The following is a 60,948-nucleotide window of genomic DNA, read 5'->3' on the forward strand; positions in this document are numbered from 1 at the left end:
GCCCAGTTGCTCCGTGGCATGTGGGATCTTCCCAGACCCGGGCTCGAACCCGTGTCCCCTGCATTGGCAGGCAGATTCTCAACCACTGCACCACCAGGGAAGCCCCGCTTTATAGGTTTTGATATGAGTTGGCATGTCAATGGACTTTTCCCTTGAGAATTGGTCACATGGTAATTCTGGAAGATATCTTGGACATTTTGAATATTATGTTGTGAGACTCCAGATTCTGTCTAAATCCCTTCAAGAATATTTTTGTTTCAGCAGGCAATTTAACCTGTCAGAAAGATAGGGTTCCTTAGACGTTTTAGCTGCACCACTACAGCTCTAGCTCTATGACGGGGCCATACTTGGGCCAAAATAGGAAGAGAAACAGAATGGTGATTCCCCTTCTTTAGACAAGTGTCCCCTTTTCCTGGTTCCTCTGCCCAGACAATAATAGTTTTAGCTGCTAGAGCTAAAGTGCTGCAGCCTTGCAACTTTTGCCTGCTCTTGGGGACCAGCAGAGGAAAAAAAGAAATGGATTTCCTATTATATTCTCCAGCTCACAGGGTCCCTTTTCCCGGTCCTCTGGCCAAAGCTAAGCTGGGCTCTTTTGGGGGTTTTGCAGCCTGACCTCAGAGGTGAAAGCCATGAAGAAGGAAAAACACCAGGAAACTCAGCCCTGTAGGGATTGCATAAGTTTTGACTCCACCTCCCTAATCTGACTTATTTTTCAGAATCCTCAGGTAACTTTTTCTATTTTTTTCCAATTTTTGGTTATAATCAGTTGGAGATAGGCTGTAGTGGGCTTAAATCTTGACCAGCACCAGAAGTTGGGAAGGAACTTCTGAGAACTCATGATCTGTGCTTTCACACAATTTCACAAGAGCCAATACTGTTGCTTTCCATCTACACTTGCATAAACTGACGCTAGGAAGTTGCATCTGAGAACTGTGAATTTGAGCTTGCTTTCACAAAAATGACTGTCTTAGCTACATTTTCTCAAATTCATAACAGGAAAATTTATGAATCTAAGCTTAGCTTTCACAAAAACTGTTTCATTCTTATTTCATCCAAATTTGCTTGAACATACTTTTGAGACATTTTGATTGGAGTTTCTTTTAACAAGAAGTGTTTTTTATCCTCTAGGTTTGCTCAAACTCCTGCTGGAGTCTTGAAAACTTTTGAATCTGACCTTATTTTCATAAAAGACTACTGTTTCAGCTAGATATGTACAACTGAGAAATTCTGTGAACTCTTGAGAATTTTGAGAAAAACCTGTGAAGTTGAGCTTTTCACCAAAACTGAAGGGCATGGGACTTCTCTGGTGGTCCAGTGGTAAAGAATCTGCCTTCCAATGCAGGGGACGGGACTTCGAACCCTGGTCAGGGAACTAAGATCCCACATGCCGTGGGGCAACTAAGTCCATGCGCCACAACTACTGAGCTCACGCGCCTCAGCTAGTGCGCCTGCATGCTGCAAACTACAGAGCCCACATGCTCTGGAGCCTGCACGCCACAACTAGAGAAGAGAAAACCCACACGCCACAACTGGAGAGAAGCCAGCAAGCCACAACAAAGAGCCTGCGTGCCACAACTAAAACCTGACACAGACAAAATAAATAAATAAATAATCTTAAAAAAAAAAACCTGAAGGGCGTGCATTGGCAGAGGTCATATTTTGCCTCCCTCCATAAGGCCAGGCTGAGACAAAATCATGTTGAACGTATTCTAGGCCTCCGTCAATAATGCCATGTGGGGCTTCCCTGGTGGCACAGTGGTTGAGAGTCCGCCTGCCGATGCAGGGCACATGGGTTCGTGCCCCGGTCCGGGAAGATCCCACATGCCACGGAGCAGCTGGGCCCGTGAGCCATGGCCGCTGAGCCTGCGCGTCCAGAGCCTGTGCTCTGCAATGGGAGAGGCCACAACAGTGAGGCCCGCGTACTGCAAAAAAAATAAAATAAAAAATAATGCCATGCGGTACAATTCCAGGTGGCACCAATCACTCTGTCTGTATCTAGGGCAGGGATTGGGGCAAATCTGGTCCGTGGATTGTTTCTGTACAATCAGTTAGCCAAGACTGGATTTTACATGTTTAAAGAGCTGTTCGAAAGAAAAAAGGTATATGTGACAGATCACATGTGGCCTACAAAGCTTAAAATATTTAATATCTCGCCCCAGACAGAAAAGGCTTTGACAACACTGTTCAGTGGTTACCAGTTCCAGACTGGAAAATGGAAAGGGACTTCTTGGAAGTGGGCAACACAATGACTGTACCTTCTGCCAAAGGATGCTAAACTGGCCAAATTTAGTACGGGGAAGCCTAGAGATGCAGATTCTTCAGCCTTTCCATCACCTTTCCTCCCTGGTTCTACTGCCTCTGTGGCCACTCCTTTCTTTGGCTTCCCTTTCACCTACCACTCACATGTTGAGAGTTCAGTCATTAGCTGCCTCCTCCTCTATGCTGACCATTCCTGAACTATAATTATCACTAAGTACAACGGTTAAGAGCTAGGATCATAGGGCCAGGCTGCCTTATTGTGCCATCTATCTACCGCACTTCCTAGTTATGTGATCTCAGGCAAATCACTTAACGTCAGTTTTCCCAACTATAAAATGGAGATAACAGGGTTATTCTAGAAGGATTAAATGAAGTAAGGCATGTAAAGCACCCAGCATGTGAGCAGTCAATAATCTGGCTCTGATAAATGTTACCCACTACTGTACTTTTGACAACCATTTAGAAGCCACTCAATCCGAAATCTTTTGTTCTTTTCCTTCTGCGACAGACTAATAATTGTGCCCCCATGGTCCACTCTCTTCTTTTAATAATATAACCCCCAAGTTTAAATGAACACACAACCATCCAGATAGAGGCATTTTCGCCTTCTCCACAGGATGGTAAGAATATGAGACTAGGTTCTAGCCCATGGGATCAGGGTAATTTCCAGGCCCTCTATTTTCTCTTCCCCTTCCTATGGGCCTGAACAATGATGTGGGGCTGGTGCACTAGCTTCAACCATACAGATGAGAACCACCACCTAGGGGATGGTGAAGCATTAAGACAGTAGGACCCTGAGTCCCCAGATGATCCTGTAATATAGTTGTTTGACTCCAAGCCAGGGCCACTCACCTACCTCTGGACAGTCACATGAGAACTAAACTGTTTTGTGTGAATCACTGCTTTGGAGTCTGTTTGTTAGAGCAGCTTAATAGTCTATAATTAATATGCATCCCAAACCTTAACCTCCAACTGCCTTGCTTATGTCCCAGAGGAACCTCAAACTCAACATTCGTAAAACCAACCTCATTATCAAACCCACTCTGCACCCCTGCTCTTCTTGTATTTCTGTACGCAAAGACTAGCCCAACGATTTCTTGATAACATCCCTATTGTCAATTTATCCCCAGACACGAGAATCTGTCGCTCTTACTACTCTCAGATTCAACCTGTCACAGAACCCCACAGCTTGACACATACATCCCTCTTCTATCATTCCCTCACCTCTAACCCCAACCCAATCCTGGCTTTAGTTATTTATTTTTAAAATTTATTTATTTATTTAGACTGTGTTGGGTTTCACTGCTTCGCGCAGGCTTTCTCTAGTTGCGGTGCACGGGCTTCTCATTGCGGTGGCTTCTCTTGTTGCGGAGCATGGGCTCTAGAGCACAGGCTCAGTAGTTGTGGCGCACGGGCCTAGCCGCTCCGCGGCATATGGTATCCTCCTGGACCAGGGCTCGAACCTGTGTCCCCTGCATTGGCAGGCGGATTCCCAACCACCGTGCCACCAGGGAAGCCCCACACTGGCTTTAGATGCTTTTTACTCTGGTAGGCTCTCTGCCTCCAACTCTATACTCCACAGTATTTCTCCATTACCCTTCTTAAAAATGGATCCATTCTATTTTGCTTCCACAAGTCCAAAGCACTTAGCCTTCATGAGATGGCCCCCGGATTAAGCCTCTAGTTGATCTTCTGCACATACTCCACAAACACTTTATACCAACCACACTATTCTTTTGCTCCTCTCATCCTGTTTAAGTGCTCTTTTTCCTTTGCCTACATCAATGCTTTTCAAACGTGGTGAAGGGCCATTAAAAAAATTTCCAGCCTATTGTGGGTAAATACTTTCGAAAACACTATACACACAAATTAGAAAATCGATCACATGCTTAGATATCACAGCAATGGCCAAGCTTCTCAGTGCTTACTCTTAATTATGATGCCTGTTTTGTCATGGACAGGCTAACTGTGCATCCACACTGGTCTGAGGACTACACTTCACACGGGTCTAGACTAACTCTCCCTTTTCCCTGCCTGGTGAACCACCACCCATCCACTCACAATGTCCATCACCACTGCCTCCATTATGCTTTCCCTGACATTTATGCCCCATAATCACATCCTATTCAATATACCCACCACGTTTTAAAAAAATGCCTGTTATAACTTATCACATGTTATTACAATTTTCCGGTCAAATGTCAAACAGCAGCAAGCTCTTTGAAGTCAGGGATATGTGCAAGTCATCCCTGCATCCTGAGCCTTGTGCCTGTCATGGGATAGAAGCTTAGAAATATAATTAGGAAATAAATGTGTCCAACACACCTCTGGCGACACACAGACAGGCAGAACTGCAGCAACTCTAAATAGACCTTTAATGACTGGGGTGTGGCTGGACCTAAACGCTGAATGGTTTAGGGCACTGGGGGCTGAAGTCAAGCAATCAGTAGGCCGTCTGAGACTGCTGCTGGCGGTAGCCACCCCGGCGCATGTAGCCCTCATTTTTGCGGTAGCCATCCTTCTGGTCTGCAGGAGAGAGATGGGGAGGGGAGGGGGTGAATGCCAAGGGAGAGGCAGTAAGGGGGCCAGGACCCTGGGAGCGCAGAGGGGATGGAAGCACTCACCTCGGAAGTAGCCACCATAGGTACCCTGCTTGTGGTCAAACACCCGCTCATTGTTTTCCACCAGGCTGCCCAGCTTCTCAGCCAGCTGCAGTGCCAGGTTCTGCTGGGCAGTGGGCTCAGTGCGGTGCATCACCACTGTCTGTGTCGGCTGGTCCAGGGAGGCCTGACAGAAGTGAGGCGGAGGAAGGGACAGATCAGCCTCCTGTACTCCAATCTCTCCATGACTCCACCTGCCCATGTGCCCATGCTGATGGCCCTTACCATCAACTCCTCGTTAATGATCATCTTGCTGATGATGGAGTGCACAGTGGGCAGGTCCAGTTCAAACATGTCAGACAGTGTCTCCATGCTGGGGACAAAGAAGGCCAAGAGCAGGGAGCAATTAGGACCCTCGACCACAAAGCTGGGGCTCCTGTGCCTCCTCAGGGCCCATCCTACCTGATGGAGTCATAGACACTGCTGTAGGTGAAGAGGTAGGTCCGCAGTGACTCTTCCTGGATCTTCCTGTGGGGAGAAGGGAGAAAAGGGGGAGATCTTCAGTGAAGGAGACCAAGTCTTTTCTTCCCCACCCACTAGGGTCTTGTTCTCTGCTCACCTAACCAGCATGCTTCGGACTTTGTCAGCCTCTGGGAAAAGGTCCCACACTTTGCCATTCATCTTCTCGTTGATGATAAAACTGTGGCAGGTCTTCCAGTCACCCATCTTCATGGCCTTGGAGGCAGCGACCACGTGCTCCCTCATTGACTCGGGGGGACCTGAAAGGTTGGGAATGAGGGAGGGCCTAGGGAAACTTGGGATGAGGGCTCCTTCCCCCACAAGCACTATTTAAGGAGGAACCCAGGCTAGGAGAGCAAACAACTGGACTGAGACTCTCCCAGCTCTCCATTAAGTAGCCATGTGACTGTGTAAGTCACTTAATATCAGAATAACTGTATTTACATTTAGACTTAGTCTATGATGTGCCTCAGGGGATTGGTGAGTTCCCTGAAAATGCTGACAAATTGCTGTGTGTACCCTTATGCACATTTTCCTAGGAAAGGGTCCACAGCTTTTATCAGATTCTTACAAGGTTCACTGACCTAAAAAAAATGTCTAACATCCACTGCAGGCAGTAGTAGAGAGGCGGGGAATGTGAACCAAGAAGCCCTAAGAGATGCTGGACATACAGATTTTCACTGGCAATTTTCCAATTAAAACAAAACAAAGTAAAGCATCACTACATAGCCCAAACATAATTTGCCTGAAGTGCGCCTGCACTTAATATGACCATACACACAACCAGTAGAGGACAAATCTGTAGAGGGACGTGGCTGTGGACGTGGCTGTGGACAGCAAGCTTGGCTCAGTTGCCAAGTCCTTCCATGCACCAGCCTTACAGGAAGGGCGCAATTCAAATTCCTTTCCCAGTGAAATCACAACTCACTCAACCTCTGGATTGAATGATCAGATCTCTAAAAGTGCTCAAAGAAGCCAATGTTAGATTCTTGAATGCCAAGGGTCCAGTTAGTTAGCTAAAAAATAATATGGATGCAAGGGAAAAAGAGAAAAAGGTCAGAGAGACACATACCAGCTGTGTTAACCCTGGGTAAAGTCACTTAACTTTTGTGCCTCAGTTTCTTAATCAGGAAAAAGGGGGTCATAATAGTATCTTCATAGGGTTATGACTAATGAAAAATAAATGAATTATTATTATTTATAAAACACTTCGTGCCAGGCAGAAAAAAGTACTATGTAAGTTTATGTTAAATTAAAAATATTGTTGGAATCAGGTCATGGAGACTTTTAACTTAGTGACTGAGGCGGCTGGACTTTATTCTACAGGCAATGAAGAATTTCTGAAGGTGCTGGGGGTGTATAACATCATACACTTGGTAGAAAGATACTACTGACAAATACAGACTGAAGGGGAAAATGACAGAAAGCAGGGAGCTTAATTTGTAAGCTAAGACAACGTGTCCTATGGTAAGAGACCATGGAGACTACTTAGTAAAAATGATGCTTTTAGGCCATACATGGAGATGCCATTAAGTCAAATGGAATCATCTTGTGGGAAAGTTTACTCCCTTTATCTTCTCTTAATCCTTTGATTACAAGTAATCAAGGAAGAAACGAGCAAAGCCTGCTGCACTGCAGAGCCCCACACTCACCCAGCAAGGGCTGTCGCTCGCCCACCCGCAGCTGGTGATGGAACTGCTTGCTGATCATGCGTCGGCGGGCGTCACTCTCATGGGCGGCCATGTAGGGGATCTCCAGGAGCATGGCCGACACCAGGTAAACACACTCCAGCAGCTCCAGATTTATGTGCAGGTGGAAGGGCACCTGCCGGCGCCGCTCCACCTTCTCCTGCTCCTGGTTGCGCTCTTGCAGGCTGCGCAGCAGCAGGCCCTGGCCCAGAAGCTCCTTGGCCCGGCCGCTTGACTGGATGTCCAGCAGGGCATTGTGAGCATCCTTGGTCAGGCCTTGGCGGAAGGCACAGATGCCCAGCTGCACCATGGTGCGGTTGTACAGGATCTAAGAGCGAAGGGCAATGAACTCAGAGGTGATAGCCACAAGGCAAGTCTTTCACAGGGTTAGGACAGAGAACAAAATAGATCAGTTCCTCCCCTTCCATGGAGCTTACACTCTAGGGACAGGGGTGTGGAGGACAAAATAAGCATAATATGCAGGTGGTGACCCAAGCTAAGGAGAAAAATAAAGCAGACGAGGGAGTTAAGAACGGAGTCTGAGTGGTGGCAGAAGTGGTGGGAACTCGCAATTTTATGTAGGATAACTAGGGAAGGCCTCATCTTGAAGGGGATGTTTAAAACATAAAGACCTGGGCTTCCCTGGTGGCACAGTGGTTAAGAATCCGGCTGCCAATGCAGGGGACACGGGTTCGAGCCCTGGTCCGGGGAGATCCCACATGCCGTGGGGCAACTAAGCCTGTGCACCACAACTACTGAGCCTGTACTCTAGACCCCGCGGGCCACAACTACTGAAGCCCATGGGCTTAGAGCCTGGGCTCTGCAACAAGAGAAGCCACTGCAGTGAGAAGCCCGCGCACCACAATGAAAACCCAATGCAGCCAAAAATAAATAAATTAAATTTTTTAAAAAATTAATAAATAAAGACCTAACAGAAAAAGAAAGAGCAAGTCATGCAAATCTCTGGAAGAAGAACAATATTCTAGGAAAAATGAAAAGTAAGTGCAAAGGCCCTATGCCAGATGTATTCAAGGACAAGGAATGCACTATGGCTAGAGCTGGTAAAAGATGTGATCAGAAACTGGAGGCTGGGCAAGCACAGGGCGTTGTAAACCATGTTAAAGATTTTAAGATGGGGCTTCCCTGGTGGCGCAGTGGTTGAGAGTCCGCCTGCCAATGCAGGGGACACAGGTTCATGCCCCGGTCCGGGAAGATCCCACATGCTGCGGAGCGGCAAGGCCCGTGAGCCATGGCTGCTGAGCCTGCGCGTCCGGAGCCTGTGCTCCGCAACAGGAGAGGCCACAAAAGTGAGAGGCCCGCGTACCACAAAAAAAAAAAAAAAAAAAAAAAGATTTTAAGATGGGAAACCACAGGAAGCTTTTGAGCAAATAAGTGACATAATTTGACTTCATTAACAGGGTTATTCTGGCTGCTGCATTAAGAACAGCCTGAAGGGGCTTCCCTGGTGGCGCAGTGGTTAAGAATCCATCTACCAATGCAGAAGACATGGGTTCGATCCCTGGTCCGGGAAGATCCCACATGCTGTGGAGCAACTAAGCTTGTGTGCCACAACTATTGAGACCACATGCCACAGCTACTGAAGCCTGCGTGCCTAGAGCCCGTGCTCTGTAACAAGAGAACCACCGCAAGGAGAAGCCAGCACACTGCAACAAGAGAAAGCCCACGCACAGCAACAAAGACCCAATGCAGCCAAAAATAAATAAGTTTATTTAAAATTAAAAAAAAAAAAAAAAAAAAGAATCTGCCTGCCAAAGCAGGGGACATGGGTTCGATCCCTGGTCCGGGAAGATCCCACATGCCACGGAGCAACTAAGCCCACGCGCCGCAACTACTGAAGCCTGTGCGCCCTAAAGCCCGTGCTCCGTAACAAAGAGAAGCCACTGCAATGAGAAGCCTGCGCACTGCAATGAAGAGCAGCCCCCACTCGCCGCAACTAGAGAAAGCCCACATGCAGCAATGAAGACCCAATGCAGCCAAAAATAAATTAATTAAAAAAGTAAAAGGAATAAACATTAAAAAAAAAAAGAAAAAGAAAGAACAGCCTGAAGGGATATAAGAGCAGAAGCAGAGAGAGAGACCGGGAACATGATGGTGGCTTAGACCAGAGGGTGGCGGTGGAAGTGATAATAAGTGGTCAGATAGGAATTTTCAACACAAATGGGTGGGGAATCAAATGTGAGAGAAAAACAAGAATCAAAGATGAATTCAAGGCTTCTGGGCCTAGGCAACTGAAAAGATGGACTTGTCAATAATTAAGACAGGGAAGATTGTAGGTAGTATGGATTTTCGTGTGGGGGAAAGACCAAGTCTTTACTGACAACAAAAATATAGAGGTCAATACCGGTCATGAACTTAGATACAAAGAGCCTTAAAAAAATAACAGAGAGCAAAATCCAGCAATACATAAAAGAGATAATATACCATGACCAAGTAGGATATATCACAGGAATCAAAGTCTGATATAAAAATCTAAAATCACGGTTATTCACCATATAAACAGAATAATGGAGAAATAACTGTGCATTATTTCAATAGATGCAGAAAAAGATTTTGACAAAATTCAACACCTATTAAGGACAAAAATTCCCAGCCAACTAGGATCAGAAGAGAACTCCATCAATCTGAGAAAGTCTATCTACAAAAATACTATCTATAAAAATAGGTAACATTCTTCTTAATGGTGAAATGTTCACTGCTTTCCTGCTGATACTGGCAAGGAGGCAAGATGTCTGCTCTCACTTCTATTCAGCACTAAGTATTAGAGATTTGAGTCATTACAATATGGCAAAAAAGAAACAAAAAAGAAAGAAAAGTTTCAGAGACCCAATACAGCTGTCCCTCAGTATCCATGGGGGATTGGTTCCTGGACCCTCCATGGATACCAAAATCTGCAGATGCTCAAGTCTCTTACATGAAATGGAACAGTATTTGCATATAACTTACGGTACGTCCTCCCATGTAATTTAAATCATCTGTAGATTACTTGTAACACCTAATACAATGTAAGTGCTATGTAAATAGTTACCAAACAAGGCAAATTTTGGTTTTTTGGGGGAACTTTCTGGAATCCCTCCCCCTCCCCCCAAATATCTTCAATCTGCACTTGGTTGAATCCGCAAATACCCAGGACAGAAGGCAGACTAAAACTGAATTTAGCAAAATGGCAGGATCCAAGGCCAATGTAAGAAAATTAACTCTATTTTTAGATACTGGTAGTTAACAATTTAAAAATGAAATTAACAGGAGTTCCCTGGTGGTCTAGTGGTTAGGATTCAGTGCTTTCTCTGCCGTGGCCCAGGTTCAACCCTTGGTTGAGGAATTGAGATTCCGCCAGCCATGTGGACAAAATAAAAAATTAAATTAAAGTAAAAAATTGCATTTACGATAGCATCAAAAATCGTATAATTCTCAGGAATAATTTTTTACAAGATGTATATTACCTCTGCAGAGAGAAACTGAAGAAATTAAACGAAGAATAACACGTAAGATCAACAGGTTCAAAGTTGTTAAGGTGTCAGTTCTCCCAAAATTGATTTACAGATTCAATATAATCCCAGCAGGCATTTTTGCACAAATTGACAAGCTGATTTTGAAATTTATGTGGAAATGCAAATGTCACAGAACATTCCAACTATTCTTAAAAAACAACAAAGTTGGAGGATTCATACTACCTGACTTCAAGACTTACTCCAGGGACTTCCCTTGTGGCGCAGTGGTTAAGAATCCGCCTGCCAATGCAAGAGACATGGGTTCGAGCCCTGGTCCGGGAAGATCCCACATGCCGTGGAGTAACTAAGCCCATACGCTACAACTACTGAGCCTGCGCTCTAGAGCCTGCAAGCCACAACTACTGAGCCCGAGTACCACAAGTACTGAAGCCTGTGTGCCTAGAGCCCACGCTCCACAACAAGAGAAGCCACTGCAATGAGAAACCCACGCACCGCAACGAAGAGTAGCCCCCGCTCGCCGCAACTAGAGAAAGCCCGCGCACAGCAACAAAGACCCAACGCAGCCAATAAACAAATAAATTAATTAATTAAAAAAAAAGACTTAACCCTAACACAGCTATCGAGACAGTGTGGAACTGGCGTAAGGAAGGACAAAAAGATGAATGAATGGAATAGAATAGAGAGCCCAGAAATACATTTATAGGGTCATGTGGTTGGTTTTTCATGTGGTTTTCCACAAAGGCACCAAAGCAATATAACGGGGAAAGAACGTCTCTGACCCTGACTTCACACCATATGCAGAAAACATAGACCTAAATGTGAAAGCTAAAACCACAAGAACTTCCAAAAACTAAAAATACAAAAAGAATATCTTTATGAATTGCAAGTAGGAAAAAGTTTCTTTAGATAGGACCCAGAAAATAACCAAAAGAGATAAAACTGATATATTAGAATATACATCAAAACACATGGTTAAGAAAATGAATAGGCAAACCACACACTGGAAAAAAATTGTAAAGCATTTATCTGACAAAGGACTGGTATCCAGGATATATAAAGATTTCCTACAACTCAATAATAAAAAATGAATAATCCAATCTTTAAAAAAGGGGGGGGGCAAAAGTTGAACAGACATCTCACAAAAGAAGATATATAAAGGGCCAATAAACATTTAAAAAGTAGTCAATTTCAACAGTTATCAGGGAAATACAAACACACACCACATTGAGATACCATTAGACAACAACCATGATGGCCAAAATTAAGAAGACCAACAACACTAAATATTGACAAAGTAGAAGTGAAAAATGGTACAACCATTTCTGAGTTTCTTTCTCTTTTTTTTAAATAAATTTATTTACTTTTGGCTGCCTTGGGTCTTCACTGATGCGCACAAGCTTTCTCTAGTTGCAGCGAGCTGGGGCTGCTCTTCGTTGAGCAGAGTACTCAGTACTGAGTGGGGGTTCAGTAGCTGTGGCTTGCAGACTCTAGAGCACAGGCTCAGTAGTTGTGGGCTAGTTGCTCTGCGGCATGTGGGATCTTCCCGGACCAGGGCTCGAACCCGTGTCCCCTGCATTGGCAGGCAGATTCTTAACCACTGAACAACCAGGGAAGTCCCATTTTTGAGCTTCTTATAAAACTGGACATACACCTACGCTATGATGCAGCAATTCCACTCTTAAGTATTTACCCGAGAGAAACCATACATCCACACAAACTTATACATAAACCACAAGAGCTTCATTTATAATACCCCAAACTGGTTGATGAGGTATCAAGAGAAAAATCAAGAACCTGTGATAAATTCATAAAATGGAATAAAAAATAGGTGTGCTATTCAAAAAGCACCACCAGACAGGCTCACCACGTTTTACACATAAATACCTCACAATTGTTCTAAACACACATTTATAGGATCTATACCTAGACACAACTGTAATACTCCTACATGAAAATGTCCTCACAATGCTGCCACACACAAAATTTTGTTTCACACATCACACTGTATTTGGGTCCTTGTCCTTCTCAGTTTAACTGCTTAAATGCTTTTTCATCTTTTTAAGTAAGATGATCTCCTAATGTTTGTCCCAAACCAGACACACAGTAGTTATAATAAATGTTAGTTGAACCCAAATCCTATCCCAGAGAACTCTGTTAACATGTAGGAGAATCAAAGAATGCTAGCACTCGGGAAGGACCAAGTGTCTCCCTGTATCTGCATTAGCCAGACAGGTGGCTAATCTGCCTGAGCCACTTCGCCTGAACAGAGTGGACGGGGGGCCTGGCCTGGTCTTCCCTTTGCCACCAGGGCCACAGCGCCTCCTTCCTATCCTACCTGTACTGGCGGGTCCGCGTGCTGAATGTTGTCTTGTAGGTGGCTCATGAGCATGAGGTCACGGGCCTGGTACCAGCGGGAGTGCAGAGCATGATGGTAGATATGGCAGAGGATGGCGCATGTGCGGATTCGGTCTGTGCGGTCCTTGGCATAGATGTACTTGCACAGTCTCTCCATGAGCACAGCTGAGTCCTCGCCCTCATTTTCAGCCTGGTCTTGCTCTGACTGGAGGGGTAGGGGGAGATATTGTTGGAGGAGGAAATACGTCAAGGACAATGGTTGTAAATGGCTCAGCCTTCAGCAACCAAAGACGAGACGCCATCCAGCCTCTTCCTAGTCCCTCTGCTCCACCACAGACAGTCCCCAGGGAATAGAAGATCTGCCATGAAGTCCTGAAAGACATGCAGAACCAATGGACACACCCCTCTCCCCTCTGACATGGTGGCCAAGCACTTACCTTTGAGGAGCCCTCAGGGGGGGTAAGCTGCCGCTGATGGGCCTTGTAATCAAACTTGTAGTAGGTGTGGAGGATGCGCCTCAAGTAGATGCGACAGATCTCGTCAGTGGTGCCCTTCTCCTCCAGGTAGCGCTGCACACGCTCAATGATGGTGCACACCTGTGCCTCGTCCTTCAGGTGCTCCACGTACTCTGGCAGGGATGGCACCCACCCTCAGCTTAGCCAGGCACCCAGGCTTTCCCAATCATATGTCCCTCATCAATCCAATTACCTTTGCATGTGTGTTCTGTACCCATCAGGAAAGTCTAACCCACTGTGCCCTAAAAATACCATCCTCTCCTGGGACATGTCAAGCTCACTCTCCATTGCTGTCAGGCACTCTCTTCTGCTAATTCCTCCCGATTAACTCCTCCTCCTCCTTCTCATTCGGCTCTCACCTCAAATGTGCCCTACCTACAGATGCTTCTTCAACCATTATCTAAAGCAGCCACCACTCCAGACATCCTGTCACATGTCCCGATCTGAATTTCTAATTCACACTTTACATTATCTACAACTGACTCGTTCATTCTTTTGTAGAACTGCCTTGCTTCAGCACCGAAATGTAACCTCCATGAGCATGAAGGCCCCAAGCTGTCTTGTTCATCAATATACCTTTGACTTGGTGGACACATGTGGACACTCACATTTTACTGTGTAAATGTCCTGCATTTCCCCATTCTAATGCTTAAGGCGTACAAGCTAAACAAGCCAAGGGGACAAAGATCATTATACCCCAACAATTCTCAAAGTAGCAGACAGCACCATCACTTAGGAACATGTTAGAAATGCAAAGTGTGAGATCTCACCCAGACCTATTGAATCAGGAGCTACGGGAGTGGGGTCCAATATCTTAAAGAGGCCCTGTGGTATGAATGCTGGGGTGAGGAAGGGCTGGCTTTCCGAACATTCTCACTTAGTATAATCCTTCATTTTAATCCCTGAACTTTTCCTCTCACTGATGCCCATGCTTGCTCGGGCTCACCTTGGGAGTGAGGATCAGTGTTTTGCATTATCTTGGTAAATTCTTCATCCATTCGTTCCACCAGAGTTAGGATACAGCCACGGACACGCAGCGGCTGAAGAGAAGGCAAAGGAGGAAATAAATTAGCCCAGATTCCAGTCCTAGACTTCAACCCTTCTGTCTCCAACAAGCCTTCCCAAAGCAGACAACACACACTTCCAAATAGTCTGCCAAATCCCCTCTTTACCTGGTCAGCGTTTTGCAGGTTCTCACTCTCTTCCAGAATGTTCTCTCCAACAAAGATGTTGGGGTTTGCAAACAGGATATCCATCAGCTCATTGATGCAGTCCAGACACTTCTGCCACATCTCAGGCTGCCAAGAGATCAGACAGCAGTCAGAGGTGTGAAGGTGGAACAAGGAGATGCCTCCCAAGAGCCCTACACCAGGAATCCATGGGCCTTCAACCACCAAGACTGCTCCAACAGTCCTTGAGTCTTGAGTCACTAGCCACCTTCCCATGACCCACCAGCTCCGCCGTGGAATGCTCGTTATTGTTCTCACCTTCATGTATGTGGCCAGGTTGGGGTTGTAGTCATAAAGAGAGGCGATGATATTGAACTTGATCTTGACGATGACACCCTCTCCCAGGTTGTTTTCAGAAGCAATCTGAACCAGCAGCTGTAGCAGCTCAATCTGGGCTGCACTGGAGGGGTACAGAATTGGGTGAGGCACAGGAAACAAATAAAAAAGTCTTATCCTGTCATACAGCACACCCTCTTCAGACAAGAAAGGCAGCCTCATTCTCAATACCCACCCCTAGCCTCACCACCTGTATACTTGCTTCTCTCTCATAAATTCCAAACAGAAATAGCAATAATGCTAACAATCTAACATCCTCTTCAGTCACTGAATAACTAAAGAAGAGTATTATTCTCATTTTACAGATGGGAAAACAGCCCCCAAAGGTTAAGTGATTGATCTAAGGTCAAACAGAATGTAAACAGCAAAAAATAGACTGGTGTAGTCCAAGTACATCATTCCTTCTACTGTAGCCACACACAGATCTTCCCAAAACAGCACTTTCCCCACCAACCTCCACCCCGTGTCTTAAGAGAAAATGAGCTTTCACCCTGTAATGACACAGCCCAGGCCCACGAATCTTACCGATCAGTTCCCTTCTTGCCTCGTGCCTGTAGGATCTCATTCAGTTTCTTGATGACAACAGCGTGGGTGATCTCAGTTCCCTTGGCAAACATTTTTGGCTTCTCCTAGGTAACACACAAGTTATGTGCAGGCTGACAGAAACCTATTCTTGCCTTAATTGTTCTCCCGAATCCGACCAGGAGGGTACCTGTATGCTCTCCCAAACTGTTTCCCAATTCCTTTTCGTTCTAAAATCCTCACCTTAACCAGGGGCACTCCACCCCGGACCCTTTCCCACTCCCCGCCTTCATTGTCTTCCTCCTCCTCATCCAGGCGCTTGGATTTCCTATCGTGCTTCTTCTTGGCTTTGTCCTCCCGTTTCTTCTCAGCTGCCTTCTTGTCCTCCTCTGTGGTGGGGGCCCTGCCAAGAGACACAGGAGAAGATGAAGGATAAGCCCCCTCTCCACCTTGAGGCTTCTTCCCCCAACAAAATTCCTCTTTTTCTATTCCTGGGTCCAAGTTACACTCTACAAGAATGACCTATGGATAACTGTAACCATCACCAAAGCAAGGACCACTAAGCATTTGAATCTGCCAGACCACTTACCAAGGTCTGTTACCATATTACACTAAGCAACTCATATGAAGGAAAGAGTATGGCCTAGTTTAATAAGACGGGGGTGCTAACCAGGCCGCTACAGACACGGAAATCAGCCTGTCATGTTGCTCCACAACTAAGCTCTAAGGTTTTCCAAAGAATCCATAAGCAACACAGTTGTCCTTTGGTACTAGTTGCTCTGTCCAGACTAATCTTTTTTTTTTTAATAAATCCATCTATTTATTTAGTTAGTCAGTTAGGGCTGCGTGGGGTCTTTGTTGTTGTGCATGGGTCCTCTCTAGCTGCAGCTAGTGGGGGCTACTCTTTGTTGCAGTGAGCCATCTTCTCACTGCGGTGGCTTCTCTTGTTGAGGAGCACGGGCTCCAGGCGTTGTGGCTCCAGGCTCTAGAGCGCAGGCTCAGTAGTTGTGGTGCACACGCTTAGTTGCTCCACGGCATGTGGGATCTTCCTGGACCAGGGCTTGAACCCGTGTCCCTGCATTGGCAGGGAGATTCTTGACCACTGTACCACCAGGGAAGTCCCCAGACTAATCTTTTTATCACCAACTGATTTATCAGTTTAAAATCAGTGCTTAGAAAAAAAAAAGAGCAAAAAAATTTTTGCGGTTCCCAGACTGGCTGCTTTTCCCTGCCTTTCTTTCCCCTCTTATGACAATTATTAATATAAATTCTGAATTAAAAAAAAACTGTTCAATACAACAAAATGTCCCCAACAAAAAAGAAAAAGATCACTGGCTACCTCAAAGTGGACTTAAGCTATTTGATGTCTGCAACCATTTCCAGACTTTAATATTTATATAATGAAATATAAACCAAATGACAGGGAAAAATTATTTCAAACTTTATAAAGATACTGAGGAAAAAGTCTCTCCAGAAAGACTTCAACAAACATTCAAGTTATCTATAATTAAAACATCATTTAAACGTTTATAAATAAATTTCATTTTAACTGCTTAAAAGGTTTGAAGATGCTTTAGTAATAGTTTATAAATTTGCCAGTTGGATTAAAACTTGCCCTTGCCAAAAGACTGATGCCATAATTTTTTGGGGGGCGGGGCCATGCCACGTGTCTTGTGGGATACTTGTGGGATCTCAGTTCTCCAACCAGGGATGGAACCCGGGCGATGGCAGTGACAGCGCCGAATCGCAACCACTAGACCACCAGGGAACTCCCTATGCCATAACTCAATAGAAGCTTAATGGTTTTTCCTCCTGTACTAATGCAATACTCTGTAATGATAAAAACTCATTTCATAGGTAAAATCCTTTGCAAATACGTGAACTATGTTCATTAAGCTGAAACTGCTTGGTCTGCATCATCCAGCCCCAAAGCTCTGAGATCACAGGACTTCATGCTATTTAAAAATCAATGCTGTCTAAACTTCAAAAGAACTTAATTATCCTTGGCCTAAAGTTTTACTCGAAGCCCTCAGGATATTGTGATTCACACCTCAAAAACACAAACTCTCACCCTATGAAATTCTAACCTAAAGACCTAAAACTTGACTTGATCTCTCCCCTATGACAGATTATACCTTGGTATATTCACATCTTGTTAGAATCGATCAGAAAACTGACATTTATGCTCTCAGCTAGAGGGACATCACCAAATACACATCCACCTAAATACACAGCTAAGAAGCTGAAGACATTAAGAGACACCAATAGAAGTTAGTCCTAAAACTACACTGAAAAGGACCATTCCACACCCTCTTAACCACAACTATGATCTAGACGTCCTAGACATACACTCTTCCTTAGGATCCTAACAACTTGGAGATCCAGTCCCACCAGAGATCTATCCTGAGGTTCACAAGGCCTCCAGAAGCAGGTAGCTCTTAGAAGCAGATAGCATCTCGGAGAGATTCCACAGGGCAACCGTATCAGATGTAGACAACGTCCTCCAAAACCCTTCAGATTAGGATTCATAATTGAGACAACAAACGTTTTCTGTGTATTCCTCCTCTTTTAACTTCTGTATCAGTTCATCATTATCCAAGTTTCACAGTAAAAATCTTGGTTGCTCACTATTGGAAGAGGTCATTGACAGGATGTGACCATGGGTTGACCCAAGAACTGGACCCAGGGTATTGGAGGCTCCTTACTCCCTCCTCTGTCCTTGGAATGTACGTTCTGCTCACGGTTCCCACCTTAGGAGCCTTGAGAGGCTTAGGATGCAGCCTTGAGAGCAATGTGTTGAGACCATCTGATCTGAATATGTGACTGAGCTCTACTATAGCCTCTACATAAACTCTTAAGATTCTGGAAGACAGGTGCAGAGATCTACTCATCTTGAGGCCGCCAAAGATAAACCCTGTATTTAAGTTCCCTTGCTTATTACACCTGCCACCTACCAATCTGGAGTGGTCTGCCTCTTTCTTCGGTCTTTCCTTGTCCTCTGTGCATGGGGATAGTTTCAGATTTTACCAGGGAGCTCCCACGGTTGCAAACCAATATCCATATTTGATTAAGACTCCAACATGGTAACTTATGAGAAGGGGTCCAAGATACTAGATTTCATCAGTTTGTACTTAAGAATTCCTACCCCAACTACAAATTCAGAAACACGAATATGTGATCTGTAATTTACCTCTAGTATGGTCCAAAATAACAAATAATTTAAACATTTTAGCCCCAAACTAACAAATTCCTTAGCTAAGAATTAACCTTAAATAGGGAATTCCCTGACAGTCCAGTGGTTAGGACTCTAAGCTTTCACTGCCGAGGGCACGGGTTTAATCCCTGATCAGGGAACAAAGATTCCATAAGCCACGTGGCTCAGCTAAAAATTAAAAAAAGAATTAACCCTAAATAAAACTGATCTCAAATATTGGTCAGTCAAGGCTAATAAATAAAGATGTGCAATAAATAACATCTTATTGAACCTGGATGAATACTTTGGAAAAAACAAATCAATTAAGAAAAAAGCCACTTGATTAAAAGTTCACTAAAGTGATTCTTAAAGACATTCTCCTAGATAGGCTTAGCCTGATTAGAAAATTAAATAAAGGTCCTAAATGTTTCTTTACTGTATCTGTGACTATCCTCATATTTTCTGCCCAAACCCACTATCTAATATCCAGGTGCTTAAATGTTGCTAGACAACCTTATTATCCCACATCAAAGAAATTGAAGCTCTTGAGATTAAATGTGTTCCGTTACGTGCTTGTTTTGACCAAAAGATGAAAGCTGAGAAATTCTGACGAGAGGAAGGGTATAGACTGGTTTAATATGGAGATGCTGAAAAAGGATGCTGGCAGACATTATAGGGACAGCCTGTCATGTTTCTAGATAATCCATTAACAACTGAAACTAACCTTGGCTAGCTTAGATAGCTAATGAGTTTACACACACACAAATGTGCAAACAAAATTCAACGTTCCCACCACTGTCTGTGGTTTTTCCCTCTCTCTTTATTCCTCTTTCTCTTATCAAATTCTTTTTTGTCTTGGTTGGAAATCGATCTTAAAAGTTGGTCTACCTTGTTATACAAGTAAAATAGTGTCTCTGAATTATTCTTTGACACTACAAAGCCACAAACGCTTAATGTCAATAAGGCCTTTGAGGATCCCATGGTTAACCCAACCTCTGACACTTGACATTTTAACTAAATCTAATTTTAGATTATCAAGGGTAATCTCTATAGTAAAAATAACAAAGATAGGATTAATCTTAAAATAATTATTCTGAAAGCCAAATCTCTCCCAACCAAATTATATACTGTATGAATCCATTTATATAAAACTCTAAAAACTGCCAACTTATCTAGTGATAGAAAGCAAATCAGCAGTTGACCACAGAAAGGGCAAAGAGAAGTGGGGCAGGAGAGAAGGTTTACAAAGGGGCATAAAGCAATTTTTAGGAGTGATGGATTTTATTTACTCTGATTGTAGTGATGGTTTCATGAGTATAAACATGTAACAACTTATCAAACTGCTAACTTTAAATATGTGTGGTGGGCTTCCCTGGTGGCGCACTGGTTAAGAACCTGCCTACCAATGCAAAGGATACGGGTTTGAGCCCTTGTCTGGGAAGATCCCATGTGCCGCGGAACAACTGAGCCCGTGGGCCACAACTACTGAGCCTGCACTCTAGAGCCCGCAAGCCACAACTACTGAGCCCACGTGCCACAACTACTGCAGCCAATATGCCTAGAGCCCATGCTCTGAAACTAGAGACGCCAACATGGAAGATTGGAATTGACAATATATACAGCAATATGTATAAAATAGATAACTAATAAGAACCTGCTGTATAAAAAAAAATTAATTAAATTAAAAAAAAAGAGAAGGCACCACAATGAGAGCCCATGCACTGCAACGAACAGCCCCCGCTTGCTGCTACTAGAGACAGCCCATGCGCAGCAACGAAGACCCAACGCAAAAATAAATAAATAAATTTATGTTAAAAAAAGGAAGTTAAAAATAGGAAAAGGATAAATAGAAAGCACATTAATAAGAGAGCAAGAACAAGACAAAATACATATATAATCACAATAAATGTAAATTAACTTGCATAGATTAAAAAGCAGAGATCAAGTTTTGGAGACAGTGGTGGTGGTTGCACAACCGAGTGAATGCACTCAATGACACTGAATTGGACACTCAAAAAATGATTAACAGTAAATTTTATGAGTGGCACAATTGAAAACAGAAAAAAAACCAGCAATGATCATAAGACGAAAAAGAAAAAAAACCGAGCTGGATTTGTAAGAGACATCCCTAAACATAAACCATGGTAAAGTACAAAATAAAAGGACAGGAGAAGATATACAGTTGACCCATGATCGACGTGGGATACGACATGGGGATGGGGTGGCAATCCCCCGTCAAAAATCCGCATGTGACTCTACAGTTGGTCCTCTGCATCTGAAGATTCAACCAACCATGGACCGTGTGGTACTACAGCATGCATTTACTGAAAAACGTCTGCGTATAAGTGGACCTGTGCAGTTCAAACCAATGCTGTTCCAGGGTCAACTGTATGTGTGTTCTCAAAGATGCCCTATTATCAAGCAGAGGAAGCCCCCTTCTATTCCTACTTCGTTGAGTGCTTTTTTTTTTTTTTTTTTTTTTTTTTTTTTTTGCGGTACGCGGGCCTCTCACTGTTGTGGTCTCTCCCGTTGCGGAGCACAGGCTCCGGATGCGCAGGCTCAGCGGCCATGGCTCACAGGCCCAGCCCCTCCATGGCATGTGGGATCTTCCTGGACCGGGGCACAAACCCGTGTCCCCTGCATCGGCAGGCGGACTCTCAACCACTGCGCCACCAGGGAAGCCCTGCTGGACTGGTTTTTGCTGAGGATTTTTGAATCTAAATTCATAAAAGATATTGGTCTGTTGTTTTCTTTTCTCATCATGTCCTAAGTTTAACCTTAGTCCCCACTTGTTCCCTCAGATAGGAGCCTTTGTGCAATGCACATGTGCAGTGTATACTACACACACTGGTCCAAATAATGGAGACTTCAATACACAATTATTGAAAAGACAAAAACACAAAGAAGATATAAAAAATATGAACCAGTAATAAGGTTGATAGTTCTATAGGATGTCAGCAGGCTTAAAATATGAGTTTCACAGTAAAGCAAATTTAAGAAATAGCTAATGAAACAAAGTTAAACAGATCTATTTTGCTTAACTGATACATGGTTGTAAACTCTCCAAGAAGGGAATATGATACTGTGGCGTAATAAGAAATAATTATGTGGTCTTTGTCCTCAGTTCCTGACACAGAGCTCCTAAATCCCTTGGAATTTCCTGAGCAATAGGAGCATCGTTCATTCTAATGAGGCCTTGACAGGCCTCTAGAAAGCTTTCAGGATGGGGGCTGGTTGCCAGAAAGACCAAAGCATGATTAGAGGGGTGTAACTGATAGCTCCACCCTCTGACCACCGGGGAGGATAAGAGGGACTGGAAATGGAGCCCATCATCAACAGCCAACGATTTAACCAATCATGGCTACGTAATGAATCCTCCATAAAAATCCTTAAATGATAATTTGGAGAGCTTCCTGGTTGATGAACCACTGAAGTGCTAGGAGGATGGTGAACTCAGAGAGTACACTGAAGCTCCATGCCCCTTCTCCCATACCCTGCCCTATGCATCTCTTCCATTTGGCGGTTCCTGAGTTGTATCCTTTATAATACGCTGGTAATAGTAAGTAAAGAGCTTGCTTTCCTGAGTTCTGTGGGTCGATCTAGCAAATTATCGAATCTGAGGAGGGGACTGTAGGAACTCTCTGAATTTAGAGCCGGTTGGTCAGAAGTACGGGAGCCACACTTGGAACTTACAACTGGCCTCTAAGGTGGTGGCAGTCTCAAGGGGTCTATGCTAACTTTGGGTAGTGTCAGAACTGACTTAGTGTTGAACACCCAGTTGGTGTCCAGAGAGTTGGAGAACTAGCTGGTATGAGAAAAAAACACATATGGTGTCAGAAGTGTTGTGAGTAAAAAGACATCAGATACACAATACTCCCCCTGTATTTGACCAGTGTTCCCTGGAGCACACAATGAAAAATGCTTCTCAATAAAATGGCTGTGTCTGACCCCTCTAGTGTGAGGGAACTCACTAACTCCTGAAGCTGCATAACCCCAACTTTTGAAAGCAGGAAAGCAACCCTTAGAGCATCAGTATTTCTGCCAGTTATCACTGAGCTTGATACTCGACTTCTGTAGAACACAAAGGGATAGGTGTCACCTTGACTTCAAAGGAGGAAACTAGGACCTAAGAAGGCTAAGTAACTCACCCAAGTTGACAGATACTAAAGTAGTAAGGGCTGTGACCAGAATCCAAATCAGAATCCTCCCCCATACCATGACGATACTAGTAAAGTTCAGGAAGGCTTGCTGCAGTCTATATGCTATATGCTAGGTTCTCAGGAAGAGTGAGAAGAGAAGCTACTGTCTCTGAGGGCACACCACATGCCAGTCCCGGGCTGAGCCAGGCGTATCACCTCCCTATATTTTTGCAGGTATCCTTGAGACAGGGTCAAGTACCGCTCCATTTTACAAAAGATAAAACTGAAGACTGGAAAGGTTAAGGAGCTTATCCAATATCACACAGCTAATCAGCATCAAAGAGAGATAAACACTCAGTCCACATGCAGCAAGTAATGTCATGGTTAAATATCTGGACACTGGAAACTTCAAATCTCATCTGCAGGACACATTAGCTTTATGATCTTAGCCAACTAACATACCTGACTCTGAGATCCCTCTGTTGGCCTCTACAACCTAAAAGGACTCCATTGGGGGAGGAGCAATATAGGAGTAGGGGATTAAGAGGTACAAACCACTAGGAATAAAATGAGCTACAAGGATATACTGTACAACACCAGGAACTAATCTATAAATGGAGTATAACTTTTAAAAATTATGGATCACTAGGGACTTCCCTGGTGGTCCAGTGGTTAAGAATACACCTTCCAATGCAGGGGACGTGGGTTCAACCCCTGGTCGGGGAACTAAGATCCCACATGCTGTGGGGCAACTAAGCCCGCGTGCCGCAACTACTGAGCCCGCAAGCCACAACTAGAGAGAAGCCCATGCCTCAATGAAGAGCCTCTGCGCCGCAACAAAAGATCCCGCATGCTGCAGAGAAGATCCCACATGCCACAACTAAGACCCGACACAGCCAAATAAATAAAATAATATAAAAAATAAGTTTAAAAAGTTATGGATCACTATACTGTACACCCCTAATTTACATAGTATTATAAAGCAACTATACTTCAATAAAAAAACTTTTTAATGTAAAAATAAATAAAAATAAAAGACAAATAAAAATTAAAACTGAAATGGGAAAAATAAATAAATAAAAGGACACCACAGGAGCAACAACTTTCAAGATGATTAAAAGCTTCCTACCCCTCCCACTGTAGCCCAAAGTACCATTACTTTTCTTACTTTTTAAGGAATCTCGACGCCAGCACTGTCTGTTTCCCTTCTTCCTCCTCTGAATCTGAATCAGAAGATGTGGAACCTGTGTCCCAATCTTCATCATCTTCTGAATCTTCTGAGTCCTCATCTTCATCCTCAGAGAAAAAAAAAGATGATCAGAAGAAACAAGATGGGAAGACTGACTCGCATCTCTGCTCTCCCTGCTGACACATGTTTCAGAGACTCTCTGGAGCAGCAGAAGAGTGGTTGAATCAGGATATTAAGAGCTGGACTGGACCACCAAGACGCAGAGAGAAGTGCTAACTTGCTCCAGGGACACAAAGCTCCCCTGGGGCAGAGCTGGGCCCAGAATCTAGTTCTCCAGATTCCAAGTCACTCAGTGCTCTAATCGAAGAGGAAATCTGTCCCCAGACCAGACTCTGCTAAACCCCACCCCTCCCAACCCTAAGGCTCTGTGAGTCTTTTCTTCTCCCCAGAGACCCAAGAATGGTCCACAGCAGACAAACCACCCCTCAGTGTAACCCTGGCTCTTACCTCCATCTTTTTGAGGAACTTCCGACTCTCGCTAGAAGGAGCTTCTGATTTCTTCTTTAGGAAAGTGGAAGCACTGACTCCTTCATCATCCTCATCCTCATCTGAAGAGCCTGGTGGGAAAGGGGAGAGAAAAAAAGAGTTAGAATAGTGAAGAGATGAATGGCAACCAAGAAAACAAGCCAAGGAAACCCTTAAGTTTAGAGCTCCTAACCATTTGCAATTAAGGCTTTTCCTCACTCACCTTCTGAATCCTCCTCATTCTTCTCGGCATCTTCATCTGCAGACTGCTCAGGGTTCTTGACAGAAGGAAACGACAGAATAATGGAGGATGCCTGCCAACGACCCATCCCACCTCCTCCACCCCACAGAGCTTTCTCATGATTCCCTCTCCAGTCACACACCTCCCATTTGCAAATACTTTTTTGTCTCAGTCATGGGGTCACTGTCCCCAAAGTTCAGAAAGTCTCCCTCTAGCACCCTCACCTGCTTGTAATTTGTAATATGGGACTCAAAATCTCGGTTGTATTTTCGGATCTTCTGGCGCAGGGTGCTCAGGGCCTTGGCATTATTCTTGTTCATCTTCTTCTTCCCTTCCTTATCTTCCCATAGCTGAAGGAAAGAACAGGGAAGAAAGGGAGAACAGGGATCTGAGATTAAGTAGTATTCCCTAAACTTCAGGCTTCACAACTTTTGGGTCTTGCTATCTACAAACATCTATACTACTTAAAAACTATACCTCTTATTGTTTACCAATGCTTTATTTATGTATCAAAAGTACAAAACCACAAATAAGAGGTAATATAAAAATATATACAATTAAAATTCTTAACATAAAAAAGTCCCTCTCCTTATGTTTATAAGAACGTATTTCTTATGTTCTGGGAAATACTGAATATCTGGCAAACAACTCAGAGGAGACGTGATCCCTGGGTGTGGGTCAGGAGAAAGCTCCAGGTCCACAATCCCCTTCTAGATCCCCCTGCATCCACAGGAATCACACCTCATTAAGATAGTCCTCCAGGTCAGCCAGGATTCGGATATAGAACCGGGGGACACCTTCCTTGTCCACAATGCTCTTAGCCTTCCCATATGCTTTTCCTAGGAGCTCAAACTCTTCCAGGCACTTGGTGACATCCCGAATCTTCATGGCATTACGGATGGTCCGGATAAGGTTGGTCAGTTCCTCAAACCTGGTTTGAGAGCCCAATACCACATTGCACATGCCCACCATCACCAACCAGAAAACCCACCACTGCTCCAGAAACTCCCCATCACCCCGCCTCCCCGTGGCCTCACCTCTTATCCTTGGCGCTTCTGACAACTCTCTTGGTATCTTCTTCATCCTCACTCAGCAACAACGGCCTATTTGGAAGGAACAGAGACCATTAACCTCTGTTCCTAGCTCCAGTCTTTCCAAATGATCTCTCTTTTTCTTCTCCGATGGGGCAGGTAGCCCATTCCTACCACATTCATCTTGTTTTATTCTTCCTCTTCACGGCCTCATCATATAGAACTCAATCTTTTAAGCTTACTTCAAAGTAAAGCCTTTTATCAAATGTTGTAACACATTAAAAAAAATGACCGTCTCCAGCCTCTCAAACATAAACAAACGGAAGTGCTTATTTACTGTGTCAAAAAATTAATTATGTGAAGACACAAGTCACTAAGAATTACTAAAAGAAGTTGAGAAAAGAGGTACTTTACCTAGAATGAATGGAAAAGGTGGTACTTGAACTAGGTCCTAGAAAGCAGTATTTCCCAGAGTGTGACAGGCCAAGGGCAAGGAAAGAGTCTCAACAGCTTTGACACCTCCATTACTCGATATTTTTACTTAATAATTAAAAACCAGACCACAGACAGCATTCAGCTGGCAACAATATCTCTTTTCTTTCCATCTTATTAGCTTTTCCAATTATTTCCTATTTTATAGCAAGTGATGTTGATTTTCCACTTGTAACACAGATATGAAATCATATTGATGTGGGTATACACAGATTCTATTTTTCACTTTTAAAAATGAGTTTTAGGGCGTCCCTGGTGGCGCAGTGGTTGAGAGTCCGCCTGCCGATGCAGGGGACACGGGTTCGTGCCCCGGTCCGGGAAGATCCCACATGCTGCAGAGCGGCTAGGCCCGTGGGCCATGGCCGCAGAGCCTGCGCGTCCGGAGACTGTGCTCCGCAACGGGATAGGCCACAACAGTGAGAGGCCCGCGTACCACAAACAAACAAACAAAAAAAGAGTTTCATGCTGAAACAAGACTTTGAAGTGGTATGTATATATATTCTTAAGTACAGGTATGTGACAAAAATAATGAAGGTGGCATGTGTATGACAGAAGTTTGAGAAACATTCCAATGTTCCAAAGGGAGAAAAGAATTTTAATTTGCAGAGATGGGTGAAGAGTATTTAAATGGAGATAAACAACAGGAAAATACTAACAGATGTTTAAGAACCTCAGAGCCAGATCAAGGAACTCCCAGGTATCAAGCGAGTATTGGGGGTTTCTTGCTGATGCAACACACCCAGCCAGTGGGAAACCTTTTCTCTGTGGCTCTATCCTTTGCCTGGTGGGTGGATTCCCACAATTCACAGCACCCTTAGCGTTACGGTTGTCCCTCCAACACTGCTCCGGTCCCTTAAACTCTCAACATCCTTAGAACCCGCTCTCACCGCCCCCATTTCCATTCCCCTCCCATATACGCGGCCTTCCACAGCCTGCCGAACCCCTCACCCCATCGAGTCGTCCCCATGGCCCAGGCCCTCACTCACTGTTTGCCGTAGTTGCCCCCGACAGGTTTGGTGACGAGCTCCTCCCCGGACAGGGACGACTCGGACTCGCTGTCCGAACCGGTGGTAAAAAACCGCGACATGGCGACGGCGCGGAGCGGCTGCGGCGGGCGCGGCCAGACCTACGGTAAAGCCCGAAAGTCACGGGCCACGAGAAGGGGCCCGGGCCGCCACCTCCTGACCCCCATCCTCACACTCTCCGCACGTATCCCAACCCGGGTCCCCCTCCCCGAAGCAAAAGGCCAAAGAAGTACTTACCAGCTGACGGCCGGAATCACACCGCTGAGCCGAAACAGCGGAAATTCGGCGAGGAGAAGGGGGGACTTTTGCGTCACTTCCGGGAGAATCACACCGCTTAGCCGAAGCAGCGGAAACGCGGCGAGGAGAAGGCGGGACCTTTGCGTCACTTCCGGGGGACGCCGACGAACTGTACCGGTGCGACTACAACTCCCAGTGGCCCTCGCGCCTCGCAGGGGGCAGGGTCGGGCCTGCAGTAAACTTGGCAGGGAGGAGGCGGTCTCGAGATTCCTGGATTCGACCGCGCTTTGCCCTCGGGTGTTATTGCTCACAGCCAGCCAACCAACCACACACCTCACCTGTGGAATCAGAATTTCAGGGCCAGGAGTTTACTTTCTTAAAGCGCCCACGCGATGCTGATGAGCTGCAAGGTTTTGGAGCCAGGCTTAGAGCAAACTTCGGATCGGACTTTGTATTCGAATACCAGCTCCATCACTTACTAGTGTATGAACCTAGTCAGATTTCCTAACCTCTCTGTGATTCAGTCTCCCCAGGTTAGGACCATAATAGGACCTACTTCATAGGGTGTTATGAGAATTAAGTGGCTTAGTATATGTGAAGCATTTAGGACAATGCCTTGCACAACATAAGCATATAATAAATATTAGCTAGTATTCATTCACTATTCCACAAATGCTTATGTGACTGTTTTACATTTTTTAAGGTGGTTTCATTCATTCAGCACTTGCTGCATGTCTGGTACTGTTTAGCACTGGGGGTACAATGCTCCCCTGAAAGAAAACTGGGACTTAGCAGATCATGGGAAAGAAGGAGGCCACTTTAGGTAGAGGAAACAGTCTGAACAAAATCCTAGAGACAGGAAAGTTCAGGGCAAGTTCAACAGCTGTTATATTGGGGTTAGAATGTGGCAGGGCCTTTCCACACATCCTGGCCTGTCACCCCTCTTTCTCCACTTTCCCCCCTTTTCCTCTCTGTTTCTCTTTCTCTCCTTTTCTCTCTTCCTCCCTCTCTCCCCACAGATCCACCTGATGCTGAAGTCAACCTCTTCACTTCCCAAAACAGAAAGGGAATGCACTGAAATGGCCAAGGAAGCTTGCGTAAAGGGTAAGGGAGGTTGAGTGATTTGAAGATCATTGTCACTGAAGATGAAGAAATGCAAATTCAGACTAAAGTAAAGCTACTGATTTTAGAGTGGTTTCTAGTTACTCCCAAGACCCTGATCATTTGCAAAGGAAAAATCATATCCAAACTGTTTATTTTTTACTAATCCTTTACTAAGTCATTATGAAATTTTTCGATTTAACAGGGAGGGGGCTTTTTTAGTAAAATTTTTATTGAACTGTAACATAGATTCAGGTAAGTGACAGATCATAAGTGCGCAGCTTGATGAGTTTCCACGAAGTGAGCACATCTGTATGCCCATATCAAGAAACACAACATGACCAGAACCCCACCCAAACTCCCCTCTTGTATCCCCCTCCTGTCACTACCCAGCAGGCTTCTTAAATTTTTTTATCGTGAAATATTTCAAACATAGAGACAAGAATAAACACTATTTTAATGAACACCTATGTACCGACAATCCGCGAAGCATTGTCAAAACTTCATGTGATACCACATACCACTTTCTGTTGTGGTTCATTTTTTTTTTTTTTTTTCGGTACGCAGGTCTCTCACTGTTGTGGCCTCTCCCATTGCGGAGCACAGGCTCCGGACACGCAGGCTCAGCGGCCATGGCTCACGGGCCCAGCTGCTCCACGGCATGTGGGATCTTCCCGGACCGGGGCACGAACCTGCGTCCCCTGCATCGGCAGGCGGACTCTCAACCACTGCGCCACCAGGGAAGCCCTCAATTTTTTTTTTAAAGAAAAAACTTAAATACATTTGGGACATCCTAGATAAATGAACAAGGTTCACTGGACATCCACAAATAGCTTTAAAGCACCTACCATGTTCCAGGCCCTTTCATGTGATCATCTCTCTTTATTTGAAAATAATACTTGTACATGATTAAAAATACAAATGATACAAAAAAAAATATACAGGGGAAAAAAAAATCTCCTTTCCACCCCAATCTCCAGTTCCTTAGCTTCTCTCCCTAGGGGCAAATATAATGATCAGTTTATAGCATAATTTTCCAGATGTCTCTCTCTGTATTTAGATACGGATACATAAAAGGATATAGATATATGGGTGTATGTATACGTGTAAGAATTGTATAAAGATCTATCTATCTCTTGGATGTCTACGTGTGATATTGGATATCATTCTCTGTCTATATATCCTTATCTATATAATCCTTATACATGAACATACATACATATATTTATATCCTTTTATGTACCTATATTTATGTATACAGAAAGACAGGTCGACAGATCTATTGATAACTATTTATCTGTCTATCTATAACCATTTTTCTGTCTACCTAGAGAGAGAGATGGGATGGCATGATTTCTTACACAAATCATGTCATATTTTACGTGCTCTTCTACGTCTTACTTCATTATTCATATATCTTGCAGCTCATTTTTTAATGCTTATGGATCTCTCATTCTTTATTTTAATAAATTTATTTATTTATTTTTATTTTTGGCTGCATTGGGTCTTCGTTGCGGTGCGCAGGCTTCTCATTGGGTGGCTTCTCTTGTTGCTTAGCATGGGCTCTAGGCGCGTGGGCTTCAGTAGTTGTGGCACTCAGGCTCAGTAGTTGTGGCTCATGGGCTCTAGAGCACAGGCTCAGTAGTTGTGGCTCACAGCCTTAGTTGCTCCGCGGCATGTGGAATCTTCCTGGACCAGGGCTCAAACCCGTGTCCCCTGCATTGGCAGGCGGATTCTTAACCACTGCGCCACCAGGGAAGCCCTCTCTTTCTTTTTTTAAATTTTATTTTTAATTGAAGTATAGTTGATTTACAATGTTTCAGGTATACAGCAAAGTGATTTAGTTATACATGTATATCTAAATAGGTATTCTTTTTCAGATTCCTTTCCACTATAGGTTATTACAAGACATTGAATATAGTCTCCTGTGCTATACACTAGGTCCTTGTTGATTATCTATTTTATACACAGTAGTGTGTATCTATTAATTCCAAATTCCAAATTTATCCCTCTTCCCTGCTCATTCTTTTTAATGGCAGACTATCATATCATTATATATCATGAAATATAAAATGTGTTCCTATTGATGAATACCTCTTTTAAATCTTCACAACAACCCTGTAAGGTGGGTATTATTGTCCCAACCCTTTTTTTTTTTTTTTTTTTTTGGCCATATGTCACGGCTTGTGGGATCTTAGTTCCCTGACCAGGGATGGAACCCAGGCCCCCTGCAGTGGAAGCATGGAGCCTTAACCACTGGACTGCCAGGGAATTCCTTGGCCCTCCTAAGAGGCCAAGTGACTTGCCCAGGATCACACTGCTAGCCTGTATTTTAACCCAAATATTATTTCACAGCCATCTGAATTATTGGGAGATTTGCTGCTTTAGAGCTAGACGCTAACAATGTTCGAGTTGCCACAACTTGGTCTTATGAAGAAGATGGATGGGAGCGAGGACAGCAAAGTAAAAAAACCCCGAGGATGTCTTCCTTCGTGAGTATAACTAGGTTCTGTAACTGGAGCCAAGCAGAACGTGGGTGTTTTTAATGGATGAATTTTGTTAATGCCTAGATTTTAATGAGGTCCTTAATGGTTCCAGAGCAAGAAGCACACCCTGGAGGAAGTTTTGATCAGTCTGGCATCTCCGGTTCATTGTGGGTGTCACATGACCCTAAGCAAATTGCTTCTCTCCAGTGCCTGTAATAATGTAACCAGCAAGCAGAAAGGTGATAATCATTACTGGCAATTGAATAGCAATTCCAAATGCATAAAGGCATGTCAAACTCATAACAAACCTGTAGGTAGGCAGGAAAAGCAGCTATTACTAACCTCATTTTACAAATGAGAAAACTAAAACTCTGAAAGAGCAGGAAATGGTTAAGCTAGTGACAGAGTGAGGTCCTCTGATTTAGAAGCCACAGAAAGACTCTTCTGAATGTATAATTTTATTTTCTAATACTGACCACAGTGGAATAAATCATAATTTGGAAGGGGAGTGGACTGAGAGGAGGCAGAGAACAGAGCACGGGGAAGGGAAGGAGGTGGTGTTGACTCCTCGTTGGGACTAAATCCTGGGTATCATGCTCTCTTACTCAACTCCAGCCACTGAGGCCTCAGCTCGGGCAGACCCAATGCCCCACTTTTAAAACAAATATCTTGAAACATTTTATGAAATTAATAGATAATATAAACTTCTGACACACACTATTTTATTTTACTTTGTGTGTGTTTTATTTTCCCAAATAGCCACCAAGCTCCTTGAAGACAAGGATAGTATCTTGTATGTCTTAATAGCCCCTTCAGTGCATTTCCCATAGTATGTGTTCAATAATGTGTTCTTTTCATTATTATTATTGAAAGACAATAATAATAATAAATATTGAAGACATATACAGCTGAGTGCACCAACTGTTTTGACTTCTACCGTAATCTATTAGTTTTGCCTTTTCTTGAGTTTCATGTAAAAAGTAGAATTACAAGGTATGTCCTCTTTAGTGTTTGGCTACTTTCAGAAGCCTATAAGATTCATCCATGTTGTTACATGAACTGAAAGTTCCTTCTTTTTTGATTGCTGAATAGTCTTCAATTGCATGACTATGTCACAATGTATTAATTCTCCTGTTGATCTGGGCTCTTTCCAGTCTTGGGCTATTGTGAATAAAGCTTTTATCAACATCTTGATACAAGTCTTTTTGTGGACATAAATACTTACCCTCTTGGGTGGGATAGCTGAGTCATTGAGTAAGTGTATATTGAGCTTCAGTAAATACTGCTGTGCTCTAAGTATATTTATAAAGGAAAAATAGGAAAATTTTTTTATTGAAAATATGCATTGAAATATGTAAATGTTGAGACATGATTTCCGTAGAAGATATAAAGAAATAGAGATTTGCACCTATTTGCAATGACATAGTTTGGATTTATGAAATGACGATTATCATATGAACAAACGTTGAATTTTTTTCTTCATATTGGATATTTTGAAATAAGTATGTGTATATATACTTAGCATTTTTATGTGTACTTAGAATCACAGTGAATGAGACACTGGGTGTTGCCTTTAGTGAGGGGATTTTCCAAATACAGCAAAAAGCTCTTGGTAAATGTTCAAACAAAATGAAGTACAGTCTTCCTTCAATGAACATGATAGTTGAAATCCTGGAAAATTCACATATATTAAAACCAAGCAAGATATACTTTGGGTTCACGTGTAAAATGGAATTAGATGCCTGGGTTGCGGGGAGACAGTGAAAAGCCACTCAGGCGTAGGAAAATTACTCTTCACACGGGACCGTGTTGTGCATGGCAGGATGGCTAGGCCCTCACCCTCTAAAGGGCTCTGCTCCATTTACAGTGAGATTCAAAATCCCACAAACTTCCAGAATGACGATAGAGGGCAATACCACCCCATTGAGTACCACCGTTCAAGACCTGCTCTGTAAAAACAACCATCTGTGGCTTATTATATTTAGCCTAATTAATTAATATTAAATGAAATTAAAAGTTCAGTTTCTCAGTCATGCTAACCACATTTCAACTGCTTAAAAACCACACGTAGCAAAAAGTACCCACAGAGAAAAGCCCAGATCCAGATCGTTTCACTAGTTAATTCCTCAAATATTTAAAGAATTAACACCAGTTCTTCACAAACTCATCCCAAAAAATAGTAGAGGGAACACTTCCCAACTCATTCTCTGAGGCCTGCATTGCCTGGATATCAAAACCAGACAAAAATGACACGAGAAAAGAAAATTTCAGACCAATTTCTCTTACGCATAGAGGCATAAAAATCCTCAGCAAAATACTAGAAAATCTAATAAATAGACCATGACCAAGTGGTATTTATCAGAAATGCAAAGTCAGCTTTACATATGAAAATGAATATTAATTCGCTAATACACCATATCAACAGAATAAAGGACAAAAAACACACGATCATCTCAATAGATGAAAAAAAAAGCAGTTGACAATATTGAAAACCCCTTCATGATCAAAACACCTAACAAACTAGGAATAGAAAGGAACTTCCTCAATATGATAAAGGGCATCCACAAAAAATCCACAGCTAATATCATACTTAATGATGAAAGACTAAAAGCTTTTTCCCTAATATCAGGAACAAGACAAGAATGTCTAGTTCTATTTGAATGTTGAAGAATGTTGCCACTTCTATTTAATGTTGTAATGGAGGCTCTAGTCAAGGCAATTAGGCCAGAAAGTGAAATTAAAAGCATCCAGATTAGAAAGGTTTGCAGGGGACATAATCTTGTATACAGAAAATCCTAAGGAATCTACAAAAACCTATTTGAACTAATAACAAGTTCAGCAGAGTTGGAGCATAAAAGATCAATAGACAGGGCTTACCTGGCGGCGCAGTGGTTGCGAGTCTGCCTGCCGATGCAGGGGACACGGGTTCGTGCCCCGGTCTGGGAGGATCCCGCATGCCGTGGAGCAGCTGGGCCCGTGGGCCATGGCCGCTGGGCCTGCGCGTCCGAAGCCTGTGCTCCGCAACGAAAGAGACCACAGCGGTAAGAGGCCCGCGTACCGCAAAAAAAAAAAAGATCAATAGACAAAAATCAATTGTATTTCTAGACACTTGTAATGAAGAATCCAAAAAGGAAACTAGGAAAGTAATTCCATGTACAAAAGCACCAAAAAGAATAAAATACTTAGGCATAAATTTAACAAAAGAGGTGCAAATATATACGATGAAAACTACAAAGCATTGTTGAAAGAAAATAAAGATCTAAATAAGCAGAAAGACATCCTATGTTCATGGATCATAAATTAGTGCATTCACTGCTGTGGCCTATGTTCAAGCCCTGGATGGGGAACTAAGATCCCACAAGCTGAGTGGTGTAGCCAAAAAAAAAAGTTTTGTTCTTTTTTTATTCCACATGTAAGTGAAATCATACAGTATTTGTCCTTATCTATCTGACTTATTTCACTTACTATAATGCCTTTAAGCTTCATCCATGTAGTTGCAAATGGTAGAATTTCCTCATTTTTAATGGCTGAATAATATTCCATTGTATATATATATATATATATATATATATATATATTCCACAACTTCTTCATCATTCATCCATCAATGGACACTTAGGTTGTTTCCATGTCTTGGCTATTGTAAATAATTCCGCTATGTACATAGGGGTGCAGATATCTTTTCAAATTAGTGTTTCCGTTTCCTTTGATATATTCACAGAAGTGGAATGTCTGCATCATATGGTAGTTCTTTTAATTTTTTGAGGATCTTCTATACTGTTTTCCATAGTGGCTGTGCAAATTTACAATCCCACCAACAGTGCCCAAGTGTTCCCTTTTCTACACAACCATGCCAGCATTTGTTACCTCTGGTCTTTTTGATGATGGCTAATCTAAGAGGTGTGAGATGACATCTCATTGTGGTTTTGATTTGCATTTCCCTAATGACTAGTTGGCCGTGCCACTCAGCTTGCGGGATATCAGTTCCCCAACCAGGGATTGAACCCAGGCATGGCAGTGAAAGCCCCGAATCCTAACCACTAGGCCACCAAGGAACTCCCATGACTAGTGCTGTTGAGCATCTTTTCAAGTACCTGTTGGCCTGTTGGCCTTTCGTATTTCTTTGGAGAAACATCTATGCAGTTCCTTTGCCCATTTTTAAATTGGATTATTTCCTTTTTTTGCTATTGGATTGTATGATTTCTTTATATATTTTGGATATGAACCCAGCAATCTGTACTTTTTTATTTATTTATTTATTTTATTAGTTTATTTTTGGCTGCACTGGGTCTTCATTGCTGCGCGTGGGCTTTCTCTAGTTGCAGTGAGTAGGGGCTACTCTTCATTGTGGTGCACGGCCTTCTCATTGTGGCTGCTTCTCTTCTTGCAGAGCACGGGCTCTAGGTGCGCGGGCTCAGTACTTGTGGCGTGCAGCCTCAGCAGTTGTGGCGCATGGGTTTAGTTGCTCCGCAGCATGTGGGATCTTCCTGGACCAGGGATCGAACCCGTGTCCCCTGCATTGACAGGCGGATTCTCAACCACTGCACCACCAGGGAAGTCCCAGCAATCTGTGCTTTAACAAGCCCTCTGGTGCACACTAAAGTTTGAGAACCACTGGCATAAGGCAATGTAAAATGTAAAGGCAGGATTCAAACCATAGCATGATCTAAGCTAACATATACTGAGTGCTATGGTCTCCCAGGAGCTCATGTAATTTCCACAACCACCTTATGCTGTGTTGATACTATTGTTATTCCCATTTGACACGTCAAGAAATTAAGGTGCAGAGAGATGGAGAGACTTGCCTAAGATCATAGAGCTACTGAATAGCAGAGTTGGGACCCCAAAACCAGGTTTCTCCACTGCCAAAGCCCATGCTATCAAGCACTATGTCAGCACTTCCCCTGAGTGTGGGCCACAAGCATTACTGGTAGAGATGAGGTGGGCTCAGGTGGTAGTACCTGAATGTTCATTTTACACTCCAACACCTATGTATTTTTAAAAAATATTTATTTATTTGGCTGCGCCAGGTCTTAGTTGTGGCCCGCAGGATCTAGTTCCCTGATCAGGGATCTAGCCCGGACCCCCTGCGTTGGGAGCTCAGAGTGTTAACCACTGGACCACCAGGGAAATCCTATGTATTTATCAGGGAAGTCCTATGTATTTATTTTAATGTGTCATAGAAAAAATATATATAACTAGCATTCCAAACTCATGATTTCAATAGTAACATCGTTTCCCTTTAAAATGAGTGAATTTTATTAAAAATTAGTTGCTTTAATGAAAAGTATTTATTTGGCCATGCTGTGAGGCTTGTGGGAACTTAGTTCCCTGACCAGGGATTAAACCCAGGCCCTCAGCAGTGAGAGTGCTAAGTCCTAACCACTGGACCACCAGGAAATTCCCTTTAATGAAAAAAAAATTTTTTTTTTAGCTGCACCACATGGGATCTTCATTCCCCGACGGAACCCGTGCCCCCTGCCGTGGAAGCACAGAGTCCTAACCACTGGACCGCCAAGGGAATTCCCAAAGAATCTTAATAAATGTACTGTTATGTACAGATATCGCAAATATGGTAGAGACGGTTAACAGTGAAGTATGGGCAATACTGCTAAGCCAACCTCAGTTACTTTAAAAATACATAACGATTTGTGTATTTTACTGTATATAAATAGTACCTTATTTTTTAAATTAATTAATTTATTTATTTTTGGCTGTGTTGGGTCTTCGTTGCTGCATGCGGGCTCTCTCTAGTTGTGGAGAGCAGGGGCTACTCTTCGCTGCAGTGCGCGGGCTTCTCATTGCGGTGGCTTCTCTTGTTGCAGAGCACGGGCTCTAGGCGCGTGGGCTTCAGTAGTTGTGGCATGTGGGCTCAGCAGTTGTGGCTCACGGGCACTAGAGCGCAGGCTCAGTAGTTGTGGCGCACGGGTGTAGTTGCTCTGCGGCACGTGGGATCTTTCTGGATCAGGGCTCTAACCCGTGTCCCCTGCATTGGCAGGCGGATTCTTAACCACTGTGCCACCAGGGAAGTCCCCCTACAAGTCCTTTTTTAAGGTACTGTTGGGACTTCCCACATGCCGTGGAGCAGCTAAGCCTGTGCGTCACAACTACTGAAGCCCGCGCGCCCTAGAGCCCACGAGCCGCAACTACTGCTGAGCCCGTGTGCTGCAACTACTGAAGCCCGAGCGCCTACAGCCCATGCTCCGCAACAAGAGAAGCCACAATGAGAAGCCCTCGCACCACAACGAAGAGTAGCCCCTGCTCGCCACAATTAGAGAAAGCCTGCGCGTGCAGCAACGAAGACCCAACGCAGCCAAAAATAAATAAATTTTTTAAAAAAGGGACTTGTAAAATAGACTGGATTCTAGGTAAAAATGTGCATGCTGAAGCATTTAGAGGGAGGTGTATTGCAGTCAACCTCCTACTTTGAAATGCATCACAAAAATAAGTTGAACTGGGCTTCCCTGGTGGCGCAGTGGTTGGGAGTCTGCCTGCCGATGCACGGGACACGGGTTCGTGCCCCAGTCTGGGAGGATCCCACGTGCCGTGGAGCGGCTGGGCCCGTGAGCCGTGGCGGCTGAGCCTGCACGTCCAGAGCCTGTGCTCCGCAGCGGAAGAGGCCACAGCAGTGAGAGGCCCGCGTACCGCAAAAAAAAAAAAAAAAAAAAAAAGTTGAACTAAACATTCATTGTAGAACCCAGGTGGTACCTACATCAGTAATCATCGTGTAAGTTCTTTCAACTTCTCTGTAGGTTTGGAAACTTACATGTTGGGGAAAAAATGCATACAGATTGTCCCACACAGTGAATGAATGAGTAAATGAATAAAGGAATTAACAAATAAGCAAAGCCTCAAAGACTAGACAATTTGCTGAAAGACTTTCTTTACACGCTCCTGTATATATTCCAAAGTGAGCTTCCTGCTTTTATAATAGAAGAAAATGTTTTTTCAGAGAGAAAAATGGCACAAGAGTCAATTGATAAAATAGGCATTTATTCTGAAGGCATAATGCAAAGAAATTCCCCGAAAGCAGCTTGGGAGTGGAAGAAAACCGCTGCCCCTCCATCAAAGGGGAACAGGACCTCAGCACTTTTCTACATCCCAGCCGTGTAGGGATGGCTGGGGGCAGAGTCACGGGTGGGCTCTGGGCCGTGGGCCTGGGGTCGGTCCGACCTGCCCGCCTGTCAGTGTGGGCCCAGGTCACTGTGTCCTATGTTCCAAGGAGTCAGAGTGTCAGGAGAGCTGGCAGAGGAAGTCGTGCAGAGGCAGGGCCAGGAGCCCTGACAGCGAGATCCCCAAGGTGTCCGAGATACAGGTGGTTGCCATGGCAAACTCCCGGTGCTCACTGCTGGTCTGGGGAGGGTGGGGAGCAGGGGTGAGGCTTCAGTCCTAGCTACCTCCGCCTGGCACTTTCCCAGAGAGGCCACCCACCCACAGCCCTCCACCGACTGGTGCTGACCTCCAGGGCAATGTTGTGAAAGGTGTTCACATAGGCCGCGCCCCCCAGAAGTCCCTCATACAGAATGATCAGGAAGACGAGGTAGATGCTCGGCAGGAAGCTCAGCCACACGTCCGCCAGCAGGAAGGCCAGGTTGAGGCACTGTGGGTGCAGGTGGAGAGGAGGGCTGAGCCTGGGACCAGAGGTGGGCAGGAAGGGAGGTGCCATCCCGTCCAGCGGGCCCCGGTTCTGAGAGATGCTGATGAGGGTGAGGGCTGACAGGCCTGGATCAAATCCCAACACCCAGCTGGCCTACCAGATCCTGGGATCTGGGGTAGGCCTTCTCCCTACCGCATCCCAGCATCCTAGACCTTGGGGGTCTCCTCCCCTTCTCCCTTTGCCCGTGTCACTCCTACCGCCTGTGATGCTATCCCACCTTCCCCCACTTGGGCTCCCCTAGTCACCACCGTTCACAGCTCAGCTTGGATCAGGGTCACTCTCACTCCTATGATCTCATTCCTCCTCCCAGAGTCTTCCTGAATGGAGAGGTTCCCCTCTATTTTATCAAACTGAGGCTATGGTGAGACCAGAGGTTCTCAACTAGGCGTGACTTTGCTGCCTAGGGGACATTTGGCAACATCTGGAGATGTTCCTGGTTGTTACAACTGGGAAGGGAGGGTGTTACGGGCATGCAGTGGGCAGAGGCCAGGGATGCTGCTCAACATCCTGCAGCTCACAGGACAGCTTCACAACAAAGAAGGATCCAGCCCGAAATGCAATAACACCAAGGTTGAGAAACCGTGGCTTAGATGTTCCCACGCCTTCTAAGAAGGCTCGCTGACCCCACCCAAGGGTGTAGGTCCCTTTCTCTGTGCCCCAGTCCTTCAGGGGATCCCACTGTCCCAGTCCTCAGTGCACAGGGTTGCCTCCCCAGTGTGTAGGCCACCCCAGTGGTTCACATGCTTAATGTACACACAGATCACTTGTGGATCTTGTTACCTACACAGACCTTGCCCTCAGAGGTTCTAATTCAGGAAGAGTGAGGTGGGCTCAGAGATCTGCATTTAAAAGGACACACTCTGGTAATACTAATATGACCCTAGAAGCACTGCAGATACTTTCATCTGGAGCATTAGGCCAGACACTTTCTGTAATGGAATTAAATGATTATAAGCTGCTAATTCTATGAAGCAACCGTGGTTAAAATTATAGCTAAAATCATAAGCTACACATTTCAGTGGCATCTAATGTAGAACCCTGAGTTAAGAACTGTTGATACAGGGACTTCCCTGGCAGTCTAGTGGTTAAGACTCATGCTTCCACTGCAGGGGGCATGGGTTCGATCCCTGGTCGGGGGACTAAGAACCCAAATGCCATGTGGTGCGGTCAAAAAAAAAAAAAGAATTGTTGATACAGTCTGGGACTTGGCGGGTACAAAGCCCTGGGGTGGCAGTCCTGCTCAGGCAAATAAGGAAGAAAGTTAGAGGATATCTGCCTGCTGTTGACATAACATTAAAGTGTCATCTACCCTAATTCTCTATATTGTTATCACAGAATTGAATTATTAAAAAGGGCAAAGAACTTTCCTGTAAGAGTTGAAGATTTATTTTAAAGGCGATTTTTTATATGCCCGTCTGGTCCCAAGATTATGGCCCAGAGGGATATTAGAGTCACCAAGAATAATTTGGAGGTTGCCAATGACTTGTTTTAAAGTGTTTTCAAGTCTGACCACCGAGAACTCTGACATTTAGAAACAAGTAAGAAGACGTGAATGTTTAAAATCATGTTCTCTTTCCAAAAAAAAAAAAAAAAGAGTTGAAGTTTTTTTAATAGTTACCTTCAGTGGCCGTAGACATGTGACAATGAAACATGAATGCTGGTTAAGTAAAACTCCTTTTGTTAGACTGTTGTAGGTATTTTCGTTCATTTAAAGCTTAATCACTTCCATGACCTTCGCCATGAATTTGCTCACCAGCCTTGAGATAAATAACCTGTTGACTCCAATGTCACTGATTCTATTGTAATTAACCATCCAGAATGAAAGAACTGAACGTTTTCTTATCATTGGAAACATTATTTGAAAACCTGCCTCTCTGCATGAGGCTTGGGCAAATAATCATTAAATAAGTGCTTCTAGCTGATTAAGACACAATACGGGTTCCTGTTCTTTCATTCTTCACATTTCTATTTCTTACAACCGTGCCTGATTTATACGTGAGGAAACTGAGGCTCAGATGAGTTCCGGGACCTGCCCTAAATCACACAGCTACTGAGTACAGAAGCTGGGATCTGCATCCAGGTTGGCCTGGCTCCTGAGGCCACTCATTTTACACAGATCCCTGCTGGCTTCTGTTCCCCGTGCTTAGAACATGACGGTATGCAATCAATAACCCCTGCTGAGGGAGGGAAGCATCGGGGCCTAGGGAAGCTGGGAGCCAAGGCAGGTGGAGAGTGAGGGCCAGGGGCTCAGTACCTGTAGCAAGGCCAGGGCCCACGTGTGGCGGATGTGACAGCAGCGGAGAGAAGAGCGGGAGGCAAAGACGCCGGCCTGGTACAGCATCTGGTACCTTCAAGGGGGCAGGGAGTAAGAGGAAGCCCCTCTGGTGCCTACTCGGCAGGGCAGCCCCTCCCAACCCCAGTCCTTACCATCAAAGGCCCGCCCCCCAGCCCACTGCCGTGCTGCCACCCACCCTCAGTCTTCTCACCAGCGGTATTGCTGAGCGTGACTCAGGAACGTGTTCCGGAAGAAGAGGAGTTCAAACTGCAGCAAGGACCAGACGGGGGAGATGGACGGGGATGTGTGGGTCCCCACCCTCATCACTATTTCCACACCCCTCCCGGCAACCCTCACTCACAAGTCCCTGGTTGATGAAATACTCAGCAAAGTAAACCAGCACCAAGGGGACGATGTAGCACAGCAGGCCCTGGAAGGGTCAGGAGACATAAGCGGGAGGCTGGGAGATGAACACTGGCCGCAGGGGACACGCCAGAGCCACCGTCCGTACCTTAAACACGGTCCACCTTTCCTGAAGGGACAGGTGTGAGCTGGAGCCTGCAGGGGGGCAGGGAGAGAAGGGCAGGTGAGGTCGGCACACTGACTCAGAAAAGGGGTGCTGGTGTGCAAGAATCAGCCAGCCAACACACGAGTGTGAATGCACATACGCCACTGGACTGTACAATTAAAAATGGTTAAATTGGTAAACTTCATGGTATGGATACTTTACCATGATTAAAAAAAAAAGTAACTAGATGAGACTTCTTCATGGTTCTTGTACAGCCTGATGGCGGTACACCCCTACCCAGCCACAGCGGGCCCTTCTTTCTGGTTTTGAACACCCAAGCTCATTCCCACCACAGGGCCTTAGCACTTGCTGTTCCCTCTACCTGAAACCTGTTCACCTGGATGTGCACAGGGCTGACTCCTTGTCATTCATAAATAGAACCCCTTTCCTCCCCCCATCTGTCATTTCTTGCTTTTTTTTTGGCCGCACTGCACGGCATGTGGGATCTTAGTTCCCCAACCAGGGATCAAACCCGTGCCCCCTGCAGTGGAAGCGCAGAGTCCTAACCACTGGACCACCAGGGAAGTCCCCCCCATCTGTCATTTCTAAGCACATCACTCTGTTATGTTCTTCTAGTACTTATCAACATGTGAAAACAACGTGCTTCCGATTCTGTTATTTGTTTATGAATGGTACAACACATAGTCAGTACTCAGTGAGTATTTCCTGAGTAGATGAATGTGATCGGCTCTCACCATAACCAGCATGCCTATCCACTCCCTCTTCTGACTGCCCACAGTAGAGAGGAAAAGGCTGAAACTCAGAGAAAGTGACTGCTCTGACGGTCACTGTGTCTCCTACCTGGCTTCCACTCTGGGGCCTCGCTGTTTATCAGGGGTTGCCGGGCTGCCGTGTCTGCCTCCCCTTCCCCTCCAGGGTCCTGGGGCCCAGGAGACGTGAGCAACAAGAAATAGCTGGAAGTGGGAAGAATGAAAAGAAGATTGAAGAGCCTCTGTCAGGCTGGAAAGGCCACTTCTTCCCAGGGCAGCCCCCCTTATTCCTCCTCTCCGCCAAGGCCCTCCATCCTTGGCCAGAGAACTCCAACTGCGCAAAAATGCTTCTTTCTCTGGAACTGAAATGTATCTTCTTGTTGTTTCTAATCCATGGGCCCTCGTTTTGATTCCTGGCTCACGCCAAGCATGTCAGCCCTGTTTTCTTGTTGTTGTTTTTCTAATAATCGCTCTAGCTACCATTTATCACGTGTTCATTTTGTGCTAGGCCAGAAGTTTCCAAAGTTTGGTCACTTATGTTTTGCCTTCGTGACATTTGCCATATCCACATTCCCTCTGTGTATAATATTTTTTATTTAATATTTCCCTTTCAATTGATTCACTTTTTCTACACGGCCTTATCCTAAGCGATAATCTGTGAAATCACAGGTTTGGTCGACCAATTGAAACTTTTCCTAATTCACATGAAAATACACACAAAATGAACAGAGTCTATCCTTGGCCCCTCATTGTGGGAACCACACTGTAATGAATGCTTCACGCATGTCGCCGCACGGGGAAGCAAGGAAAGCCACCATCATTTGAAATATGGGAAAACTGAGGGTCAGAGACATAAAGTAACTCGTCCCATACAACACAGTTACCAAGTGGCAGCCCAGAACTCAGACTCGGGCCTATTGGAGTCCAGAACCCACATCCCCCCACATGGCTGTAGGGATATGAAGATTGGGATCGTGATCAAGTTCTCTCTCCTCGAATCCCTCTTCCTCCCAGCCCAGGCCGCTTACCTGGCCAGCAGCAGTGCGGGTATACCCAGCATGGACAGCAGGGTGTGCTGGGGAGAGAGGCCAGCCTGGGTGAGGCCCAGGTAGGACAGTGCCCCCAGCAGCCCTGCTCCGCCAGTACCTGAGGACCACCAAGAGATCACAGCCCTGAGAAGGAGAACACAGTAGCACTAAGAAGGACCAAAGCCAGCAGTGGGAACCCCTCCCCTCACTCCCTGCTCTGCCTGCTTACCTGGGGTAGAAGGCGGTGAGTGAGAGGAAGGTGACCTCCCCCAGACCTGAAGAGATGCTAGCCAAGACCACACCTGGAGAAGGACAAGCATGGCCATACCTACCTAGCCTTTCCCCAATAGCCTCAATTCCCTAAGGGGTGTGGCCACAGCCTCCTCTGCATCTGCGCAGAGGGGCTAAAAACAGATCCCTTGGATAGGCTGGGCTCCAGATCTGAAGTAGAACCAACCCCTTCCTCTGCATGTCCTCTCATAGGGAGTGGTACCTCCATCCGCCCAATTATCAAATCAGGAGTAAGAATTCATTCTTTTTTTTGGCCGCACTGCAAGGCTTGCGGGATCTTAGTTCCTCGACCAGAGGTTGACCCCAGGCCACGGCAGTGAAAGCAGCGAGTCCTAACCACTGGACCGCCGGGGAATTCCCAAGAACTCATCCTTGATGCCTCCTCCACCTCCATCACAGACGCTTGGTGACTGCTCATCTCGATCTCCATCTAATCTGTCCATTTCTTCCCATCTTCCCCACCGCCTACCCCTCCAAATCGACCTCATCTCCCGTCCCCTATTGTGACAGTCTTAGCATGCTTCTTGGGGGTTACAAAAATAATCCCTCTCCTCTGGGAAGCTGAGGAGATTACCCCCACCAATGCTCTGTTGTAGTTCCTTTGAACCCCCCACCTGACACAAAACCTCACACTCACCACACAGGCTGATTCCCACCGAATGAGAAAAGGCAACCAGGATGAAGCTTCCAGCAGCACAAACCCCACTGGTGAGCACCCGGGGGCTGAAGGGAGATATGGGCCGGGGGGGATGGTCAGCTGCCATTCTCAGCTCCCCAGCCCTCCCGCCACCTCCTCTGCCCTCCCAGCCTCCCCACTCTCAGATCCCACCTGCCTCTCCTCCCGCCACCTCCACCCAGACCTGTAGGGCAGCAGATGAAGGCCGAGAGGAGCCAGCAATTTGATGACGAGGGTGGGAAGGATGTCTGCCAGGAGCACCGCCTGGGACAGGAGAACAGAGTGAGACCCCAGACTTTCCCAGGGACAACCCTCCCAACCAAGTGGCCAAGGAAAGATAGAAACCAGCCCATTAGACCTGCTACAAACACAGGCTCTGAAGTCACACAGATCTGAGTTCCAGTCCCAGGTCTGCCTCTCCTTAGCTGTGGGTCAAGGTATTCACATTCTCTGAGCTTCAGTCTCCTTATTTGGAAAACAGGGATGATTACAGAGCCTAACTCACAGTACTGTTGTATGGATTCAATAAGCTAATATATGCTGCACACAGAAAGGGCTCAGTAAATGGCAGTCTTAATTAGTGGAGTCATGATAGTACCAGCTGGGTGCTGAGGGGGTGTGGGTGGGGTCTATAAGACCCAGAGTAAGGGTAAAGGGAGGACCAGATGGGTACTCACAGCTGTGGAGACAGAATTGCAGTCAAATCGAGATGAGCTATTATGGGAGGTGGGTGTTGGGTCTGGGTCCACCTGATGGGAGACAAGAAAGTCTTTCACCCAGGGAGGCAGGAGGGCAGACAAACAGGGCCAGGCTCCATTCCCAGCTCTGCTCTAACTTGAAGGATGGCCTTGGGTCAGCACTGGCTTCTTAAGACCTCAGTTCCTCTATGTGCACAAGGGGGAAGGGGAGGTTTCCATAGAAGTCTCAAACTAATGGTCCACACGCCAAAGATGGCCTTGTAAGTGACTTTATTTGGGTAACACACTCGGGAACTTTCATTTAAAAAATTTGGGTTTCCAGAAAAATCTATTCTTGGACCAAATTCCCTGTTGGACCTGCAAGGTGGTAGCTGTTCCCCTTGGGCCTGCATCCTCCAGCTCATCATAGACAAGAGGTTCTCAACCAGAGATGATTATACCCTTCAGGGAACATTTGGCAATGTCTGGAGACATTCTTGGTTGTCACAACTGGAGGGTGAGGGATATGCTATTGTCATCCAGTGGGCAGAGGCCAGAGATGCTGCTAAACATCCTACAATGCACAGGAAAGTCACACAACAAAGAATTATCCAGCCCAAAACATCAACAGTGCTGGAGTTAAAAAACCATGCCTTAGGGCTTCCCTGGTGGCGCAGTGGTTAAGAGCCCACCTGCCAGTGCAGGGGACACGGGTTCGAGCCCTGGTCCGGGAGGATCCCACATGCCACGGAGCAGCTGAGCCCGTGCGCCACAACTACTGAGTCTGTGCCCTGGAGCCTTCAAGCCACAGCTGCTGAAGCCCGCGCACCTAGAGCCTGTGCTCCGCAACAACAGAAGCCGCTGCAATGAGAAGCCCGCGCACAGCAACGAGGACCCAACGCAGCCATAAATAAATAAATAAATTAATTAATTAAAAAAAAACCCAAAAAACCATGCCTTAGACTATAGTCCCACCTGGCCAACGAGTTTGCAATTGCTTTACAAGAACAAATTGATTCTTAAAGACCCTTCCTGTTCTCAGGTCTGGGAACTTTAGCCATCTTGCCCCACCCCTTAGTCACCTCATTCCATGAATTTTTCAAGTGGGTTTCTGCCCAAGGGTGAGTCCCTCATCTTCCCATAAGGACTAAACATGGTGGTGGTGGTAGAGAGGGTCACTTACATGGCTCTGGTTCCCAGGTGCTCTCTGGTGACTGAGGATGTCGTGGGCAGCGCTGAGCATCACCACGTAAGAGAAGTTGTTGCAGAGGCCCAGGAGCCTGGAGTGAGCAGGACAGATCCCCCCACCCCCCAGTTTTATTGAGATATAATTGACATAGAAGAATAGACATATAATTATATACAATCTATCCACAGTCCTAGCACCAAACCTCCCCCTTTCTTGTGCCTTCTCTTTTCTCTATCGCCAGACCCCATCCCCATTTAGTGAGAAGGTTAGAAATACAGGCTTTGGGACAACAAACTTAGGTTCATATCTAATCTCTGAGACCTCTCCCAGGAAGAGAAGGAAGTTATCCTTGATGACTCTCTCCTCCAAGCTCCCACCATGATTCAGTTCCCAGGGCATTTCTCATCCACTGATCCACTGTCTCTGACTGTGGTGTGGTAGAAAGATACTGGGGGCTTGAAATCCAAAGGACTATGTTCAGGTCCCAAGTCCGCCACTTCCTACTTGAGTGGCCTCAGTCTACTCATGTGCACAATGAGGATTCAAACTTCTCTCTCTTCTCTGACTATCTCACAGAGTGCTCTAGAGATCAAAACAAGATAATACCCTACATGATCTATGAAGGATCTGGTTCACTTATTCTCATCTCCCAGAGCTGCCATCAGTGATGGGAAGGGAACAGGACCCAGCCCCAGGATATCATGTGTCCTTTTCACAAGCCTCTGAAGTGGTACTGCTGCTCTTCCCATTTTACTGCTGAGAAACTGAGGCTCAGAGAGTGAGCCTCACTTCCAACCCAATCTGTTACCCAAGTCCTTGATGTTTAGGTTAGTGCTAGAAGTATTTCCCAAAGCTCAGTATTCGAATTATTTTAGGAGGTAGATGGATGACTTTTAAAAGGTAGTGATGCATTTATTTAAATGTGCATTAGGAAAATACTGGCTTTCCGTCCAGAGTAGTGATTTACAGTTTTCTTTTAAAAAGTACATGTATTTACAAATTTAAAGGCTGAGTTGGATCTCCAAAATATACAAGCAGCTCATACAGCTCAATATCAAAAAAACAAACAACCCAGTCAAAAAATGGGCAGAAGACCTAAATAGACATTTCTCCAAAGAAGACATACAGACTGCCAACAAACACATGAAACGATGCTCAACATCACTAATTATTAGAGAAATGCAAATCAAAACTACAGTGAGGTATAACCTCACACCGGTCAGAATGGCCATCATCAAAAAATCTACAAACAGTAAATGCTGGAGAGGGTGTGGAGAAAAGGGAACCCTCATACCCTGTTGGTGGGAGTGTAAATTGATACAGCCACTATGTAAAACAGTATGGAGGTTCCTTAAAAAACTAAAAATGGAACTACCATATGACCCAGCAATCCCTCTACTGGGCATATACCCAGAAAAGACCATAATTCAAAAAAACACATGCACCCCAATGTTCATAGCAGCACTATTTACAATAGCCAGGACATGGAAGCTACCTAAATGTCCATCAGTGGAGGAATGGATAAAGAAAATGTGGTATATAATTACAATGGAATATTACTCAGCCATAAAAAGGAACAAAATTGGGTCATCTGTAGAGATGTGGATAGACCTAGAAAGTGTCATACAGAGTGAAGTTAAGTCAGAAAGAGAAAACAAGTATCATATAATAACGCATGTATATGGGATCTAGAAAAGTGGTATAGGTGATCTTATTTGCAAAGCAGAAATGGAGACATAGACGTAGAGAACAGATGTATGGATACCAAGGGGGAAAGGGGTGGGGAGGCAGGAACTGGGAGACTGGGATCGACACATATACGTTATTGATACTATGTGTAAATAGACAACAGATGGGAACATACTGTATAGCACAGGGAACTCTACCTAATGCACTGTGGTAACCTAAATAGGAGGGAAGTCCGAAAGGGAGGGGACATCTGTACGTGTACGTCTGATTCATTTTGTTGTGCAGTGGAGGCTAACACCACATAGTAAAGCAACCATACTCCAATAAAAATTAATAAAATAAAATAAAATCCTCACAACATGGCAAGGCGCCTGCTATTATCCCGTTTTACAGCTGAGGAAACGAAATTTCAGAGAAACTAAAATCAAGAAGATAACCGATGACATTGAGATTTGTCTAGAAATTAAATGATTTGTTACTGATATTCATCTCAGAAACGGTCACACAGAAAATTTCAGAGACACAAATTCTGAATTTGAATAGATATTATTTTCATGAAAAAATAAAATAAAGGCTGAGTTGGTTGGAGTAAAAACATGAAGAAAATATCCCTGCAGGTCATATGAGAAGCTGGCCCAAAGGTGAAGGTGATAAGGGAATGAGCGAAATTTGGGAAATTTACACACGGCCTCAGGGCAAACCAAGCGGTTCAGTAAATATTTTGTGGATTCAGCTCCTTTTTGGAAGCTCAACTCTCTTTTCTCACCCCGCTTGTTGCTTCCCTCTTCCCACCCTACTTTAATTTCTTCAGGCCACTCACCAGAAGCCCACCGCGTTCTTCCAATGGGTCCCCTGACGGTCCTGCGGCGGGGGCCTAAGTGCCGGATTGGCCTCCTCTCCTGGAAGGGGGAAAAGAAGAGGTCCTGACCCCCACCCCACTCTCAGGTGCACGATGGGCCAACGGGCGTTCTCCCGGGACCGAGGAAGTCAATCCCGTGAGGGTGGGCAGGAATACTCACCCTCCGAATCCGAAAGGCGCCGCCCCGCACAGCCTCCCATGGCATCAAGTTCAGGTCCCCCGAGGGGTCCAAAGTCAGCGAGAGTTCAGAGTTGGCTCCGATGAGGCGGATGAGGGTCTACGACAGGTGAGAGGGATCAACGCCCCACTGCCGGTCCCAGCTCCGGCTTCTCCGCTGCAGTGGCGCCTCTACGAGCCACGGCCCTAACCCCAGGCTCCATCTTGCGCCCTCGTACGCCCCACCACGCCCCACCCGTCGGACTCTGCCCCCGCCCCCTCCAAAGCAGGGGGCCCTGCAGCCTGTACCTTTAAGAGCACCTAAACATTCCGCACCCAGGAACGACGGATCACGTGACAGCACCTGTCGGTCCCTCATCACGTGCTTGAAGGTCCTCACCACTTCCGGGTCCTTTCTCGATCATCTCTTTAGACCTACCCAGCTTCGGGGCGGGGGACTGAGAGAGGCTGGAAGAACCCTGGAACCAACGGTTTAAAACTGGGATGGGTAAGAGCAGCAAGAAGAACCATGACATTAGTTGGGGACGCCCAAGGCCGTGATCTACCGTACCAGCACTAATCATGGCTGCGAATGGCTTCAGCTCCTCTGCAACTGCCAGAAATAAATATGGCCACCTGCCTAGTCGGTACTGTTTCTGGCTGACAACAAAGGCAGCCAGCTTCAGGTCATTCTTATTTCTATCTGTTGCCTTTAGATTGCTTTAGAAACTGCACATAAAGATAACACCCACCTAAAAAGATTTCATGAATTGTCTGTTGGCAGTATCCAAGGTGGTTAACAGGGCCCTTTTCTCAGATTATCTTAGAACCAAAGTAGTAGTTCAACCCTGGTTTTACAGATGAGAAAACAAAAAAGGAAACTTACTGATGAACATACAACGTTAGACCTAAAGGTGACCTTAGAGACTCGGCAATAAGAAATAGAGCACCAGGGCTTCCCTGGTGGCGCAGTGGTTGGGAGTCCGCCTGCCGATGCAGGGGACGCGGGTTTGCGCCCCGGTCCGGGAGGATCCCCCATGCCGCGGAGCGGCTGGGACCGTGGGCCATGGCCGCTGGGCCTGCGCGTCCGGAGCCTGTGCTCCGCAACGGGAGAGGCCGTAGCAGTGAGAGGCCTGCGTAACGCAAAAAACAAACAAACAGAAAAAGAAATAGCGCACCAGAGGCAGGGGTGCTGGCTGCTGCAGGATTCCTGCCTGCATTAAGGGTGCTTAGACCAGATGATTCTAAGGCCCAAGATTCTGATTCTGTGATCTCATCTAGTTCCTCTAATTGGAAATTTGGAAAGTGAGGCTCAGGGAGGGGACCCAAGGAAAAGGTGTCGATTAAGGTCACTTCACAAAGTCCCAGATAAGGAGCGATTATTCTCTTACCTTCCTCTAGGTGGTAAAGCAACATCCTGAATTTTCTTCATCACGTCTTTCCCCTGCTAATCTCTCTTGTGGGCTTCCAACAGTCAGTGCCCACCTCTCCCAGCTCTTTCTCACCACCAGGCCCTCAGACTGCTGTTTGAAATGTACCCCCTTTGGTCTGCTTCCCAGATCACTCAACCAATGAAAAATGGGATCCTACTACCCATGCAGGGCTCTAGAAATTCAGCAACGTGTCATACGTGGCCTCCACCTTCAAGGAACTCAAAGGAGGCTGGGAGGTAGATGTGAATAACCACAGTACAAAGTTTAGCCAAGTTTTGTTTCGCAAGAATGACTACAGGTGAGGGAATGGGCATTGGAGCCACCAATCCAGCCCCTTCTTCCTATTGGGGAAGCATTAATGACCCTGAAATGAGAAGCCAGAACTCTTACCAGCTCCCTCCTCATTCCTACTCCTTGTCCCCAGGCAAAACAGGAACCACAAACCCCAGCTTCCTCTCACAGAGAGGTTGTGGCTTTTGGGGGAGACGGAAACGGCTGAGGTGTAAATACAAGACCTGAGTCACTTGAGCTGCAGTTGCCACATGCCCCCTCCCCCCTCCCCAATTCTGAGGTCTCCTGCTCCCGCTTTTTCCTTTCAGTCCTCCTCCCTTGCCCTTTAGCTCCGAATGTACACCACCTGAGTCCCCTGTGTGATATACACCCACTTCCCAGCCTGGGCTGGAAGCAGCTGTGGGCATTGCAGAAGGTGGGCAGGGCTCGGGGTGGGGATGCGTCAGGGAGAGACAGGGGAAGAGGAAGTGTCTTGGGTCCTGGGGAAGACTGGCTTGGTGGGTGGGGACAATCATTGTCAGCTTTCTGGACACACAGACAGAGACAGACAGGATGGATTTCCTCCGGCTACGTCTCCCTGGGCTGCATCAGGCCTTGAGGGGGGCACTGGTGAGAGGGGCAAAGAGAGGCCAGAGATTTTCACCCTGCTCCCTGGGGCCTCACCTTCCCTTCTCCCTTTGAGCTTCTCCTCAGACTCAAGATTCCTTCCCCACAATCAGGCAGCCTGCTAGCCCGATCTTCTCTGGATTTCAATCCCCTCATCTCCACAAACACATCCACACACCTCTAATCTAGGCCGTTTCCTGCTCCTTCTGCAGATTCTGTCCCCCTCCTCCTCCTAGATCCTAGAACCCCTCTTCCTTCTCCTGAGTCCCTCTGGCCAAGCCCCGAGGGAGAGGGCTGGGCTTCCTCTTAATACCTTTGTCCCCATCCGTCTTTTCTTCTAGGAGTCTTTCAGCACCTTTGTCTCCTACCTTATGGGAGATGATGTCCCCACTGCAGAGAGGAGGGAGGCGTGTGCAGCTGAGGAACTGGGGGAGGTGGCTGCAAGAAGCCTTGGGGGGAAGGTAGAGGAGGAAGCCCAGGAGGCCGTGGAGGGCCTTGGAGGCAGCCAAAGCAAGGGGGATGGAGGGCTGAGAGGGCCTGGGGAGGCTGGAAGATGCCAGGAGGAAAGCTCAGCTACAGAACAGACCTGGGGTGGGGGACAAGGCAGCTCCCATGGGTCTCAAGCAGATAGGCAGGACACTGGGGCCTGGGAGGCAGCCACGGCCACTAGATGCCAGCATTCAAGTATCCCCCTGGAGCCCAGAAGGAAATCTGAGGCAGGGTCTGAGGCTGGTAGAGACAGGAGTAGCCAAGCCCAGGAGAGTCAGCAGCCCGATGAGCAGGAAGTGAAGAGAGAGGAGACACTGAGAACCTGGGAACGGGAGGAGGAGGAGGAAGAGGTCAGGGCAACAGAGCCAGGGGTGGCTGGAGGGGCGGAGTCAGAGGGGACCTGGCACAAGGAGCTTGAGCGGACGGCGAGTGTTGACGGGCAAAAGGTGGCAGAGGGCAGAAAGGAATCAGAGCAGGGGGTTGATGAGACAGCTGCAGAGGAGATCCAGGGGCCTGGGGCCAAAGGGGCTGGGAGGGAAGAAGAGGTGGTAGTGGTAAGGGGTGGCCGAAGCACAAGGGCACAGGGGACACAGGAGCCAGGGGCAGAATCTGAGGACAGGGAAACCTCAGGCAGGGAGCAGGCTGACCTCCCAGGGGTTGGGGAGACTGAACATGGGGCAATCCCAGGAGAAAGGATCCCAGAGGGTACTGGGAGAGTCTGGGCCCTAGAGGAGACCTCCAAGGGAGGCCAGGAGGAGGAGGAGGTAGATGAGAATAGAGAGGCTGAAGTGAGCCTCTTCCCCAAACAGACCCAGGCCCTGGGAACCGAGAGAGTGGAAGAAGCGGCCGAGGACCAGGCAGCAGAGAGGGAAGCTGAGGAAGGTCAGGAGTCAGAGGCGGAGGGAGGGGAGGGCTTTGAGGGCCAGGCAGATCAGGCTGAGGGAGAGGCTGTGGAGAGGCAAGACTCAGAGATCAGGGCTGCTCAAACCAGTCTCAAGGAGGTGGTGCAGGCAGAGGAGGCCGAGCCACAGAAGAAGAGCTGCTGGGCTGCAGAGGCTGAGCTCCTCCGGGACAAAGCAGCAAATGAGGCTGAAGGTGGTGTTGACTTGGAGGCAACGCCAGAGGCCAGGCCCAGGAAGGAGTTCAGCGGAGAGAGGGGTGAGGAAGAGGCTCAGGCCAGGGGAGAAGCACTGGGGGTGGGGTGGGGTGGCCTTGAGCACAGGGTCACTGAAGGCCAAGAACCTGAGCTGGTGGGAGGCCCCCAGACCCCCACAGAGCAACTTGAGGAAGGGCAGGCATGTAAGGAAGAACTCTGCAGCATTCCAGCCCTGAGCAGAGAGGAGACAGAGAGGAGCCTGGAGGAATATCCCAGGAACGTGGGGTATGCAGAACCTAACAGCTCTGTGGCGGAAGCCTGGGAAGACAGAAGAAGGGATGTGGAGAGAGGGAGCACCCAGGAGGAAAAAGCAGGTGCTGAAGAGGGGGAGGAGGAGGCTACAGGAGGCCAGGCACCGGTGGCCGAGGCTGAAGGAGGCCAAGAGTCTGCACGACCAGAGGTCCCAGAGGCAGGCGGGGAGTGGATGAGAGTAAAGGAAGCCTGGCGTGGAGCAGAGGAGGGGGAGGCCCCTGGAGCAGAGAACCAGGAGCTGGGTGGAAGGCAGGGAGCAGAAGCAGGGACCGTCCAGTCATTGGGAGAGTCAGACGCCACAGAGACCAAGGAGGAGGAGGTGGAGGCCGCCGTGCCCTGGGGGGCAGACAGAACATCCAGGCGAGGCTGGAGGCTGGAGGCAGAGGCTCTGAGTCTCCAGGACAGCAACGACATGGAGACAAATTCTTTGGCTACCGAGATCGTGGAGGATAAGGCAGCTCTGGATGGAAGGGCTCCTGGGACTGGGGACAGGCCCGGCAGAGAGGCTGAGGAAGCATTCGGGAGAGACTGGGATTCAGAAGGGAGAGAGGAAGCCGGCGGAGGTGAGGACCTGGTAGTGGCTGCAGAGGGGGAGAAAACAGGTGGGCAGGAGTTTGGCCTGGAGGGCTCAGCAGAGGAGGAGGCGCCTGGCAGAGGTGGCCAAGCAGAGGCTTCTGAGGCCACTCAGGAGGGTGAGCCCGGGGGACAGCAGGCTGAGGCGGAGGAATCCGCAGTAGCAGAAGGAAGCTGGGGGATGGATGGCGTTACCTCGGGCTCCCAGGTGGTGAGGGTAGAGGGCCTCCCAGGAGGGCACACACTGTGGGAAGAAGAGGCTGGAGGATGGCAAGCGACAGAGCAGGGGCAAAGCAGTGAGGGGCAGCACGGGGACAAGCACCCCGAGGGAGAGGCACAAAGGCCCCTTGTGGTGGAGGATATCGAGGTGACTGGAGACCAAAAGGCAGAGGCTGAGGAGATGGATCCAGAAGGCCTGGAGGACGTCCAGGGCCAAGAGGACCAGTCAACCAACCAGGACCCCGCAGAGGCTGAGCCTGGACAACGTGGGGATGCTCACAGCAGCTGGAGTGAGGTGAGGGCTCCAGGTAGGGTCCTGGGCTGGACAGAGCAGAATCTCGAAGCTGAAGCCGGCCCCGTGGTACCCCGTGCCCTCTTCCCCGTAGGCCCTGCTCCCCGGGGCTCTCCTGGACGTCTCTGTCCCGAGGAGCCGAGCCCTCCTCTCCCGCAGCTCCTCACAGCGCCGCTCCCGGCCCTCTTTCCGACGGCACCCCGCCCCTGAGCAACCGCAGGAGCCTCCCAGCCCCCCACCGGAGGAAGAGCTGGTAGACCCCGAACAGAGACTTCTCGAGCCAGAGCACGCCCCGGAGCCAAGCTCCTCCAGCCCTGAAGGGACTCCATTGCCAGCCAGAAGGCCCCTGGGACAGAGGTAAGCACAGGGGGAGGTGACCGGCCTGGGATGGGGAGGAGGCTGACGGCATCTGGACACCAGCTCCCACGGCCTGTCTTCCGTCTGCAGGTTTGGCCTGGCACACCCTGGCATGATGCAGGAGCTGCGAGCCAGGCTGGGCCAGCCAAAGCCCCAGTGACTGGGACGTGAGGCTCAGAAGGCTGGGTTGAACGCTGCTCAGCCTGACTCCCTCTGCCGCTTTGGACGCATCCTTTCCACCCTCTGGGCCTTAGTTTCTTGGTGTGTCATTCACGGAGCAGACAGAACCAGATGTCTGCGAGAACCATGAACTTAAGGAGTCTGACTCTCCAGTGGGGCTGGTGGACCACTGCCCCGCTGGGGTCATCTCTCTCTGATGGCCTGCCTTGTCTACCTCCCCAACCTGTCTCAGCTGCTTGGAGGACTGAGCGAGGACAGAGACAGTTCTCCCCACAGCCTTCCCTCTCTACTGCGCCCACTCCTCGACCCCCCCCCCATTCTCAACCCCCCACCAGGCCCTGGAGAGCTGTGTAGGACTAACGCAAACCTCTGGGGTTGAAGCCGGCCTGGAGGAAGAGGTCAGGAGGGCCGGTGGCGCTCCATTTGCAACCAAAGAGAAGCAGACCAGCTGCCTTGAGCTTCCAAAGTGGGAGGTCAGTCTCAGAACTCTGCTGGTTACTACGGCAGCCACCAGCTGAACAAGCCAGAGTGGGGGAAGGTGGGCCAGGAACCCCAAAAATGTAAGATCAGAGAGGAGTCCAGGGTAACCAGAAGCTGCAGACTCTGTTCCAGGGCCCCTTTGCATGTCAGGACCCCTTCTCTGAAAAGAAGCCGAGGCAGAGAGAGGGTGAGAGTGCTTTATTAGGCACCCAGCGCGGCAGCCTAGTCTGAGGATGACTAGCAGGTCCCCGAAACAATAAATAAACCATTTTTCTAAACAATAAATAAATATCTAAGAAATAAATATCTGGCAAGGACTGGAGGGGCCTTAAGTTATTGGATAGGGTCTGGGGCGGGAGAACAGTGGAGTCGTGCCTTGTCTAAGGCAGATGAGCCGGAGCCTGTCTGCTGGCCCAGACTCCAGTCCTCAAGTCCTGATGGGTGGAGGGAAGGGGCTAAGAAGTCACCGTCCATCAGGGCTGGGAGCTGGGTGTGGGGAACCCCAAGGCCTGGGCTGGGTTCCCGGCCTGGGAGAGCAGCAGCAGGTCCCTCACCGCCCGAGACAAGACAATTTCCAAGGAGTGTAGCGACTGGTAGGTGTAGAGGAGCCAGGGCCAGGACACCTGGGCTGACATCTGCAAGGGACTGCCCAGAGCCCCTGGGAGCAGCCCCTCCCCCTCCTCATTCTCCTCCTCCTCAGGGAGGTTGAATCCTGCAGCCAGCACCTGTGGGGAGAGACCCATGGGTCAGAGAATGGCCCGCCTGAGACCCCGAATGAATCCTTGTTTCTTTATGTGCCCAGTGGTGCAGAGTGACATCAGAGGCCACAAGGGCATGGTTTCCCTGGACAACCCCTACTTCGCATCCTCCATTACGTCATCGTTTCATGTGAGCTGCCTGATTTTGTTTTTGGTTCAAATAAATGGAAGTCACAGAGCAAGATGGTGCTCATGGAACTGGCTCTCACTCATCCAGGATTGCCCAGGGGACTGGGGACTCTGGAAGGTCCTCTCTTTCTCTCTCTCCTTTTTTTTTTTTTTTTTTGCTGTGCCATGGGGCTTTCGGGATGTTCCCCTACCAGGGATAGAACCTGGTCCCTGGCAGTGAAAGCCTGGAGTCCTAACCACTAGGCCACCAGGGAACTGGAAGTTCCTCTCTTAAGCGTCGTCTTAAGATCAGAAATGGGCAGAAAGGTGATATGGTTAGTTTCTATGCTGTTTTCATTTTCTATTCTTTTATTAAGGGTAAAATTCCTATTTCCCTTTGAAATGTTCAGGAGAATCTGGTGATGTCAGAGGATGAGGGAGAAGGGAACATACTTTGTTTGCTGTAGGGCCTGCTGATGCCAGATGCTGTCCTGGCTTCTCTCATTCAAGACCAAGACCCCAAGAGAAGGCAGAGGTTCAGGGGGCAGAGGTAGGACCTGGTACACCTACACACACACACACACACACACACACACACACACACACACACTCAGAGGATCTGGAGCATCTCCTTCCAGACTTATCCTACCTCTGGGCAGGGGGTGTTTTCAAAGGGAACCAATGAGCCCCAGTTTTGAGTGTTCATCTCTGGGGGTCGAGGAGGGTGGGTGGGCACTCTACCTGGAAGCGGAGATGCTGGTGCAAATCTCGGAGATCCAGCCTCATGGCCCACAGCTGCAACCTCTCTGAACTGGTCCAGAACCCCTGGCTCCCCAGCCCTCCCAACAGGGTATGGAAGGGGTGAAGTGTCATGGAGAGGAAGCGGAGTCTTTCTGGGTCCTGTGGAAGGGGAGGGAAGGCATCAGGAAAGGCCTGCAGGCCAAGGATGACCCACTTCAAACCCAACCTCATCTGTATTTGGGTCCCATTCCCAGCATGAACTCCAATCCCCATTCCGTACCCATATCTATTCTCATCCTTAACCACATCTCCATCCCTACTCCCTTCCTATGTCCATCACCATTCCCATCTCCACTGTGTCTGATCTCTATCCTATATCCTTTTCCAACCTCATTTTCAGTCACACCCGAGGTCATCTCTAACCCCCAACCCCATCTCCATCCTTCTGTCACTCTCTACCCACAACCCCATTCCATTTCCTTCTCTACCGCCCCGCCCCATCTCCATCTCCTCACTTGTTTTCATTCTGTCTTCAACTTCTTTCCCATCCTTGTTCCCGTGCTTATCCCAATTCCATCCCTTTCTTGTGTCCAGCCTCAATGTCACCATCTCTCCATCCCATCTCCAACTCTACCCAACCCCATTCCATTCCCATCCTCACCAGCGATCCCCATTCTTTCTCTATCCCCCACTTCATTTTCACTCTCATCCCCAACCTTCTTCCCATCCCTAACCTCTTACCATTCTCACTCGTAACACCAGCTCCACGCCTCCTCCATACTAACCTCTAACCCCAACCCCATTCTGTTCCCATCCCCACATCTTTCCTTGCTCAGCTTCATTCTTACCTTCTTCCTAACGCCATTTCTTTATTCCAGCCTCATCTTTATATTCAGTGACCTACCCAGCCTCATCCAGATTCTCTCCCTCAATTTATCCGCAAATCCATCTTCAATTCAATCCCCAACTTTATCTCCATCCCCCCAACCCAGCCTTATTGCCAGTTTGCCTGTCCCACCCTGCCAGTCCGCCACTCACAGAGAGGCCACGCCAGGCCTGGAAGGTCAGGGAAACGTTGGGGAGCTGCTCTCCCAGGGGCAGAAGGTCCAGGTTCACTCCTGGCAGGTGAGATTCAGCCTATGGGGCAAGGTCTTTTAGTGGGGGCCCGAGGGGATTGGGGATCTTCCCATCCCCAGAGCCAGCTGCATTAGGGAGACTCACAAAGTCACGGGCCTGGACCCGAACCTCGGAGAGCAGCTTCCTGGAGAGATGCAGGCTGACCTTGAACTCCCTCTGCAACTCCTGCAGGCTCCGGAGGGGCCTCCCTGGGGGCCTCGGGAATCCCCAGACACCAGCTCGAGCCAGGAGCAAGGAGAGTAGCAAAAGGCTGAGCCCTGGAGCAATGAGGAGGGGGCGGGCAAGATGAGGGGAAGAGCTGGAAAAGAACTCAGGAAAGGGAAGGGACCGTGCCTTTTTTGAGCCTGTGCTACAGGCACGCTCTGTGTGTCATCTCACTGACCCCTCAAAACCACTAACAAGCTGTTGAGACACCATATGGCCTCTCTGTACAGTGAAAGGAAAGTGCCCCTTCCCCCAGGCAGACACAGTCTTGCGCAGAGTGCCCGCCTTTGCAAGCAGATCTCGGGCTGCATCTTGAACCCCACTATCTCCCTTGGCCAAGTGTCTTTCTCAGTGAACAAACTGCACGAGGGTATGTGGCAGCCTGGGTGCTATTATTCTCCCTATTTTGCAGATGGGGAAAGTGAGGCTCAGTAAGGTTGACTTGCCCAAGGGCACATAGCCAGAGGGTGAGGGGACCAGGACTGGATTCCAGATCTGCCCAAATGCAGAGCCTGCATGCTTCCCCCAGGGAACTCAGAGGAGACCGCCACCTCCCCTGGCGTGGGCACGGTCTGTTCTGCCAAGGATTCCCCGGGCTCAGCCAGGCGGCTCTGATGACCTGAACCAGGGCCCCAGGGGTGGGCTGGTGATGCTGAGGCTCTATCCCAGGGAGTCAGAAGGACAGATTGGCCCAGCCTCCCCCAAGGCAGGTAGATCACTCTGCAGGGTGGGAGGAACACGGGGCGCCAGGAGAGGGAGGAGGGTCTGGAATGGGAGGCTGAACCTCTGTTTCTCATTTGGGTTCTTCCCTTGAACAAGTCATGTCTTATCTCTGTGCCTCAGGCTCCCATCTGTAAAATGGGGGAGTCAGACTGGCTGATTTCTGAAAGTGCTTCCTGCCCTGCATTTCCTGGAAAGAAGGAAGAGGGGCAGTGGGGCTGGAGCTCTGGGAAGAGGGCAGTTTCTTCTTCAGGGAGAGGAAATCTAGCAATCACTAGGGAGTTACACAATTCTTCTCGAAACCCAAACCAAAACTGGTCACTAAGTTGAAGTCTATTCCTGCCCCCCCTTCTCTCCATGCCTCTTTCCTATCCATCCTTGATCTCTAGGCCCTGGGCTCTGCTCCTCGAAATGTACTCTCAGTAAAGACTAAGGGGAGATTCTGGGCGCTTCCACTACCCCCATGGACTTAACACAGGTGGTGGGTCATGCCTGCAATCTGTAGCATTCAGGCTCCCTGGCTTGGGGGCCGCTCTGGCACCCTGGATACTTAAGGCAGACTGGGGTTCTTCCTAGCTCTATGGGTGGGCAGCCCGAGGCCCTGGTGGATAGTGCCCACCCAGAACTGAGCTGTGCCATCTCTTACTGACCCCCTGCTTTCTGGCTGAGCTCTGGAGCCCCCAGACCCTTCCCTTGGTTTCTCCTTCTCCTCTGCAGCCAATCCTGGGGCTTTCGCCCGGCCTTTGAAGGTTCTGTCCCCGTCTTTCAGCCCTTGGTCCCTACCCTGACCCTACCATCGGCTCCTCTGTCTAGAGCTCTCTTTCCAGCCTCTGAGCTCTTCAGCCACCATCTGTAGCTTGGACCTCCTCCCAAGCTTCAAACTCCAGACCCTTGACCCAGTTAGGCTGCTGACTCCTTGGCCCCAGCCCCCTGCTCCGGCTGTTCTTCCTCTAGCCAGACCCAGTTCTCAGCCAAGCTGATTGGCCCCTGCTCATTCACCCCAAATAAACGCTTCATCTATGCGCCTGGTCCTGATCCTGGTCAAAGCGCCTGCCCGACTCTCCCCATTCATGCCAGTCGCCTTCCCATCCTCAGTCCAGCCCTCAGCAAACTTCCACCCTTCTGCAGAACGCTGTCCCCCCATTCATGCCAGCCAAGCTGCCCTGCCCCATCCCCTGCCCAGCCCTGGCTTGATCACCCCTCTGCCCCATCCCCTGTCCCCAGTTTATGCCTGTCTCACTCCCATCCTCTGCCCAGTCTCAGCCAAGCCCCCCACCCCTCTGCCCCAGCCCTGGCCTCAAACTCACGCCAGCCAAGGTCGCCTGCCGTCTGGCCCATGGTGGGGCCAGCCTCTTTGGACAGCCATCTCCCGGGCAGGGGGAGTCTTATACTGGGGGCTGCGCCCGGTTTCACTTTCCGTCCTGCTTGTACTTTCGGCTTTGTGTTCACTCAGTCTTCCCTCTCACCACCCCTTGCTAAAATGGGGAAATGTAATTTCCCTTCCCAGAGGGGGTGGGAGGGGCAGTGAGGGTGGTGGGAAGCTGGGGTTTCGGTCAATCGCAGCTCCTGACTCCCTGCTGCTCTGCCAGGTCCAGCCCTGCCCTCACTTCCCCACTCTTGGGTGAGCCACCCTGCTCTGCTTGCTGCTAGATCCCAGAGACTCTAACCCCCTCCTGTTTCTCTTCTTTGTCATCATCATCCTAGTGCCATCACCAGCTCACTGTCCTTCAAAAGACGGATGGCCAGGTAAGGGGATTGCCCATTAGAGGGGACTTGGGGTTTTGAGTCATCCTTACTCTCTTCTGGTTTACCAGATGGCTGAGGGAGGGAGTGCCAGGGAAGTCAGGGTTCAGTGGGTAGCTGGGATGGGGTTTTGTGTGAGGCCGTGGGGTCTCAGTCTGGGCAGAGTCAGAGTTCAGTCTATAGTCAGGGTCAGGGCTGGATGAGAACACGTTCATTCAGGGCCAAGCTCAGACTTCAGCCAGAGGCAGATCTAGGATTAGCGTTCAGTCTATAACTATGATC

General features: G+C 47.3%; 4 protein-coding genes across 8 annotated transcripts; 1 reads left to right on the forward strand and 3 right to left on the reverse strand.

Moving 5' to 3' along the window:
• Positions 1 to 4,478: 4,478 nt before the first annotated feature.
• Positions 4,479 to 27,618, reverse strand: LOC114894916 (eukaryotic translation initiation factor 3 subunit C). Its single transcript, XM_029222081.1, has 21 exons — positions 27,566 to 27,618; positions 27,290 to 27,429; positions 25,818 to 25,883; positions 25,522 to 25,711; positions 25,005 to 25,130; positions 24,763 to 24,817; positions 24,522 to 24,631; positions 23,994 to 24,121; positions 15,737 to 15,896; positions 15,497 to 15,600; positions 14,894 to 15,035; positions 14,579 to 14,704; positions 14,353 to 14,446; positions 13,329 to 13,519; positions 12,872 to 13,096; positions 7,031 to 7,394; positions 5,479 to 5,638; positions 5,322 to 5,387; positions 5,145 to 5,232; positions 4,884 to 5,046; positions 4,479 to 4,785 (listed from the first exon to the last, which is right to left on the reverse strand). The coding sequence occupies exons 2-21, from the start codon at positions 27,388 to 27,390 to the stop codon at positions 4,703 to 4,705; spliced, it is 2,742 nt and encodes a 913-aa protein (XP_029077914.1). The 5' UTR covers positions 27,391 to 27,429; positions 27,566 to 27,618; the 3' UTR covers positions 4,479 to 4,702.
• Positions 27,619 to 38,128: 10,510 nt separating this feature from the next.
• Positions 38,129 to 49,964, reverse strand: CLN3 (CLN3 lysosomal/endosomal transmembrane protein, battenin). 3 transcript variants are annotated; one of them, XM_029222082.1, is made up of 16 exons: positions 49,237 to 49,964; positions 48,932 to 49,048; positions 48,733 to 48,811; positions 46,218 to 46,314; positions 45,035 to 45,106; positions 44,542 to 44,621; positions 44,319 to 44,404; positions 43,620 to 43,692; positions 43,391 to 43,534; positions 42,454 to 42,566; positions 41,596 to 41,642; positions 41,446 to 41,514; positions 41,296 to 41,351; positions 41,064 to 41,157; positions 38,612 to 38,752; positions 38,129 to 38,505 (listed from the first exon to the last, which is right to left on the reverse strand). In XM_029222082.1, the coding sequence occupies exons 2-16, from the start codon at positions 48,969 to 48,971 to the stop codon at positions 38,386 to 38,388; spliced, it is 1,311 nt and encodes a 436-aa protein (XP_029077915.1). In that variant the 5' UTR covers positions 48,972 to 49,048; positions 49,237 to 49,964; the 3' UTR covers positions 38,129 to 38,385. The 3 variants fall into 3 exon arrangements, with proteins under 3 accessions (XP_029077915.1, XP_029077917.1, XP_029077918.1); XM_029222084.1 differs by lacking the exon at positions 49,237 to 49,964 and having other exon boundaries at positions 48,932 to 49,134; XM_029222085.1 differs by lacking the exon at positions 49,237 to 49,964 and having other exon boundaries at positions 38,144 to 38,505; positions 43,391 to 43,508; positions 48,932 to 48,989.
• A 359-nt stretch (positions 49,965 to 50,323) lies between these two features.
• Positions 50,324 to 56,195, forward strand: APOBR (apolipoprotein B receptor). 3 transcript variants are annotated; one of them, XR_003793356.1, is made up of 5 exons: positions 50,324 to 51,260; positions 51,599 to 54,241; positions 54,333 to 54,595; positions 54,686 to 55,248; positions 55,956 to 56,195. XR_003793356.1 is itself a non-coding variant. In XM_029222080.1 (4 exons), the coding sequence occupies exons 1-4, from the start codon at positions 51,204 to 51,206 to the stop codon at positions 54,753 to 54,755; spliced, it is 3,033 nt and encodes a 1,010-aa protein (XP_029077913.1). In that variant the 5' UTR covers positions 50,324 to 51,203; the 3' UTR covers positions 54,756 to 56,195. The 3 variants fall into 3 exon arrangements, 1 of the variants encoding a protein (XP_029077913.1); XR_003793357.1 differs by having other exon boundaries at positions 56,058 to 56,195; XM_029222080.1 differs by having other exon boundaries at positions 54,686 to 56,195.
• On the reverse strand, positions 55,680 to 60,261 carry IL27 (interleukin 27). The gene is made up of 5 exons (XM_029220854.1): positions 60,231 to 60,261; positions 58,084 to 58,256; positions 57,901 to 57,999; positions 56,863 to 57,021; positions 55,680 to 55,980 (listed from the first exon to the last, which is right to left on the reverse strand). The coding sequence occupies exons 1-5, from the start codon at positions 60,259 to 60,261 to the stop codon at positions 55,729 to 55,731; spliced, it is 714 nt and encodes a 237-aa protein (XP_029076687.1). The 3' UTR covers positions 55,680 to 55,728.
• Positions 60,262 to 60,948: the final 687 nt, after the last annotated feature.

The sequence above is a fragment of the Monodon monoceros genome, unplaced genomic scaffold (assembly GCF_005190385.1).
Source record: "Monodon monoceros isolate NGI ecotype Baffin Bay Population unplaced genomic scaffold, NGI_Narwhal_1 Super_Scaffold_13, whole genome shotgun sequence".
In the NCBI taxonomy this organism is placed as follows: domain Eukaryota; kingdom Metazoa; phylum Chordata; class Mammalia; order Artiodactyla; family Monodontidae; genus Monodon; species Monodon monoceros.

Excerpts from the sequence above, each read along its gene's own strand:
- LOC114894916 (XM_029222081.1), bottom strand. The coding sequence starts at position 27,390 with ATGTCGCGGTTTTTTACCACCGGTTCGGACAGCGAGTCCGAGTCGTCC. Across the intron at positions 24,818-25,004 it reads ATATTACAAATTACAAGCAG|AACCCTGAGCAGTCTGCAGA; the intron begins GTGAGGGTGCTA and ends CCTTCTGTCAAG. Across the intron at positions 24,632-24,762 it reads GAATGAGGAGGATTCAGAAG|GCTCTTCAGATGAGGATGAG; the intron begins GTGAGTGAGGAA and ends CTTTCCCACCAG.
- APOBR (XM_029222080.1), top strand. The coding sequence starts at position 51,204 with ATGGATTTCCTCCGGCTACGTCTCCCTGGGCTGCATCAGGCCTTGAGG. Across the intron at positions 51,261-51,598 it reads AGGCCTTGAGGGGGGCACTG|GAGTCTTTCAGCACCTTTGT; the intron begins GTGAGAGGGGCA and ends CTTTTCTTCTAG. Across the intron at positions 54,596-54,685 it reads AGAAGGCCCCTGGGACAGAG|GTTTGGCCTGGCACACCCTG; the intron begins GTAAGCACAGGG and ends TTCCGTCTGCAG.
- CLN3 (XM_029222082.1), bottom strand. The coding sequence starts at position 48,971 with ATGGGAGGCTGTGCGGGGCGGCGCCTTTCGGATTCGGAGG. Across the intron at positions 46,315-48,732 it reads AAGAACGCGGTGGGCTTCTG|GCTCCTGGGCCTCTGCAACA; the intron begins GTGAGTGGCCTG and ends TGCTCACTCCAG. Across the intron at positions 38,753-41,063 it reads GGGCCCTGGCCTTGCTACAG|TGCCTCAACCTGGCCTTCCT; the intron begins GTACTGAGCCCC and ends CTGCACCCACAG.
- IL27 (XM_029220854.1), bottom strand. The coding sequence starts at position 60,261 with ATGGGCCAGACGGCAGGCGACCTTGGCTGGC. Across the intron at positions 58,000-58,083 it reads GGGTCCAGGCCCGTGACTTT|GCTGAATCTCACCTGCCAGG; the intron begins GTGAGTCTCCCT and ends CTTGCCCCATAG. Across the intron at positions 55,981-56,862 it reads ACCAGCATCTCCGCTTCCAG|GTGCTGGCTGCAGGATTCAA; the intron begins GTAGAGTGCCCA and ends CTCTCCCCACAG.